General features: G+C 40.4%; 2 protein-coding genes and 1 long non-coding RNA gene across 3 annotated transcripts; 1 reads left to right on the plus strand and 2 right to left on the minus strand.

Moving 5' to 3' along the window:
* The first annotated feature begins 2191 nt into the window (after positions 1-2191).
* PLEKHN1 (pleckstrin homology domain containing N1) lies at positions 2192-23097 on the plus strand. The gene is made up of 16 exons (XM_053451954.1): positions 2192-2288; positions 5333-5432; positions 11464-11610; positions 13219-13299; positions 15260-15353; positions 15702-15826; positions 17390-17536; positions 17677-17757; positions 19488-19563; positions 19655-19809; positions 19994-20188; positions 20409-20657; positions 21279-21404; positions 21527-21751; positions 22281-22326; positions 22810-23097. Exons 1-16 carry the CDS (start codon positions 2215-2217, stop codon positions 23028-23030), a joined length of 2142 nt encoding a protein of 713 aa, XP_053307929.1. The 5' UTR covers positions 2192-2214; the 3' UTR covers positions 23031-23097.
* A 3847-nt stretch (positions 23098-26944) lies between these two features.
* LOC128469963 (uncharacterized) lies at positions 26945-29976 on the minus strand. The gene is made up of 3 exons (XR_008346007.1): positions 29915-29976; positions 29294-29410; positions 26945-27624 (listed from the first exon to the last, which is right to left on the minus strand). It is a non-coding gene; the product is annotated as an uncharacterized LOC128469963 (long non-coding RNA).
* A 28-nt stretch (positions 29977-30004) lies between these two features.
* Positions 30005-33478, minus strand: PERM1 (PPARGC1 and ESRR induced regulator, muscle 1). Its single transcript, XM_053452444.1, has 3 exons — positions 33327-33478; positions 30103-31756; positions 30005-30053 (listed from the first exon to the last, which is right to left on the minus strand). The coding sequence occupies exons 2-3, from the start codon at positions 31752-31754 to the stop codon at positions 30005-30007; spliced, it is 1701 nt and encodes a 566-aa protein (XP_053308419.1). The 5' UTR covers positions 31755-31756; positions 33327-33478.
* Between the last annotated feature and the right edge of the window lie 38611 nt (positions 33479-72089).

Genomic DNA, 72089 nt, shown 5'->3' on the forward strand with positions numbered 1-72089 from the left:
CGCTGGAGTAACACCGGCCCCGGACGCTCCTTCTCTACTACACTGGCCACGGACGCTCCTTCTCTACTACACCGGCCACGGACGCTCCTTCTCTTAAGCAGTCAAGCATGGAAAAAAGTGGACACGTTATGAAACACGCACGGTTAAGGCGACATTGACCCCCTATTGATTCTATGCAAACTGCTGAACGTGGTTTATATTACAAGGCCTTTCTTAACCTCTTCAATGCTGGACTGTTTATAGAGGGAATGCTAGTCCCATCCAAGATTTAGGAGTTTTAAATATTGTACAAGATGTTTAACGGTCCAGAAGCTTCGAAGTCTTTTAACGAGCACACAGACCTGTGACGGCCTTCGCTGCATACATCCAAGCTTCATCCTGGTTTAGGATTTCGTCAGAAGCTATAAATATGTTAACGAAACCCAGACTAATAATTAGCTCCGGTGCGGAGGGTCTATTTAGAGTGTTGTGGGCCTCGGGATACACAAGGAGACATCTGCCTGAATCATGGAGATGACATGGTTATGGTGTATTCATCCTAGGTAGCCAGGTCGGAAGCCCTCGAGCCGCTTTACTATGGGCAAACCCTCTTCAGGACTCCAATCCCTCCGTCCCTCTCTCCTCTCCTGATATTCCTCGTTGGAGCCCAGAGTGTTTGCTCTTCAACTAAAAAGTCACAACAATGTTTAGATAATGTTACCTGAAAGGCGAGAGGGGGCAACAAGTATCTTTGCTTTACTTGCCATTTGGGCTACAACTGGCCAGACACTTTCTACATAGCATTAAAGGGAAAATGTGAAGGTCAGATGAAAACCACCACCATGATGTCCTCTCCCAAAGCTTTGCTCCAGCACCTCCTTACGTATTAGGTACAAAAATACATCATGGCTGGAAAGTTACAGCTGAAACAGATTTATTCCTGTGACGTTCCTTTGGCTGTTTGTTTTGACCCAATTCAGTAGCTCAGTTCGGCGACAATGAAGCAAAGAGAAACTCCGCTAAGGGCCCACGTGTATCCGAAGAATGGGGCAATTCATGAAACTTTTCTGTAGGTTTGCGATGGGGCAGCTGGCGTCCACATGCCTCCTTACTCCAAAGAGCCCTAGGCACATAATGCGAGTGGCCTGATGGGGAGCGGGGCTCTGAGTGGGATCATTGTATGTGATTTGTTACATTAATTCTCCCTTAAAATATGACGTCAATAGATGAAAAATACATATTCTGGGTCTTCACAAGAGTCTCCTGCTAGAGAAGAGGAACCAGCATAACGAGAGCGCACAGTCGGGGAGCGTCCGGCGCACCTGATGTTCTCCGTGAACCTCTGAACATATGGATTTAATTTAATGCCCGCTGACGCTCTTTTACGTGTAGAGACATGTCCTCGTAGTGTCCTTCATTTGCCCTTCCTTTGCTTTTGAAGCGATTTGGGTTTCTCACCTTTTGTTTCCTTGATAAGGATATCAGATTTATTTGGGAAAAACTGGGACATAAAGAGGTGGTAAGATTAAATTAACAAAAAGGCAACTAACAGACATTTATCACGTGTCACATAAATACAAGCATTTGGTGACTTACAAAGTCATTTAAAAAAGTATAATAATGGAGATTTTTATTTTTAATTTAGAACCATGTGTTTGTTTAAAGAAAAATACATCAAACTACAGTAAAAATACATAAATCTCCTAATGCAGTGATGCCGCCCTTGTATATATATATATGAGGGTATGGTATGTATATATACATCTGTTTAACCAATTATGCACCGAGCAACTGTAAACAACATGGAGTGGAAAACATCTGGTTTTATACTGTTTTCTTTACTGCACAAATGGTTAATAGTAGGCAAAACCACCATCCCGACCCTCTATCTATCTATCTATCTATCTATCTATCTATCTATCTATCTATCTATCTATCTATCTATCTATCATCTATCCAGTTTATGAATGAATGCGCTCTGACAGCAGCCCGGATCCCTTCTGTTGGCGGCTGTGATCGAACTCTCGGATAAGGCGGTCACACAGTGTGTCCCAGGTAAGCGGATCCGCCCCGTGAAGAAGCCCCGCCCCTCCCCGCCCCAACACACATTGCACCAGGCAGCGAGTGTCTCCGGGGAGACACCCACTCAGGGGCAGCCGGTGGGCGGGAGGAAGGTGAGCTGCGGGAGGCTCGGCACGCACGGTTCAGTCTCACTCAGGACTTGGAGAGCTCGCCATGGGGAACTGTGTCCCGCAACCGGCCCGCCAGCTCCGGTACTCCTTCAGGAAGAGCTCGCTACAGGGCAAGGAGTAAGTATCGGCTCGCGTAAAGTCCCGCTCCTCACACCCTGCCTCCCTCAACCATTTCTCATTTAAGAGTTTATACAGATATAGGAGCTACGGTTATTCCTCCCCACTCACTTTATACATGCAGGAGAGCATCACCGAAACTTCTGCTTAGATTATGTGTCACCTATACACCGCATGCTAGTGTTACAGCTAGTATTAGTATAGATATATTTATATAGCTGTTTATGTGTGTGTATATATGTGTATATATATATATATGTATATAGTTAATTCAGGCATGAGATACTTTGCTGGCGGATGAGTTTTACTTTTTGTTATTTCTTTTTGTATTTTTGGGTGTGTTTCAGGGTAAACTGCTCATCTAGTTTATGTTATAGACGGAGGCTCAGGTCTTGCTGTTTTTAAAGAGGGGGGGTAACATGATTCACTGAGGAGCCCCATCTGCTGCAGAACCTCTTGGTTTAACTTCAATGCCTGTAGTAAAAGTGATTGACAGATCACTCTAACAAGTGTTTGTTTTTGTTTTGTTTTTTGCCAAATGTCACTCAGTTTGTGAAAAAGGTAACATTTGGCCCCGTTAGCGGGTTTGTTGTATTTTTGCGCGTGATAACATTGGATTTGGTAAACTTTTTCACACTTGAATGTCATTGATGAGAATATCATTTCTTTATAAAACGATGAATGTTGTTTATATGAATTGTATTCGTGATAAAATGAGATGATATGTTGTATTTGTGTTTAATCATCTCGGTGCTAATGTGTCGCTGTGTCCCGGACAGCTTTGCACGTACTTTGTATGATCTGATGTGATTCACATTGGGGGGTTTCAAAGAGATTATAGGGGTGGGGGGTGATTTAACCGGTGTAAATAATTACATTTATAAGAATGTATATTCCTTTGGGTTAAAATCTGCATCTCGAAAGCCTGGAGATAAATACTGATATGGAGATTTAAGAAAAGTAAAGCTTGCTCCATACATTCTCACTCCTCTCGCAATCAAAGGGTTAATGGAGATAATGTATTTATCATGCCAAAAGTCTGTAATTAGGCTTCATGTGGATTTGAATACTGGGACAATTAAAACCCCGGGGGCTACTCCCCCCCCCCACCATGAGATTGTGGCAGTCTTGCTTTAATTGTGTTAAAATATGCCGGTATAATGCAATCACTCGGAGCTGGGATCGGGTAAATGATTTAGGAGAAAAGCCAACAGATAAGTGTCATTTTACCCACCAATAGTACGGACTCCGTGCCGGCTCCCGATCCCATTCGGAACCTTACGTTTAGAAGAATTGGGTGTAAGAGCTGGGAATTACATACTTTCTAAAGGGGTTTACTTTTTTGGCATGTTATTAAAAATAAATAATAATTTTAAAAAAAATAATATATAAAATAAACATTTCCTGACCAAAGAGGTCTTATGCCAATGATTTAAAATAAAGATGATTTAATATCTCCTCCTGGCTGGACCTTAAATGCTTTTACAGATTTGCAGTCGCTTATAAATGGTCATAGAACGCTGTTGACTTGTCATTTATTATATTAAGTGTCTGGGAAGATAATTGCTTGCATTGCGTGATCATATTTTCCACCGGAATAAAAGCTTCTGATGACAGCTGACTTTAATCTTTCTCTCGTATTCAGAGAATTCAATCTTTCAAGTCTTTTATTGGTAAAGTAGTCAGACCATTTCTTCCAGAAAGTGGAAGCTCATCTCTACTACACTTTTAATGCCCTTAAAAAAAAAAATCACTCCATCCCATGCCTACCGCCCTCTAGCCTTTAGAAGTTTTTCTGCTAGCGAAGTGGACGAGGTTTATGATATTTAATCGGGGGGCTTTAGATGAGCAGATCAGACATTGTGCACCGGCATGGATTTCTGCCCATTAAGCAGCGCATTGCTTGCCTGGGGGGGGGGGCACTTTGGTGTGTCTGGGAATAAGTTCTCTACAACAAGTGGCGGAGGGGACCCCCCCCTCCAGGAATCGCTGGATCTCTGTATGGCCAGACAGGGCTGAAATATCCAATCTTATCTATACTTACTCAGCCCAATGTGTCTGTTTACTCTGTATTATTAAATAGCCTCGGCAGTGCTTTTCACAGACACATGCCTGACGGCACATATTAAAATGTCAACGAGCTTGTGACTTTGTAATATAATTTAGATTATGCCAACGTTGAAAATCTGTCCCAAGAAGGCATTTAAATCTTCATTTTACTGGAAACTGACGCCCGACAATATTAGATTTATCGCGCCGGCGTTCCGAGTATCGCTTTGTGAATTGTATGTTCTCCCGATCGCATGAGATCCGTAGTAAAGTAATAAGAATGTTACGCGTAAGATATGCGTTCTGTGAAATATGTATTGGCGTTCGCTGGCTTTTTTCCATGTATACGTTTGCGGTAATCTGATATATGAATATAAGTGCGTCTCCTGTGCTACGTATTGAAAGTTAGAAAGAAAGCAGATAACATTCCGTGGAAAGTCTTGTGATTATTGAAATATTTGCGCTCGCCGCTGTCCCAGTTCATGCCGTGTATTCCGGGTTATCTCACGCTAAACTACCATAGAAAGGACCAGATCCTCCCTTCAGCCCGATTTTGCTAATATTTAAGACAGGACTGTGATGTCTAGCGTGAAGCTGGCTGGGGGCTTTTGTGGCCCCCCAGTGTGTTATGATGACACGGTATAAATCACTTGATAATGTTTTTGGATCTACCCTTTACCGCCCAAGGATATATGGTCTTAAATATGAGAAAGTGGATGTATTTTTAAGCCCAAGCCTGAACCATTTGGCCCATCTGGGCTGCCCATGTTGTCCTGATGTGAAGACTGCCATATCTGCTGGGAGGCTGTTCTTGGTGAACTGTCATCACACCCCAACATGTATTGTGTTCCACCAGGCTGGTTATGAAGAGAGTGTGTCTGCGGGTCACACGGGGTATACGAGTGTTAATGTCTGTTTAGCCGGTGGTGTCCGCGTGACATCTTGTAGTGATGAAAGGTTACAATGCGTGTGTTTCATCGCCCGTCTCTTCGCAGGCAGGACAGCAGAACGAAGTGGACGTATTTGTTTGGGAACGAAAGTGCAGCTGGGAGAGCGACGCATTCAGACAACATTCTGCAGTATATCCCAGGGAAGGTAAGGATCGCTCCAATGTATTATTTTTATTACTTGTTTGTTTATAGAGGACAGCCTTTTACACAGCTCTGCTTAAATAAATGATGTGACATTACAGTGAAGACACCCTCGGTGATTATAGTCTACTGGCAGTTTGGAAATATTCAAGGCCCCCATCATTAATTAAAATAATCCGATAAATAATTGTGGGTTAAGTTTTTAGTTCATCGGAATGTTCTGCATCTCTAAGTTTTTCTAAGCGAATGGATATCCGGCATGCTGGCCACATTCCCGGTGGGCCGCTGGCCAACATCCCTCCATACTCTCCCAATCTGCTGCTCCAGTCCTGCTTCCACCTATAAGGATATGACCAATTAGGATATGCTTATTAGAACTGCTTACCTAAAGCAACAAGCTGTCCTCGTAATCCTGAAGATATATCTGATTTTATTGACTGTCTTGGCAGATTTGGGACTGTTGGCAGCTAGTTAACCTGTTATCGGCCATTATGCTTATCCACACCGTTGCGAAAGATTTTCATTCTGTGAGAAATGTTGTAATTGTAACATTTTCTATGGAGGTATTAAATAAATGTAACATTCCAACATATTCGTTATAAGAAATACATGAAAAGGTCCGCTTAGGTTTCCTTGTTACCTTAGTCCATCTCATAGATGTTAGTTTGCTGTTATCGCTTGCAGGTTAAAAGGTTTGGGGGAAGAGGGTTCATGTCAGACGACGCTCCATTTAATTGGTTGTCATTCTTTACATAGCCCGCTGATTGGTCATTAATTTGGGAATTTGGGACCTACTGCACCCTGTAGCCTCTTGGACTAAAACAGTAATTTGCGTTGACAGTTGCTTGTGTAGAGATCAACAGCACCTATTTTGGGCAAGTTTTCCTAACATTTGCGGCGACTCCTAAGGTCACCTTTGACTCCACTCTCTAGAAAAAGATTCTCTCCTTGCGGGAGTGTTCTCGAAAATAACAAGTATAATCCTGGAAATGACTCTAAAAAAAACTATTGTGTACCTTTCAAGATGTAGACCTGTTCCCACCTTCCATACTTCATGTTGACCAAGACTTAAGATTTATTGGCACTGATGGCTGCAGTGAAGCCTTTTGTGGTTTTGAGAATTTCCACCATATCTTTGCAGTTAAATCTAGATTTTTATCACGTTCTCCCGAGTATCTCGATAAATCATTGAGCTTTTTTTCCAAATCCCCTTTGTTTACGTTTCCACTGCTGCGGGTATGTTGAAAGTACGATTTACTCACTGATATTTCATAACGTATGTATTCAGTAACGGGGAATATGAGTAATTTTTAGGTTTTGTCAATGGAACAAAAACATTAAAGAGAATTCTTGATTTTAGGACAGGTTAAAAATGTGTCATGCAATGTAGGAACTGTGCAGGGAAAAAGAATGTATCTATATGTACTTTTTCACCCGATTACATGAAAAGTAACACATGACACTTTTTTCCCATAATATTGTTTATTTTAAGCAACAAATGGTATACACATAAGGTGAAGATATATTGAGATATATATATATATATATATATATATATATATATATATATATATATATATATATTGCTTATTTAATGTTTTAAACACAGTTAAAGTGGTTTATTTAAAATTCGGGAAAAGGGGTAGTGACAGAGCAGTAGTATATTACACATTAATATTATTACACATCAGTTTGACGGTTTTTAGGGCCGTTTGGCAATGGAGATGGCAGGTTCCAAACCCTTATTCGATGGGATCTATTTTCCGATCACAATGCAGCAGCTTCCAAATTGTGTTCTCCGGGCCGGTGAAACAATGGAAAGAAAACATCACCTGGCTGGTTTCAATATATGACTCACGCCGTCTGTGAATTGAAACATATCGCTCCATGGCAGCAATCAGCGCATACCTACGGTGACCTTACTGTCTGAGCACCTGGGATTATTTCACTGGCTCTGTCTGTGTTCATCGGGTCGCGCATGTAGACCGGAATGTAACTTTAGAAGGGGGATAACAACAGAGACAAGACTTCAATGCAATGTCTACATCGCTGTTGGGAGAGAGGCAGGCGGATCCCACATCGTGTTAGTGTCCTATATGTTTGCTGTAAAAGCCGTAGATGCTGCTATGTGTTTGTCTTAGAAATATTGTCATTTCTCTGTAAAACACGCTGAGCAGGGATGAGAACCTGGAGCCCCCTGTGCCTGTCTACCAACGCGTTTCACCGGGGTGTGCGCTGTAGGGTTATGTGACGAGCCGATTGTAGGAAGAAACGCACCGGGATTCTGTAGAGTCCCAATTGGTTTCATTCCCTGAACCGGCAAGATCTGGAGGCGACCTTTTGGTCACACATAGGGGTAGTGAAACACGCATTAAGGCATGGCTGCTCCTTGAGGAAACCGTCCAGTGCCCAACTCATTAAAAGTTCCAAGTAAATCTCGGCAGAAGTCAGCACTTGAGATGTATAAGAAAGTTTTACGTTCCTAAGAAGGTGGTAGATAAATGGAACAGCCTCCCAGCAGAAGTGGTAGGAGTTAATACAGTGAGGAAACATAAACATGCATGGGTTAGACATATGGCTCAGTCTCTAAGGACTGATTTAAGGTCTGAGTCTCCACATCAGGAAGAGCGGGCAGACTAGACGGGCGAATGGGTTTTATTTGCCATCATGCTCTTTCTCTGTACTTTAGTATGCCGCTCTCACTTGAGCGGGGGAGGGGAGGCTGCAAAGGATTTTTAAGATTTTAATGCAAAAACTTGAAGTCGGGGATCGTTGTACTTTGGACACGGAGTGGGCTCCCTTGTTGCGAGTCTAAGTGTGCTGATTGATGTTTGTTTGAAGCACACACAGGGGCTGCTATCTTTTCATTAACGTTTTACCTTTGCTACCTCAAAATGCGTACTTGTGTCAACAGTTTTATCTGAACTCATCACTGCTGTGTGAACCAGATGGGTGAGTTTATCGTTACAAGACACTCCTATCCGTATTCAAATTAACATCCAATTATCCCGATGCTTTCATCAGCAGCCAGGAGCGTTCTGATCACCATAAACGCGTTGTCTGTGTGCAGTGCATGCGCGGGGAGCGGTTGTGATCGTTCTTGTTACTGCTATCGTCACACCGGGTCATCTTATTTCTGTTTCCCCGAGCAAGAGATGTGTTTAGTCATGTGTCTGTCACTCGGGGGAGTGTGTGAGAATTTACCTGCGTCTCCTGGGGTCACTCGCCTCCTGTACGGATCTGACTCATTTGATCGAACGCCCCCCCCCTCCCCGATGTGATGTGGATTTCAGATGAAAACAGATTTTAGGGATACTCGGAAAGAATGTTCGAACAACCACACCTCGGAATCCCAGACAAAGCGGCCAAATATCCACATTTACGCAATTCCTGGAATTAACCCCTTTAGTGCTAGTGTGACACTCATTGCAGAGCGTCTTGTGTCCAAAACGTAGTCATTATTAATGATTATTGATTTTATATAGCGCCATCATATCTGGTAGCGCTGTACAAATAGTGCATATCAATCTTTAAAGAATTTAATTCTTTTTTTTGCCTATAGGCCACATCGCCTTAACCGTGTAATATTTGTTAACGGCAGCTAGCGTTCACCCGCATTAGGGATTTTAGCTGTGGTGTGATGATGCGATCTCAGCACCTCTGACAGGGAAGGTGTTTGACGAAGCTGTTTTATTTGAAGTCACGGCTGAATGGAGCTGAGGGCTGATGGGACTACGGGGGGCTATTGTTCCCCGCGTGTGACCGTCTCCCTGCGGCTCCGGACTGACTGGGTGAAACGTGTTAAAAGGCCAATTTCCCTTTTCGTTGTCCGCCTGCCTCGCACTTGGTGGAAGGTGTCAGACAGGATCTGATGCTCTGGATCCTTGACATTCTGTGTTTTCCAAAGCGGGGGGTGTGAATAATAAGACAGAGCCGCCAAAATGGTGGAGGGGGAAATGGCCACTAAGTGTTTCCTGAAAGAGCAGAAAAATGCGGTCCGATCGCTGGGGTGTAGATAAGGATTTCAACTTAATCGATACTTAATTGGCATCTATTTCCAGGGGTGAAAGGCTGCCCACTATCAACAGCCCCAAGCCACGGCTCTCTGTGCCACGGATACGGCTAGCGTGGATGGGAAACCACTTGTAAATATATTTTAGAGTAGATCTGTCGTCGCATAAAGACGATACCAGAGATCAGAAACCATTATTTAATGTTTCAACATTCTTACTTGTTTGCCAGTAAGGAGCAGTCATGTTTTCCAACACTGGCTGCTCATTTTTTGTCTTTGTAATTTTTTTTGTAATATTAAAGTGGTTTAGAAAATAGGAGGTCAGGATTATTGCCTAAAATAATGTAATAAACTCCATGACTTATTTTGATAAAATAGTTTTAAAACCATTTCTCCTGCGACATATGACGGGGATCACGGCAGCGCTTCGATACTTTATCCAGTGAGAAACTGTATCCGGTTCCTTTAAAGTCAGGCCCATGCCGGCTTCACGTTACTAGCATTCATTTACAGCTTTAAGAGCGCTATGCAAAAAGGCAGGGTGTTTAATACCCCATCCTACAGTGTACTGTAACGTGGTATTCAGCTGGCAGGACATTCTGGGGTGGGGAGGGCTATCCGTTTCCCTAATTCCGCATTCCAGCCCACCATCCCGAAAAAGCCCAAATACATCCATTCAGGGGCATTGATCAAGGTTATACGTTTCTAGGAACATTTTAAAATGTATCTAACCTTCCTCTAAAAGGCCAATGATCGGGGCAAATAATTTACCAACCCTTAACATAAGCATCCCGGTAATAAAAAAAACAAACAAAAAACAAACAAACAAAAAAAAACTACAGAGACCCCCTGCAATTGGATAAATAAACAGGGAATAAATTACTGCTTTTTTTAATACTAATGATTTTATTTTGCTGTTGTCCGTGGTCTTGCTGTAAGTAATCCGCTACATCCCCATTTCTTAAATGTTTAAAAATAAAATAACCAGGTTTATTTTCAGTTTAAAGAATCACTTGGTTCGCTGAATTTCTATAAAGATTCATCTATTACCTTTTTATGTTTGTGTTTAGGCTTTAAATGTTTGCTTACTCTAGTAATCTGTTAACATTTTTACAACAATCTAGACTATGGCCCGGGATTAGCAGGAGTTACACAATGCGGACGCAGTGTGTGGATTTAAGTACCCTTAGCGTCTGCGTGTTCATCATTTCTTTATTTTATCTACTTGGCACATAGCAGAAATCTATTTTTTGGTGTCGGCTTTTGTTTCCCTAGATAGAATCACCTCTGCTCTAGACGCTGCAACTGTTTTATAAATGCTCCGATCCAGAGCTGTACGCACGGGACGGGGATCTATATACCACTGCCCAAAAACAAGTGGTTTGATTGACATGTCTGTCCTCGAGCCGAGATATCCAAAAGTCGGGGCATGTTTGCAGCCTCCCGAGGCCTGGAGTTGTACATCTCTGCCCTTAGCTCCAGAAACATATACATTACCCTCCCTCTGTAGCATGTAGGGTGAAGCACGTGGTAAGCGGGATTCTAGAACCGCAGCTAATGGCCATCGGCCGTGCGGGATTTGTGCAGCTATTGATTTCAATGCAACTGGACACAGGTCACAAATATAAACTGATCCATGTACACTTACTGCTTCTCCGTACCACCTACCTGCGAGTCCCTGGACTAGTGGAGTCTGTCTCGTGAACGCCTTTTGGTACTGAGATTAAATAGAATCTCAGTACAATTTATAACTTAAATGTGTTAATTTGGTGACCCTAAAGGGGTTAATTATTGACGCACAATAATGAGTTCTGTTTCCTGAATTGTTCATTTCAAGGCATACCTGTACTTTATTTTATACATAAACTCATAACCTTTAATCCAGTGAATAGTACAGTGACTCACAATGCGTCGTCTCCCACCTGACCTTTAAATTGACAAATCTTACTAAAAGGCCTTTTAGTAAGATTAGTTATCTGTGGATTTCCAGATTTTTATCAATTTGCTTGGTTTTTCTTGGCAGGATTTTGGAAGCCAAGATGCAGCGAAAGATAATCTGGACCAAAGATTCCTCAGCATCTTCCGCAAGGGGAAGAAGAAAACCATCGTCCGGAACATGGGGCAAATGATTCATTATTCCAAAGTCAGATTTCGCTTCCAGCACAGCCAGGTAAATATGAGTAATTTTACCCGATTCACTATAAATGATTGAGTAAGCAGTAGGTGTACTATGTTCAATTGTGGATATTTTTTTTTCTGCGTTAAAGAAGTGTGTCTTTATCATTGGACCAATCACCCCGGTTTTTTTACATTTGGCTCTAGTAGGGGCAGGTGGGTCTCAGTCTTTCTTGTAGATCCACCTGATTTATTGAATTAGTCAGATGCGAAATGTTTGTAAATATGTATGGTTTGGCTACTTGAAGCAGTATCCTTTATGACGTTCTATGGAGTTCTGAGTTCTGGCCACGTTAAGTTCATCATAAGGGCAAGGAACGTGAAGACTTTCAAGTGCGTAGCGCTCATTCATGCGCTCTGCTGCTTGGTTCCCAGTGAAAGGGACTGTCCTGCGCGGCTGTCTGCTGGTGCAAGGGACTGTCCCTGGTCATATGATTTTGTCACAGTCATCAAAATTCCATCTCCCTCCCTTCTTGCATACTAGATGATCGATCATATATATAAATGTGTGATAAGGAAGTACAAGCCTGAATGCCAGTTACATCCCCCACGCCTCACTTTTTATGCCGGCACATTGTTGCGTTATAAACCCAGTTAGGATTTCTGCTGTTGTGCGTTTGTATTCAATGTAACGTAACAATATGCAAAGATATATTCCAAAGACAAAATGCCTCTTTAATGCTAGGTATCGTTTTAAAGAGACAGTCCATTTATGTTATCATTAAAAGTGCAGGCAAGTCATTACTTGGGTGTGAACGGGTTAAAGAATGAGGCTGTTGACATCAGCAGTTTGACAAAAGTCAATCAGCTTGGAGTCCAAACACTACCCCTCCCCTCCTCGCCTGCGAAGTCTACGTACAACTACCTGTGAATCATTTCCGCTTACCGCTGAATGTTGGACTCTGATCTCGAGTCTGGCTGATAAGTCCTGGTTTGTTGACTGCGGGGAAGGTGTCCCAAATCCTTCCATAAAATTGTTAATTTGTTTTTTGCCCTGTTCCCACACTGTTACTCGACATTCTGTGGGTGACTGTTCTATCCTCCAAATAAATGTCATCAACCATGCGTCGCCCTGCGATTTCCGTGCAAACTTCTGAAACTGGTATTCTAACCAAGTTCTTTGAAACGTAGAACGGCTGAATTATTCAATCGCTTGCTATTATGAGAAGACCACTTTTCACCTTCTACCTTTCAAATAAGGAATTCTAAATCCAAAATGCCATTATTAATATTCCCATTATTGTAATAATTTTAATATTAAAACTGACAAATGGCCTATGACACGATATGTATGAAATGGCATGGATCTGGCAGGAGACCTCAGCGGGGGTTAATTAACCTTTCCTGTGTGAACGCTGATAATTAAAATTCTAATAATTTAAGCGAAATTTGTTTAAACAACTTTAATGCAAAACTCTGAATATGATATGCTACTAATGCATAAAAACGTTTTACTGCGAAAACATTGAATCTTTACAAAATAACAGTTTCTTTTTTGGTTGATTTTTTTGTAACAGCCTGAGTTTGGACTAAAACTGGTCTGTCTGGTTTGGGGGGATTCTCCACTTTACATAAAGTGTATGTTTTTTTCTTTCTCTTGCAGGATGTCAGTGATTGTTACTTAGAGCTGTTCCAATCGTACCTGTATTTCCAGTCCCGTGGCCCCACCGGGCTGACCTATCAGGTGAGTCGATTTTGTAACCCCACACTTTGCCGGCTTTTGGTGTCGTGTTTGCTCCATACACCGAAATCCGTAAAAACAAGACACAATTTCACGTTTCTGCCGGCCCGGGCCCCATTACTCATATCTATCTTGTTCGTTTGACCCCTCAGGGTCAGTTCCATTATGTATGTTTACCCTACTCAGAACACCCACCCCTTATCTAAATCATGGGGGGCTTTGTCTGACGAGCGCATCGGGTTACCATTCGCTTCCCTGCACACCTCTCAGGTGCTTAAAGGACTTTTGACATTGTCAATATGGTTTGTTGTTTTCTTCTATGCTTTCTTGGTGGGATCGAGTCGGTTATTTAGTTATCTTATCTGGCGAGCTTTTGTTTTGTAGGTAGAAGGTTTCTCACCAAGACCCTACTGTTTAACCCGTTCTCTTCCAGAAGGAAAGCAAAGGGTCATAGCATAGGAGTTACTCTATCTATTCTATAAACTCGTTAACGCATACCGGTGGAATTAGAAACACAATAAGGAGATGCGGCGGGCAAACCGCTTTTATCCAGGGTTACACAGACGATTGTTTTGGCTTAAACAGTGCTTTGTCTCTGAAATGTTCTAGAAATATTTATCTGAAAAATATTTTCTCTGTCTAACTATACAGAATGTAAGCTCTATTGACAAAATCCTAATTTTGAATTTAAAAACCTCTATCCAGATCTTTTTATCTATGTGTTCGCTTTGCCTGGAAACTAGAAAGCACATTCTTGGAATAACTTGCCAAGTCGGTTTTATTTATTTTTTTTCTTCGTATCTCAGACTACATATTTGCAGACTAAATTGATTTTGTCAGGTATCCAAAAAAATAAATAAAGCAAGCATGCAGATGGACAATGGCCGTATTCATGTCAAAACATGTACCTATAGAATACGTTCCTGATAGCGGCAATCATTATTCGTAGCGCCTGCGGTGGCTTTTAGGTTACTGTTGCGTAACACTTCTTATGTCCCCACATTCTATCAAAGGGAAAGCAACGGATTAGCTGTAGAATTTTACACCCCATAAGTATCCCGTTGCCCTGTCTCCAAGTTGTACGTGGGGAGGGGGCGAAGATAATTATCTGATTAAAGGTTCTGTGAATCAAGTCTGACCCCAGGTTTAGCTCGGTTTGGGGCAGTACGCCTGTCAAACTGTAGTGTGGGTGTCCTGTGATGGGCAGAAATCTCCTATGGAGCAGAAGGGAGTACAGATACTTGTGAGGACCAAAAAAAGTGAATGAAGTATGGGTTTGTCTTACTGAGTCTTCCACTATTGACAGTCTTTGGGGTGAAGCTGCCACGGCTTCCACAGCTTTAGTTAAATTTAAAAGAACATTTTCTTTTAATTCTACAGTTTTTAGACTTTTTTTTTTGGCCACATGATTTTCCAATGCATTCTAAAATGGCAGAAACACTAAGTTTTTTTTGTGTCATATGACAAAAACCTGCTGCTGACCAAATTACGAACAAGGCAAAAGTTCATATAATTAAAGGACTATTTTGGGGGTACTGGGAATGATGTTTCTGGTAGAATAATGTGAAATTCAGCGTTGGAAGAGTGGAAGCTTTAACTGAACACAGAATCCTGTGTCCCGCTGGGGGGGGGGGTATTTAAAGCGTGTGTCTGTTACAGAGAATATCTTGCTTATCTTCCAGCACAGGCTCACAGGGCAGACACCTGAATTATATTCAAGTCACTTCAAAGATAGTTCTGGGACTTAAACCAGACCTTCCCGTGAGAAGTTCTGTTTGTTTAAACAAACTAGATGTTCCCATCATTTGCAAACCACACAGCAACTCGGTCTGGAGAATCAGAACTGTTTAGACACCATTGACAATTTTTTATATGCAAAAGTGTGTGTATGTATGTATGTATGTATGGTTATCTTCATGAATGTTCATTATGTGCTCTTTACTAACCATGATTGTTTATGCAGGGGTTGGTGCCCTTGAAGGAGCTGAGTGTCTATAAACTGGAGCGTTCTAAAGTCCCACCTAAGCCAGAAGAAGAACACGCGTTCCGGATCACGGGTGAGTGCTGTGCGACAGGACAACATACGGTGAATTAATGAATAAAATAAACCTGTTTGGGCACAGTGCCTCCCATCTCCCAAACACAATCCGTGTCTGCTTAAGAGAAAAGAAGAGCAACACCCAAGCATGTTTTAATTTGTAAAAAATACCAATAATAATAATTAATTCCTAGCTCCTATCTATTTAATTTTAAAACCGGGAAATAGTGTGATTATATTGATTCGTGTGCCATAGGAATGCCGTTGAACTATGGTTGCTATTCCTCAAACACAGAATCCCATTTGAGGATATTTTGTGAAAAGTATTTCTTCTTGCCTGACCCACCCAACTCCCTGATTTCTCCAGGTCCTTTGCTGAACCCGTTGATTGTTTACTGTCCGAACCAGCTAGAGCTTCAGAAATGGCTTTACCACCTGGAGAAACAGATCCAGCTCAACGGTGGAAACCTGGAGGCTTTCCCTACAGCAGAAGTAAGACCAAATCATGAGTACGGCTGTGCCGCGCATGATAAAAGGGCAGTCTGCTGCTCCTTCTACTCTATTAAATGTAACACTTTTCGGAATAATTGCAGCATTAGAAGCATATTTCTCATACAGTTCAAAAGGTTCAAATTCTTTATTAATAATGTACAGTTTTTCTAGAGAACACTTAATTGCCATGTGACAAAAGCAGACACTTGTAGGTTGTAGTTGTTATAGAAACCAAAAAGGCTTCTAAAAGGTTTGTTTCCATGTGCTTATTTGCGTGACATTCTGTCGAGTGCTGGTAATGTTTTGTCTAAGTGGAGCAGCAGCAGCATCTTAGGAGTCCAAGGCCCGGGACTTGTTGAAACTTTGTACTTCGATTTCCCCGGGGGGAGATTTTCATCCCGCTTCATGCACGGGGCTGGTAGAAAGGGTAGTGCCGTCGGTGTTACATGAGAATAATGCGCCCGGCACTGTGCACGGCCCGGGACAGCTGAACCCACCTGTTGGCTGCAGATAAGCAGCTGTGATTAACACAGTGGGGGCACAGACATAGCTCCAGCTGTCCCGAAACACAAGGACTACAGATTCTCAACTTTCCTTTACTTTACATCCCTGACTTCACCCCTGGATCCCCAGTCATTGCGTATTGATTTAGCGCCGGCGCTTAGAAAACTATAATAAGTTATAAGAAGCACGGGCTTTCACTTAACTTATGGTTTTCACTGTAGTGATTTCAGCTGTTCAAGGTTAATCTGTATTTTATTAAGATTTTCTTGCTGAAGGAGGCAGTTTTTCAACATTAAATCCATATTTTTTTCCAGAAATTCCTTTTAATCGTATGGAAAAATGTTCAGTAGGTCTATATACACAGTAATAAAAATAATTGGAGGATATCTGCTCTATATGAACTAAATTAGCCACTTATGTATTTAGATAGAATCTCTGTAAATCTCCTGAATTTTGGGAAGGCGTAGAACTGTGTGTTCCTGTAGCTTTATAGCCATGAATAAAGATGGCTGACCCGCCATACCCTGACCAAGACGATTGGCAAGCATGTAATGGAGGAAGGGCTCAGGTTCTCTGTCCCTCTTCCCACCTTCCTTGCTCCATCTTGGGTTGGGTGCTTGTGGCTCTTGAAACTCTAGAAGGAGCTGCTCTGAGAACAGACCGTCCTGAACAGCAGCAACAGCTGTGAGAGCGGGGAGCTGTCCTACCCTGCCTGCCAAGGGAATACCCCTGCTTCTTGGCAAAGCCGCCTGGATCCCAAACATTGCCACCCCACATGCTCCAACTGCCCCACTCCCAGTTGGAAAGAATAGAAGTTTTACAGTAGCTGCTCCAATGACAATTGAGTGTGTCAGAATTCTGGAAGCTGCACATGGATAGAGCCTCCGCTGGCTCCTCCTGACCTCGGTGGTATTTGTATTGCTGGATCATGCCATGTTTGCGTAGGGCCTTCCTGTAGTAACTTGTACAGTCTTTACTTTGTGTTCTGGCACAGACGGTTACATTTCTTACTCATACTTTCTGTCCGCATTTCTTACTTGTTTTTGTTTTTCCGCGAAGGTGAATAATGCCAGCAACATGGAGAAGGCTGAGCTCAGGCGGTCTGTGCAGAACCAGCCCGTGCAGGACTGGCAAGGGACTCAGAGGGAATCTCTAGGGGCCATCGCCTGCATCTCCAAAGTGAAGCTTCAGACCCTGCCCTTCCAGGTTAGTCTCGGGAGGATGTGCGTGGGTTTTCAGATTCGTTTGGGTGACTTCTGGGTCTCTTTTAGGGTTATGATGGACATTAGTATGTAGAGTCTCTCACCGTGCTCTCTGGCGCCCTCTAACTGCAGTGTTTTTCACAGGAGCTGAACGACAGACTCTTGGTGCTGTACCCAACCACCCTGGTCATACTGTCTGAAGAAGGAAAAAACCTGTGTTTTAAGGTAAAGCATTTGCCATGATTACTGATTTATTCTTTTTTCGTAACGGTGCGCATTGAGTTATATGCACAAGTTTTCTTTTTACCTCTTTGTCATCAGTTGCTGATAGATTGTTGCCATAGTAAAATTAAAGCTAATTAAAACTTTGGGTCTCCTTAAGTGATGACAAAATGAAGGATCTCCTCAATAGTTATAGTCTTGTAAGAAGTATAATTTGGTAATGACAATTTCTATAATTAGGCATGTTTTTGTTTGCTAATGGAACTCCACACCATTAATAAAAAGTTGAATGGGAATATATATATCATACACACTCTGCATGGAAACAGACTTTGACGGCAGATAAGAAACATTCGGCCCATTTTTCCTGATCTAAAAACTCAGACCTTAATCCAAGTCTTGTCTTAGATTCATAGCTGTGTTTGCGTCTACCACATCTGCCGGAAGGCTGTTCCATTTATCTACCACGCTCTCAGTAAAGTAAAATTCCTTACATCACACCTAAGCCTCTGACTGTCTAATTTTGAATTATTCCTCTCTGGCAGAGAATGCGTTAACAAAGGTTTTTCCATATATCGCACACTGCATATACATTAATAATTAACCGGGGTAGCCGTGTGCTATGCATGTGTTGCGTAAGCTTTGCAGTGATGAGTGATCTGGCAGAGATAAAAGTCAGCTCGTAATCTGAATTACCCGCGCATGCTGTTATTGGTTGTGTGGCAACCTTTCCTGTTGACCTACGCGGCGGCCGTAACCCTTCACATCTGACGATCGATGGGAAAACCGCGAAGGAATGTAGGACTTTCTTAAGATCTGACCGTGACTTATCAGACCTGTCACACAAAACCAACTTTATATTCATCAGCTGCACATAAACGTCTCCGGGGCTGGATGACCGTGACGGGAGTTGGTGGAACGTGTAAACATGCCACCCGTCCGTTAGGAGATATTATAGGGTTCCTGGCTGTGCGGCAGCCATTGCCGGGCTCTGATGACTGGTGTAGATGGGCAGATAAAGGCTCTGCGTATTTGCCCTTATCCAGAGGAACTGGTTGTGAGTCAGAGTGGGTGAGAAAGCGAGACTCACGATATAGAGCGGGGTGTGTGTGGGAACAGGAAGCAGACTTTAATTTACTAAATTATACAGGGAGGGAGGACTCCATTATTATCGGTGAATATTAAATTAACCCACTGTGGAACGCAACTATATATATAGTCGGCACGCAAACAACACCTACGCTTGGTTACGTGCTCGGTACAGCATATAGAGAGACTACAAGAAAGTAATAAAACCCGCGAAAACCCCTGTGCCGTTTATGTGAGGTTTGGTAATTATTTGGAATTTAGGATAACATTACTTTTCATACTGTTCAATGATATTGCTCCGGGATAAATATATTGAGCCAATATATCTTGCCTGAGGGGCACCAAATGCTTCAATTGTGTAAGCCAGACCCCAATATCCATTCAGTTAATCAATTATCCACTAATTAAGAAAATACTTATCTCTGGAAATGCACTTTACGAATCATCCTTGATCTGTTTGCCGTGGTGATGGAACCATGTGACCATTTTGTACCATAATGCCTCTTTATACACAACTTCTACTCTTTTTTTTTATTTACTGTTGTAGATGTAGGGATATGGCGCAAATAATAAATCTGTCTTAGTTGGATTACACATACACCGGTCCTTATCCTAAATACGATTTCTCACCTTCTCTCCTGCAGGGCGAGTTGCCGCTGAAAGCCGTACGGGTGATTTCTGACGAGGCGGACAAGCAAAAGAAATCTTTCCTAATAGAAGGTAAATCTTCACAACAAAGACAATGTAAATGGTGTTTTGTGTCCAATCCGTGTTCTTGGAGGAAAGTAATAAAATGTTTTTTGTCCTGTAGGAAGATACATCAACACAATCCGGGTGACGTGCTTTACTCAGATGGATTACGCCGAGTGGATGGACAATCTGAAACGGGCGCAGCAGCAAAACAGAGACTCTTCTCTCTCGGGTTCAAGCAGTTTCTGCGGCTCTCACTCTGCGCAGCAGGACCAGGTACATCATCCTGGGGTCTTCTGAGAACCGGGCTAGGATCGTGCCGGACGGCAAAGAGATCTGAAACGGATAACTTATAGGCTAATGTTAACGGGCGTTCAAAGATTTACATTGAATTCTTAATATAGGAAATCACTAAAGTCTAAAAGGCCTGAATGTCTAAATGCCTCTTTCCTCTTTACAGCTGACGGCAAGCTGCCGGAGCTCCTTCGCCTCTGAGGGTCGTACTAAGTCTTGGGCGTCAACGGGGAAACCGCCCGGCTCAAACCGGCAATCTCACAACACCACGCAGGGCTCCGACCGGCAGTCTTTTACCATTCTGTCTGAACAGCCAAACAATAGTGACCCCCTCTCGCCCGGATACGCGCAGCCCGTGCATGTGAGTGCTCCGCTTCTCCACGGTCCTTAGACCGAGTGTTTGGGTTTACAAAGATTTTATGCATCAGCAAAATAGAAGACGGGAATGTTAATTTAACAAGATATATGAAAATACAGCGTGGCAATTTATATTCGTTTTAACCGGAGTCAGTGATGGAATAGTGGGGCTTCTTATATAAAATCTCAAAGGCTGAAGTTTATCGTTTTTTCATTTGTTGCAGTGTTTGGCGAATCCTCAGCGGTCCAACGGAGCAGGAGATCTACAGAGAGGCGGCAGCATCCGTGGGTCAAAAGGGAGAAATAATCTAACTGTGCAGATACCGACGGCTCTGCCGCACAGCTACGACCTGGAAACCACTGCGTTCGGTCTGATCCCTGAAACACCCAGCGAGGATCTTCTATCCCCTGTATATAAGGAGCCATATTCCTATCAAAGATCAAAGATGCAACCATCAGGAAACGAGGGAAAAGTATGTCTGTCTCTTTACTCCCACTGGTACATTATTCACATTTAATAGACACTGAATCCATCTTACCCTTTTTCTTGTTTGGTGGGAGTATAACTTCTGTTGTCTTCGTTTTGAAAAATTGTTTTTGCAATTGTAGAACCATTGTGTGATCGCGTTTGGTGGAAATCAGGTACGCTTGGACTGATCCACGTTATAGAGATTCTCATCCAGGTGTTAATTATGCCCCTATTCTGGCTAGTGAGTGTGTAAATGTATACTGGTTTTGCGCCTTTCTTGTAATTACCCCATCATTTTGATTTCATCATCTGTGTAAGTGAAGAGCGGCTCTTAAATGTCTATTGCCTTGGTCTCTTTGGAATGTAGTTTGATTACTATAATCTTCTCCAGTCTGCATCAGAACCCTTGTGGTGAGATGTGGCCTAGTTACGTGGACCATGGGAGGTCATATTAAATTAATAAGTGTTCTGTATTACAATAAATTATATGGTGAAGTAATGTAAGGTGCGGCCTCCTCAGGTCAGGGTCAGGAGAAGTAGCCACCTAACCTTTATTACTTTGACCTTAGTGTCCAGTCTTATTATTTTCTACACCAATTCTAACAAAATCATGGCATTTGTTCAGTTAAACAGATGGAGCCTCACAGACAGCACGCCGTCTTCAGCAGAATCCAACTGTCCATCAAAATTCCCATTGTACGCTGAGCCCTACACACCCACTGAACCCCCAACAAACAACATTGTGGAGGAGGTAAGGGACACGTTTCTCCATCGGAATCTGCATTTTTCTTAACTGAAGTCAATCTGTAGTTGTCCGAAGGTTATCCCAAAATGATGCTGTTTTTCATGCCAATTTATTTTTTCCCCATTTAGATTTTAAAGAACCTGACCTCCTGCCGGACTGAGGTCTCAAATTTGAAGACCAACGGATCATTCCATGTGGACCAAAGTCCTCACCGGGCCTTACACAAGATAAATTCAAACCCCGTGAAAGGAAGCCAGCAGCTTGTGAAAACCATAGTGCATAGAAATAGTGAGCCAGATACCTCGGTGAGCTGCAGGATCGCTCCATCCTCACAGACACAATTCTTTAAAAGTGTAAGTTCTCCAGACCCCGAGTGATGTGCGAAGTAAAACCTCGTACAGCCAGTATGGCGTTAGCACGCGAGACACACGTGTGATTAGTCTGTCTCATTAGTACACGGTCTGTGCGGATAACCGCAACATCATAATTGAGGTAGAGAAAGTTCGCCCATTTTCTGTTCAGTGCATTAATTGAATTTTAATCTGAAGGAAACCTTTTTCTTTATATGCCCCATGAAACCAAAGTCCCCCACTGTGAAATGGGGGCAAATCTTTACCAAACCATACTTTTTTTTTTCTTTCTTCCATTCTGTTCATCTCCTTTCATCAAAGGCAGTAGAGGCAAATATATTGAATGCATTTTGATAACATTAGGCCATCTACCAAATGTCTAAAGGGCAGACTATAAGGACAGCATACTTTATCCTCTAGTCACATCCTGTTTTTCTATGTTACAATGTTATTAGTATTAAGAGTTTTAGAGTATATGTTTCTTTTTGATGCAGAACATTTTTATTTAAATTCCTCTCTTTTTGTTTCTAAGGTTTCTGAATTGAAGGAAGAAATTGCCATGTCTCGCAACTCAGAAGGTAATATATATATAAGTAAAAATCATGTTTTGCATATATTTTGTTACTAGGCCTCTAAATCAAATGTATTAATTTATTTTACTTTTTGTTTTTGTTTCTCATTTGGAAATAGCAACTTATGTTTTCCCACAGTGTATTTCTGGCAAAGTTAAATATAAAGACTTAAAAATGTTTAGTTTAGAGATATTTTGGGTGGTGACATGGGGATTCTGAAGGCAAGATTCTCCTTCTGGACTTGAAAATAAAGGATAAAATATACATTTTATAAAAAAAGGAGCGTTCACCCTTACAATTGTGGGTTTTTTTTTTGATAGTTTATTGTTAATTGAAAATATATATATATATATATATATAATATATATAATATATATATATATATATATATATATATATATATATATATATATATATAGCTCCTATGAGGCTCAGAATTCTGTGTTTTTTTTTTTTATTGTACTAACGCACATTTACTACTCTTTGCAGTGGAAGACATTTTTGATTTGCCCTCCTCTGGAAGCCTGTATCCCGAATCTCTGGAACATGACTATGCAGAGCTGCAGAGCTTTCAGAGCGACCTCAGCTATGACAACATTTGGGACTATGAGGCCAAGGAGAAGGTGGTGAACCGGTTCTCTCCACCTCCATACACGGGGAGCCATAACACAGGATGGCATCAGAAGGCTATGCCCAGCAGATGGTTGTAAATGTGAACTATGTTCCGCCTGAACAACGCGGCATAAACTCGCGTCAAGCAAAGAGATGTATACTCTGCCCGCAAGCAGCGCTGCTTGGTGAAGCTGGAAGGACTTGTCCGATACTGCACTGCCCACTGGAGTTTTTAGGAGTGGACTCTCTGCCAGTTATGATTTAACAGCTCAACCAGGGAAACGATCTCCTTGGTTAAATATCCCTTCGCTTCAGTGATTTACTGTTTGGATTTTTAATTAGGAATCCCTAAATTGCTGATCGTTCTGCTTCATATCACACGTGGTGCCAAAGACGCCGCGTTGGAATGTGCATCAGCGCATCATGAACAATCGGCAATGACTTGGATATTTTAAGTTCGTTTAGGTTCTATAGCGCCTTCTTCAATGTTGATTTTACCACTCAGAGGCTTTTGGACTCGGCCATACATACTGGCTGATGTGGATCATGACTTGTGCAGCAAGTGTCTTTGCTAAATCACCTCCGCTTTAGTTTATACCTTACTACCCCAAGGTCTGCCTTATTCACGGGTGCTTGATTCACAAAATATACATGACTTTCCTAGTTTTCAGCCCTGCTGTTGTAAACTACACTCCCAAACTACAAACGCTTACAACACATACACAGACCTGCGCGTTCACCGCGGGGGGCTGCAGATACTTGAAGGCGGATTGTGGTTCTTTCCGGTGAATATGGGTTTATATTTCGCCTCCTCCACCCTTCACGAGTCTCCTTCAGCTGACTCGCTATCTGTTTTGTTTGAAAGGATGGTTATTTAACACTGGAAAACTGTTAATGTAAAGTATATTTAATAATTATTTGGTTTTATTATTTAGGGCATAAGGACCTTATTTTTTATACTGCTTTAAAGAGTCATATTGTCAGCATATTTAAGATTATGCTGTATTTATTAAGAACTGTTGTGGTTTTTTTTGCACTGCTTAAGGATTGTAAATAATTATCCAAGTTTTTTTGGGAAGGTGGGATTTATTTTTGTTTGGTTAAGTGTTCCCCCCCCCCCAAAGGTTAATTAACAAAATAAAATCTCATCTCTCTCAAAGTTTGTGAGACTGTTTCTATAATCTCCAGAAAGAGCTTGGCTTTTAGAACTACAGAGTTCCATCGCATACGGTATGTCGGCTCAGCGATCTGTGACAGAGGCATCAGCGGTGGGCTATGACAAGGGGTGTCACAATGTAAAAAAGTTAACAATGGTCTTATTAGATATCATAAGGATAAAATATTACCTTCACAAAATCTTCACATTCATGTTCAGAGGAGTCCTACTTATGGCTCTTAGGAGTGGGGTCTGGGGTGCAGACACAAGGCACCAGGAGCTGACACTCCATCCTGTTTAGTCTTCGTTATCGTGGCTCCCTTTAGCTCCTTTTTGGCGTATTGCAGTCTGTTTTAGTTATATACGGTTATGACTGTATCATAGACTTAAGACTATAAATTGTAAGCACAACTGCAGATAAATTAAACTAGTTATATGGAGTAAAAATATTGTAACAGAGTAATTTTGCTCAATCCTTTTTCCTTTTCATGCTGGTTATCCTCGGTTCCAAGAAGCTTCCCGTACACGAGCCGCTGGACAGCTGGAATGTGCTGATCTGGTGATGTGCGGTGCTGGGATCTGCTGCGGCGCATGCATGCCTTTTCCCCATTGTTCTATGCAATTAGATGTCATTTTAAATAATACATTCTTGCTTTCCTCATGGGCAGATACAGGCTAACTCTGTGCAAGACCGAAACAGATAACAGGTTTATATTTTAGCACTTATTCAGAACTGGACACCTGGGATGAAAGACCAGCGAGAGTGGGGACAGATATCCCGGCCACTTCTTGCTTGACTGCTTAGTTAGGGCTGGCGTGAAATCCGGTTAGTGCATGCTCGGCCAACATAATCTGCACCTTTCAAACCATATATTAAAAATGATCTCTTGGCATTGCCTTGGTCTTCATGATTGCTCAGTAGGGCACATGGAGTAACCATGCTCACCAGGGTTTTACCTATTTATTTTTTCCTTTAAAAAAAATAAATAAAGATTACAATTCAGGGCAATCCAGAAAAATGAGTTTATGCAGGAGTACAAAGCTGCCGATGCCTGTTGTATCAGAGATTACTGTCCGAGTGAGTACTAATTTCACACGCGTACTGTTCCTTGTTCCAAGACACACATTTAGATTCAAAACAAAGAGCGCGGGACCCTCGTTGCAGTTGGGGGGCACGGCATTTTGCATCACACAGTTGGCTCTATGGTCACATGTTACATGGTAAATGAGCTCCTGCACACACTGCTGCCAGTTAACTGGACGGGAATGTTTGTAAGGCACCTGTCTGACTTTTTCACGGCGCTGTCACATGTCAGACGCCTATCAGGAGGGGAAAATGCAGCTGTAGAGAGCTGGTGTAGAGTATCACCCACTTATTCCCATGGACCAGTGCTTTTGTACATGAGAAGTGTGGGGTGTAACCTTGGCGCGTAAAGGTCACTGGCTACAAAAAAGAAAAAAAATATTTGCATTCACCCACATGCCCCAAGCTGGCTCTCAATGACGGTTTTGCTGGTGTGTAGATTCTGTTTATTAACTCATGTTACAGAGTAAAAAATAGAACCTGGAGATTTTTTATTTTTCAATTATATGTATCGCTAACACACACACACACACACACACACACACACACATGCAACATAAAGGAACACATCTACTCACACTAGCACAACTAAAAAAATGCTTCATTAACAGAAATAGATTATTTTTGATTATTTGATTCAACTAGGGAGCAGAGAATTAAAGCATCTAGAATTGATACATTTTACATGTGCATTCCGGGCACATCTAAACATCTTTAAAAATGTATATGGAAAGCTGAAATAGGTATCACGTGAATTCACAGACAAACTAAAACACGATATACCAAAGAAAGTTTAACATTTTTAATGCCAACAGGTGGGTGCTACTATGAAGAAAGAAGCCACAAGGCTACTCCTACATATACTCCTACGCATATGCAACTGATTTAAGAGTTAAATAGAAATGTGTTATCACAGCACAGTAGCTTTCATAGAGACGGCTTCTCACTTTCATTTCACTAGCTGTCACTTTAATTATATTGTTATTAGCTGTGAAGTAAACAGCAGAATATATTCATTAAGCAAAGGGGTAAACTGGTTGTAACACATTGGCTGTAATGAGCTTCAGCTGTGGCAATGACCTGTGCTAATATCAATCAGATGTATTCCTTTAATCTTATCGACTGCACGGCTGTTTAGACAGAATCAATGCAGGTTGTGCTGTGATTATGAAATATTCTCACTAAATGTGCAGGTGCCTTGGAGTTGCCTGCTTGCTTACTGGTGAATCTGATTTTGGCATAAGACCTGTTTTTTTCATGAAAAGTCCAGCCCATGGAACTCCTAAAAGAATAACATTTGACTTAAAATAAACAACCTAATACATATTATGAATGCTTTGTAGCCTTTTAATTATACTTGCTTTTTAACAAGAAGGAAGAGATATATCGTGTCTGATAAACATACCTGGGAACTCTGCGGGTTTGGCCTGGAGAACTTTGGGAGAAGCTCTGGTGCTCGGGTCCTCGAATCCTCAGGGTTGCAGAAGCCGGGTCTTCCTGCCCATTTTTATTTTAAATGGGGGGTGTTTCCCAATATCTGTGGGAAAGCCCACTGATGACAGTGGGAACACCCCCCATTTCAGCAGGACCACCCACAGACATCAGTGGGCAGTACTGGCCGCGTCTCGCAAGGGTAGGCTCCAGGTATCCAGAGCCCAGAAGTTCCCAGATATGCTGATATATATTGCTCTATGTACACATACAAAAGAATCACAGAACAGTGACGATAAATATGATGTGAGTAGACACAAAAAATAAGGTACAGTCTGGCAGCAAGGAGCAAACCCTCCAGGTTTTATTATGTCACACACCATGATGGTGTAAACATGGAAATACATAAGTCAAATCTCTACATGGAAGTCCTACTGTGAATCCAAGGTGATGGTTGAAGTGGTATGTCATTCCCAAGGATCCAACACAATAGCGCACATTCTAGGAATTCCAGATTTATTCTAACAATCTACCACACAAGACCCTTCTCATTTCGGCAACAGTTGGCCTCATATGTCGTTTTCGATCCTTTAAACTTTACAAACTCCTATTGCAATAAGTGTCCACACATCCATGAAAACATAGCCGTCTGAATCACTTGCCGTAACTTCCGAATGCACATCTCCTGCCTCAAAAGTGATTGATCTCCCTCTTGGATACTTTGATGAACACAGAATTCTACTGCGTCTACTTTTTTAGGCATTCAACCGGGAAAGATGTGTAAGCTTACTGAATGGACAAGAGCTACAAATTCATATCAGCATACATTAGGCTGTCATATTTTCCAAACTGCTGCCTCTCTCCATCCATTGTACCTGGGGTTGTTCAGCTTGTGAACTGTGATACCATTGTTGGCATCAGGAACCTTCTCCAGATGGTTCTTGGGGTTCCTCAAAGTTCCGTCTTGACCTCCTTCGCAAATATCTGATAGCAGAGACAGTGCCTATGTTTGCCAGTAGGGCTGGAAAATAAATTATATTAAATAGGTTAGAGAGTTTTTCTGGGTCTGACTCTTTCTTAATTTTAGAGATGATAACCCACATAAAATGCAGTTTTTAAATGATAATTTCATGTATAGAAGGGAAAAAAAGCTATCCAACCCAACTTGGCCCTATGTAAAAGGTCATTGCCCTTTCGTTACTAAACCAAATGTAATTAATAATTGGGTTCAGATTCACCACACACACCCAGGTGTGATTACTGCCAGCCCTGTTGAATCTAAACATCAATTAAATAGAACCTGTCTCACAAAGCCAAGTACGCTATAAGGTCTCAAAAAGAATCACACGATGCCGCGATCCAAGGAAATTCAGATGAGAAACAGTCATTGACTACTGGAAAGGGTTACAAAGCCATTTCTACAGCTCCGGGACTCCAGCAAACCACAGTGAAACAGAGAAACTGTGGAGAACCTTCTGAGGAGTGGCTGGTCCACCAAAATTCCTCCCAAGAGCGCGTCAACAACTCAACCAGGAGTTCACAAAGGAAACCAGACTGACATGCAGGCCTCACTTGGCTCACTTAAGGTGAGTGTTCACAATTCCACAATAAGATAGAGGCTGTGCAAAAATGACATCCATGGGAGAGTTCAGGACTTTTAGAATATTATTCTGTGGAATGATGAGTCAAATGCCGAACGTTTTGGAAGACATGGGTCCCGTTACACAATAACATCATACCAGCAGTCAAACACGGTGGTGGTAGTGTGATGATCTGGGGCTGCTTTGGGCGACTTTCCCTAACTAATGGAACCATGAATCCTGATGTTCAGCCACCAGTTTATGACCTAATGCTCAAGCGCAGTTGGGTTATGCAGCAGGACAACAGTCCGAAGCACACAAGCAACCTCTGAATGGCTCAAAAGAAACAAAATGAAGGTTTTGGAGTGGCCTAGTCAATGTCCTGACTTGTAACGGATTGAGATGCTGTGTCATGATCTTAAAATGGCAGTTCATGCTCATAAACACTCTGAATGCGGCTGAAGATTGGAACATTTGATTGCAGTTGTTGCCACATGGGTGATAAAGGTCTCGATTAAAGCTTTACCTTTAATAAATGAAATGATCATTTGAATGCTGCATTTTGTGTTTACTCGCATTGTCTTTGCCTTATATTAAAAGTAGTTGGACGAAATGTCAAATGACAAATAAGCAAACATAGAAGAAATGGGGCAAATACTTATTTTTTTACAGCACTGTATATTTGGATAAAAACAAAGGCACTTGTAGGAATCGGAAAGCTGATTGATTTGTGATATGTTGTTGTAGCCAAGATATCTATGACTGGAGTGTCTATCAAGGCTTCAGTTACCAGCTAAAATGCTGACTGTAAGAACAAATTGCTGATCATATACATAGAAAAGTGCAGGGAGTGTGTGTCTTGTGAAGTCGTAATAAGGCAGCTCTCAAATACAAAATAATATACTAAAATAAGCAAAACGTAAGTCCAATGGATTTTTTCACATTATACACATCACCTGGTCTTTCTGAAAGTCAAATTCTTATGTTTTATACTACTTGTTATGTCCCGTCTACCCATTGTATAACACTATGGAATATGATGGAGCCATATAAATAATAAATAATAATACACACGCTTATGATAGAGGCTACTAAAATGATTGTACACACCTGTTTTCCAGCCATCTGAAGATTGCAAGTCTGAAGACTTTACAGCCCAAGATGCCAAGGCCAGTAACACCAAACATGCATCGCCTGTGCCAGCGGGTATGCGGGGGGCATGAGAGCCTGAGAACAAAGTGTATGGAAAGGTTAAGCATTGCAGCGAAGCATCACAATAAACAGTGTTAGTTGATGTTAATCTAGCTGGATACAAAACCTGCAACTCACAAATTCCTGGAGGTGTATAACCATACATTGGAATGTCCAAGGTAGGCTACCCAGAGTTCCCCTTCTTCTGGTGGGGTAGCCCCAGACAGTGTTTAGTGGGATGGAGCTGGTTGGGGAACAGCGAAAAGTGGGCAGAATGCGGGTGGTGAGTAGGCATTTCCACATGCTGCCCCACTGCCTTGAGAACGGAGAAACTGACCTAGAGACTCAAACCAAGACAGTTCCTATGTATGAGTATAACTCCTCATGTGTATAAGAGCCCTTTTATGGGCTGTAGCTGGCAGTGGATTCATTAACTTTGTACCTCACCAACACCCAAAAAGAACTTCTCTCTGAATAAATTGATTAATATCACAAAGGAAGACATTCTAGCCATGCTCCTTCATGCTGTTGTCCTCTTACCGGTCACTACTGGTGTCGTGCTGTCAAGTATCCTGTGTCTGCTCGGGACTAACAGTTGCCCACCCCGTCCTACTTTGTGATGGCTTCCTCTTACTGTAAATCCTTTTTCAACTCTGCCCAGCCCTTGTGGAATGGGGGGCTGGAAAGATGTAACCATGTTTTGTCCCTGAAGAGATGGACCACCAAACTGAATGCCTTCGCTGGTCTTCTGATCATCTGTCCCATCAGCAAAAAAAAATTCATAGGCTTCAGGAACACAGAAGGACTCTGAAGTGGGATGTTCAGCTGAGGACAACATCAGCTCCGTCTCTGCCCCTTCTTTTGTTCGCTGCTCTCCTTTTAACTTACATCTATCTTCTTCATCTTGTGTTTCAAGGAAAAAATATTCATACATGTCAGGTGAATACATAATGCCTTCTTCCCGAGAAGCTTGAGTTTCAGGCTTTGCCGCCATGTTTGTTTCTGAAATATCATCATAAAAAAAATCATACATTTCAGGAATAGTGAGTCCAGTCTGCTTGTGTTGTGTCAAAAAGACCTTTGTTGAAGATTTCTCATTATATAAGGTCTGGTCTGTAATGTTATTGGCTGTGTGGCTGCATGTCGGCGTTGTATTATTGACAGTGGTGGCCACTCGAAAATTGCTATCAAGCTCGTGTGTAGGAGCATCACGCACGCAAGCTTTGGCATTCTCTAAACTAAATGATGCAGGGTTCCACATAGTGAGTGTCCCATTATTTGGGCCTTGGAAATTCTGCTGCACAGCTGAGGAATGTGCCATGGCTTTGGGAGTTTCTATGCCTTCTGCAAGTCCATTATGTCCCATACTACCACAGAAGAAGCTTTCACTTGAGCCATTATGTCTGGAAAGAACTTTAAAATCCTGTTTTTCTGACTCATTTTGTGCCTCACCAATATCTTTCATCATACTTAAGAGGCAGGTTTCTTTATGATAGTCTTGTACGATGCAAGCTATTGGAACCTCTTTTTGATCTGGTGAGGTTCCATCAAAATAGCTGCTTTTGTTGTCCATTTCACAAACGTTGGATGGCATCCCAGGACAATTCATACTTTTTTTCATTTTACTGTCCTCTTTATGATCTGGAAGAGGAACTCCAATTACATCTACTGAGGGAGATGTTTGACTCTGGGGGGAGTTTAATGAATCATTAGTCTTGTGCTGTTGCACAGAAACCACTGCAATCCTGGAAGAAAACGTTTGATGTTCACTGGATGCACACCCATTGCCAGAGTGCCCTGTATCCTCACCTTTATCAGAAATCGCTGGAATATTAGTTCTTTTTAATGCATTTGTGTCAGGGGTATTATGTATTTCACCATGTTGTTGTATTCTAAGCCTGTTAAGAGCTCTCATATGGTCAACCAAACTGACCGGAAACCCTTCTATTTCCAAATGTTCTATATGCTGTTCTTTAGCCGGATTTGGTATTGGAATGTCTACGCCAACATCCACCTTCCTTGTTTTGTACAAATGTGTATCCCTCTGACAAAGAAATCTGGAAACAGATCCAAATTCTTCCTCCTCTTCGCTCCCTGACAGTAGATCCTCATTTAGGTCTTTCCATGTGTAGCATGTCTGTTGTGCAGATGAGACAGCCGTAGGTGTACTCTGAATAGCTTGGTGGTCTTCCTGTGGAGGACACAAACTCACTTTGATGAACTTGGGCCTGCTGGTAGACTCTTCCGGTTCTGGATCACTCAACAAAAGCTCCTCCTCTGTAGCCAGTGAAACTTGAATCATGCCACATTCCTCTGCTGTAGAGTAGAATTCTGCCCAGTCCCGGTCATTGATCTGGATACTATACTCAAAGTTATCCATTGCTGTAAATGTGAACAACACACAATATTCACTGGTCACGCTGTATTCATTTCTTTGGTCAGTACGATTACAAACGACCAAGAACAGCCCCACCCCATACAATAAGGTATATAACGTATGGGAATACAAGGAATGTGGCAAAAATATTACACACAGGTAAGTTTAGGCTCCCCACTGAGAACATATACATGTGCAATATCTGTAGAAAGTATTTTTTATTACATTTTTAAACAGTGTTGTGGTATCATGATACCAGGTGATGAAAGCAATTATTGTGAAGCAAAAGACATGGGGCATGCTAAATCTTCAATTAACTAAACACGGGGATGGATGCCGGAATTTCCAAGTTACCTCATAGTCGTAAGTATCTGTATTGTTGTCTTTAGACGTTGGATACCCTCACAAATGTCCCTCTTTAGATGTGACAGTCTCTATGTTCTAGGAGCTCAGGATGTTTGCTGGGTATGAGGGCGTCACAATTATGTTTAAAGAAGCAGCAGAAAAGACGTGTGACAAGTACATTGCTCTGCTTCTAAATATCTCAAAGATACCTAACAATAGGCCACAAAACATTATATTAAAGGTCTTGATGAAGTCTCCTCCCTAGCAACACCTCCAATAGCATCCTTAAATATAATGACTAGATTTGTTAAGTTTGATATCATTCACCTTTCTAGGTATTACCTGCTCACATTCAGACAAGTCTCCCTGTAGCAGTATGGCTTTCATATACAATATTCCCCGGTACAGGAAACCAAACAAGAATGTAAATAAATACTTTCTTCTGGTTTGGAAAGAAATGACACCACATCCCTTATATTGCTTAGGTCAGGTTGAGGCAAGAATAGTACAGTGACTTTGACAAGGTCAAACAGAGGTTGTAAGGAAATAAAAGCGACACTTAAGAATCCTGAATAAACTTGGTTTATAAATATTCTATCCCACAATGTCAGTTGTCAACAACCACTATTAGTCATATCTGAGAAACTTCTCTGGAACATACAGAAGCCATCCCTGGCAGCCATGGGGATTTACCACCAAGAAAAATACACGCAAGTGACTCAACTTCCTTCTGTATCCCAACAAGATGAAGTGAAAAAACTATGTTCTTGATAACTCTACAGTGTATCAAATGGCATCTCCAATTTATTTTACGTACGACTTAAGCCTGGATGAGTGCCACACTTTGTTTTACTCTTCTGGAAATTCAGGTGCTAATCTTTTATTTATATAGAGCCAACATATTTGTTATAATATGATCTGCAGATATGTTTTAGTTTTACTACTTTAAACAATATAGAGAAAACTTTTTGCACCCAAGCAATCCAAACCGACAAACAACCAACTCTTAACTGCTTGTTAATTTAATATCATAATGACACAGAAGTGTCATAAACTAATGTCTATTTTACCATTCTAAGACACATGCATTATAATACACCAGAGCTTTACAGGAAAATAAACTAGACTCATTGCCCACCTCCTGTTGGAAACATTAATAACTTCATGAAAATGCATTCTAGAATATCGCTTAAACTCTTTCAAAACTACGGCTCCCCAGCCGGTTCTTACCTTGACAGAGGCCTTCTGCACTATTGCTCGTTACTGTAGCAAAGTGACCTTAAAATCTTGCTCAGCTACGTGCCCCGGGGCACACAAAGGTACCTGTCACAACATAGCTGGCCATTCCGCTGCTGAAAATAGGGCCTATCTTCTGGCAACGAGCACGGGATCCCAAGTACACTGTGAAGGCATGTCTATTAATAGAGGCCGCAGACATCACTCTTCCCAAGCAGCTAATAGGCTCCATGATACCCTCCCCTTCGAAACACTACAAGTTAAAGTCCCATACAAAGTGCAGGGAGTCGTGGAACATCATATTTAGTAAAAGAGGCATTCCATTATCCTTTACAAAGTGATTACTTAGTTTTAACCATTAATGGGTGGGATATTGGCTGCTATTCTACAACGTTTATGTGTCATTTCAGGAGAACCTATCTATCTGAACCAAAAAAATGTTTTTGAGTGAGAAGAAGGCAGCCTGACACCCTTGCTCGTTCCTAAATCTACTCTCATTAAAAAAAAACTATTTAAAATAGCATATTGGCTCCAACAGGATGACTCGGGTTGGTGTGACCTTGGTTATTTTGAAACACTTTGAACAAACTGGAAGGATTTTGAAAAATACAATTTCGAGTTTACCTTATTCCTTATTCTTTAGCAGTCCTTTATGCCTTCTAAAAAGTAATGAATTGAGATTCAATCGGATCCAAGGCAGATTTTTTAATACACTTTCCAGCATTAGTTAAGTATAGTGTGGGTATACATGCACCTATAGTTCATGTTGTATATATGACAGGGCCCTAAATATTGCCAGGGGCCTATAGGCAGTAGCCTTGGTGGACTTTGGCTAATTACTTTATGCATCACAAACATAAGAGGGTAGTCCATTATCTCCTTATAACAATGACATTTTATGAGACACTGGCGGACCCCTCAGTTTTGAGAAGTTTTTATTAGATGTGATCCTAAACTTATGGAAATCACTAAGTATTGCATGTGGGGAAATTAATAGCTTCTCAAAGAAGGGGATATAGGAAGAGAGCACATTGCAAATTGAGTTTTAGGCTAAAGAGTGGTGATCTGCAAATTGACCCTGGAAAGAGCAGTTTGTGTTCAGCATCTCATTTATTCAGCACAGATCTAGGGTCTGCCAACTCCTCTAGTGTTTTTAAGACATAAGGTGTTGCCTAAAAAAATTGCTGTATGTATCAGTTTTGTTTTGAAACATGACCGTTTAGGCCTATAGCCTCAGATAAACAACTCCACACAACCTTACCCCATGATCCTGAATAGAGACATGGCAGCCAAATTGGTGTGGGTAGGTATTTCAGCCCATGAGTAACAGAACACCATAACAAAACCTTTTAACAACTGCCAGCTACAGAGCCTTATGACTTTAACTTTCTCAGTGAGTAGGTCATTAAGAAATATAGCATAGTATAGTGGAGGCAAGAAACTTTATTTGATTGTATATAATTCTTTCAAGAAGCATGAAAGCAAGAGGAAGTCGAGAGATGGGACGGTAGATGGACAGATCAATCAAATCCAAGAAGGGTCTTTTCTTTTCAGGATAGGAGTTATGTTAGCATGCTTGAAGGTGGATGGGAAAAATTCAGTAGAGAGGGAGAGGATAAAGATATGAGTCAATTTAGGGTCAAGAGTGGATGAGAGAGACTGGGTAAGATGAGAAGGGATAGGATCTAGGCTTAATGTAGAAGAGGAAGAAGAGCTGAGTTAATAGGTGAATAGGAGACTGCAGAGTCAGAGAGAGGGCAAGTGCAGATATTTCCCCAAGAGCAGATGTGAGGGTGGAATTATAGAGAGAGGTAGTAAGGTTAGGGCACGACACATGGAGTAAAAAGGCAGAGAATTTCTAAAGATTAAGAGAGCTAAGGTCTCTGGTTAGGCGAGGCTGTTGGGAGGAAAGAAATGAGTGAGAGGCACGATGAGAGAGCAGGATAAGAAGTGGTGGTCAGAGAGAGGAAAGGGGAGTTACGGAAATTAGTGAGGGAGCACATGCTTGGAAAACATCATCATGAGTTGGGGAGTTAGTATGCTGTGTGAGATCAAAAGGAGAAGGGGTGTCCACTGGGATGTTGAAGTCTCCAAGGATGGCAGAGGGGACATCAGAGGAGCGGAAGTGGGGAAGCCATGAGGAGAAGTGGTCAAGGAAGATTAGCAGGGCCAGGGGGACAGTATACAACAGTAATAAATAAAGAGATGGGATTAAATAGCCGGATAGCGTGAACCTCAAATGAGGAGAAAGTGAGTGATGGAGCAGAGAGAATAGGTTGAAAAGTGCAAGTTCTGGTGAGTGTGAGTGAGGTGGAGGCCACCATAGAAAAGCGCAGCGGAAGATACAGCCTTACGAGAGGTTAGCCAGGTTTCAGTTAGAGTGAAAAGCTGCAGGGAACTAGAGGTGAAGTGGTCGTGTATAGGTGCTACTTCGTTACACACCGAACAAGCATTCCAGAGAGCAAAGGAAAAAGGAGGGTAGGAGAGTGGCAGGCTATATAGATAAGATTATTCAAGTTTCTAGAACGTTGAGTGGCAGAGGAAAGAGAAAGGAGCAATAAGAGAGCTTCTAAAAGCAGAAGGAGAGAAGGTGGGAACAGGCCTTGTGGGAGGGCAGATATTGCTGAGACACGGGTGAGGGATTTGGTGAAGTGCCTGGGATGAGAGAAGAGGAGAAGAAAGTAATGCAGAACCAATAAAAAATATAGTGTGGTGGTGCTGCTGGCTGGAGGGAGAGAAAAGTAATGTTGACATTCAAGAAAATTGAGAAAAGGAACAATGTGTACATGGTATTTGGGGAGTGTTGGTGAAGGGAGTGAAATGGAAGTGGTGAGTAACACGAATGGAACAAACACAATAAAGCTGTATGGCAGCAGTTGTTGACGGAACAGAGTATTGATTGAAGGGGTGCTTCCAAGCTGCTTTTTGTCTTTCCTTGTCAGACTCCTTGGTAATCTTCTAATTAGTGGCACAGATGGAAAGTAGCTTCTGCCTCCAATGTCAGTTCAGATATAAGGGATGGCTGCTTGTTAGGTGTTTTCCAACTGATTTACCTCCACAATAAAACCATAGACACGGGGAGAAGGAGGGTGGCTAATAGGGTGCTAGTAATTCAATATGGACAAATCAAAGGACACAACAGGAATTATACTAATGCATAACGAGAATTACCTAAATAATCAACTAATTAAGCAGGGCAGCCAGCAATGCAGCGGCTGACAGGCGAGAGGTCTTTAAATGTATGTGAAGTTCTGCTGAACCCCTATATGAAATTGCGCTCCGTCCAGCTTTTTTCCCTGCGGAAGATGCGTTCAGCTGAACACGAACTAGAGTAGACTTTAGCAATAGATGTGGTGCTGCCCCCTGCTGTAATATGGGGAGAACAACAAGGCAAACAAGAACACCACTAGTATTGCATAGCAAAGTGCAAGGTAAATTTTTACACAAATTAAATTTGTATTTTATAAAAAAAATTGCCGCTTTTTTATAATTCCACAGGCATTAACATTTACAAAAAAATAACTTTAGAGAATAACATTAGAGAGCACTGTACCGTCTTTAACTAAAGAATTTTTTTTTTTGATGATACATATATTGATATTTAGATAGCCAGCTCCTATCTTCAGGCATATATCATCAGACCATCATCAGAAGTTTTGGGGCCCCTTACAGGACCAAAGGCTGGGCCCCCTCCCCAGATGACCCTCCCTCCACATCACTAAAATGTGGGGGCACTGACAAACTATTTGCGCACAAATATAGTGCAGACAAGCAATTTGGGGACCAACACGTAATCGAAGCAGACTAGCAACATCTATACCAGTAAGAGTAAGGGCTAGGGGGACCACATTTTATTTTTGCCATTCAAGGACACAGTATGTAGCAGATGAGAATATACAGACAGGCGTATACACTAACACTATATATATATATATATATATATATATAGATACACACATATATATATATATACACACACACACATATATATAGTGTATAAATCTATATACAGTATATATATATGTATCACATACTCACTGATTCACATACGCACACACTGTCACATACACACAAAATACATTTTATATTATAGAAATTAATAGAAAGCCTTGGGAACCATGCTGATTTCATATTTAATGATTTCATAATAATAATATTTTTAAATATCTTTATAATATACATTAGTCATTATCAGACATGAGCAGTCTCAGACAATGAACCCCCTCCATTACCAGACATTCTCCCTCAGACAATTAACCCCTCTATTATCAGACATGAGCAGTCTCAGACAATTAACCCCTCTATTATCAGACATGAGCAGTCTCACACAATTAACCCCTCTATTATCAGACATGAGCAGTCACACACAATTAACCCCTTTATTATCAGACATGAGCAGTCTCACACAATTAACCCCTTTATTATCAGACATGAGCAGTCTCACACAATTAACCCCTCTATTATCAGACGTCACACACACAGAGTCACACAAACAGACAAACACCTTTCTTGCCTGATCTGGCTGCAGTTAAAGCTGAGCTCAGTGTAGAGCAACTCAGCCAATCAGGAGAGCTTTCTGAACTTCAGCCAATCAGGACAGTTGACAAGTCTTCCTTAATTGGCTGAGACCTTTCCCCCTTTAACTGCTCTAATTGTAACAGTTGTACCCCCCTGATGGCAGTCCTGTATATCATTATACCCCAGTGTAATCTTCAGGACTTTGGATCACAGTTTGTTTAGACTGGGAAGTGTAAAAGTATATCATGACCACCTACTGTACCAAAATATATTTGCTTCTACAGTGTGGGCCAACGTGTGTTTGAGGTAATGTACTGACTGAAGAGCAAACCGCATTAGTGCGAGCCTCCTGGTCTGTCTCCGTAATATTATTAAAGTCACACTGCTTTTGAGATTGTGTTGCCATTATCATACCGTTTAGACGTTTGCGGTAATGCTCAGAAGGGCAGATTATCCCCCTGACATTTGCTCTGTTGATGTAGTTTAACATACTATTAGTTTTTACAGCATTTTTAGATAGATAATGCACATTACACTTATTACTGTTGAATTCCCAACCCCCTGCCAGAAACAGTTTTCTAATCAAATAAAAATGTATGTTTGTCAGGAATACGTAATTGTCCTGTGACACAAAAGTAGGTACTGTTGAGTTTATGCCACAGACACAGAAAAGGCTTCTTAAAAGTTTGTTTTGTTTTCGTGTGTTTAAACCTTCCGACGAAAAGTAAAATGACAGATCTGATAGGTGTATTCGCTAGAATGCTAGAGAACACAATTAATGTAAAAAGCACCGTCCGTCTCAGATTTCATAAACTCATCCTAATTCCAATGGCTCTTTAGTTATTGCGGCTCCTATCCATGCTTCATTATGTACATCACATGTATATTTTCTCTTTCCAGTTGGACTCCACCATGTTAATGATTTGTCACTGATATAGTTTAATATAAACCTTGTGTGTTGTTTTTTGGACTGGCCATCTGGCAAAAGCCTAGTGGGCTGGTGGCGGACATCACCTTCTACTCAGCTGGCGGCCAGTGGCTGGATATCCCAGTCAGTACACTACGCCATCATAAAAAAAAGTATCGTGCAGCCGTGGATATCCAGCTGTTGTCTGCACTGATGTCATCATGTGGCCATCAGACTTAAAGTGCCAGTCCGTGTAGCCATTTCTTTAAGCTGCATGGGAATGCTGGCAAGGGGGCAAATGCAAATTCAAATGACACCAACAGGGACTTTGATGACATTGCATTCTAAATACATAGACATTAATATGTAGTTGCCCCCCCCCCTGCAACAGCTTCCATTCTTCTGGGAAGGCTTTCCACAAGATCTGTGGGAATTCTTCGCTCATTCATCCCGTAGAGCATTTGTGAAGTCAGGATGAGAAGGCCCGGCTCGCAATCCCCTTCCCGGTTCTTCCCAAAGGTGTTCCATGGGGTTGAGTTCAGGGCTCTGTGCGGGGCGGTCATGTTCTTCCACCCCAAACTCATCCAACCATGTCTTAAGGACCTTGCTTTGTGCACCTCTATATGGGCAAAAGTATTGGGGCAACACCTCTTAATTATTGAAATCGGGGTTTGGGCTAGGCCCGAAGAAGAAAAATCTTAATGCTTCAACTTTGTGGGAACAGTTTGAGGAAGGCCCTTTTCTATCCCAGCATGACTGTGCCGCAGCGAGCAAAGCAAGGTCCATAAAGAAATTGGGTCATTGTTAAGCTATGGCACTTTTTCTTTATTTTAGTATTGGATTTTTTTTATCTCTTGTCACTATTAATGATTAGGTTTTATGTATGTATATGATTTTAAAAGAAGCCCCTACTTATCCTGAACAAAACTGTCAATCATTTGTGTGGATCCATGAAATATGGAAAAGGGGAATCGTGGTTTACCAAACATATGGTAAGAATGACAAAAAAAATATTTTCTTAGATCATGAAAACCCCCAAGCGTAAAGGGTTAATAAATAGGATTGATTCCTCAAAACCACGATAAGCTGTACCTGCCCAGAAAAGCCTTACAATAAAAACACATATGCCAGTGGTTCATGCAGATTATCGGGACGGTAACACATGTCGTAATCATAGACATCCACTTATACTCCCTTATAATGTTAATTAAATACCTCTGGAGATCAGCACACCCAAGCATTGTTCACCGCAGCTATGCTTCTATGCTAGATCAATTCTGTCTGTTCATGTAATTTAATGAGAACTCATTCTAGCAAAGTAAGCATTAATCATGCGGGCTTTTTGCCACCCACTATTCTTCAGTTTCAAGGTCATTAAACTCCATCAACGCATATCAAATGTTCCCTGTATTGGCAGACACCGCTGACAACTTGAACTTTGCTGAATAGACCCCTATTTTTTTAAATGTGTACCTTTTTTTGGAAACCCCACAGGCATATTCACAAAGATCTTGGTGACTTTGCGAATGTGGTTTTGTACACGCACCTTTTATTTCAAGGGTCTGGTTTTACCCACCAATCCTCCCCAAAACTTCTCAGCCTCTCGTGAATCCTTCTAATGGGCATGCGACCACAAAGATATATAAGATGTTATATGATAAGATAGGATTACAGAGTTTGCCTATGTACAGGACTATAGGCAATGGCAATCTGATTGTCAGGTAATAACATGTAATGTGATTTCGATATAATGCATAAACATTGCTATGAACCGAATATTCATATCATGCTACCCTACAGAAAAACACTTATTTCAGCATCCCGTTTGGAGGGCAGTTAGTTAGTAAGCCATGTTCAACTACCCGGAGGTCGATGACTTTGTGCCCCCCCCAAGCCCCTTCAACTGGGGTCTTGTGGGAGGGAGATCCGTTCCTCTGTTATTGACATACTTTTCTAATAAAGAATTCCGCAGGTTAAAAAAATAATCTGTGTGGTCTGTCAAGCAGCATCTGGAAACCATTAACCTCACATCAAAGAGCCGGCCACTTCAGGCACAGGTCAATCTCGGAAGGTGCTAATAGGGGTGGTGAAGAATACCGGGCATTCCTGAGGTGCCCTGCCAAACACGCCAATGATCCAAAGAATTCAATATATTTAACAGCAATGTTCTTACAAACTTTCACAGAACCACCATGGATACCCCAAACTTTTAAAGAAAAAGACAAAAATCTTTTCCGTGCTTGTCCGAGATGACGAACGTATCTTAGCAGGCATGGCGTATCTGCTCCTCTTTTAGATGCGGTCTTGATGTTTTGGGAAGCTGGCTGCCTGTGAGTGATATGTGGCGTGGTTTCACCAACAGCTGGAGTGTCACAGCTTTCTCAGCCATTGTAATAAACAAACCAGTCATACGAGAGACTGTGGGAAAAGGCCTAACGCGCCGAAGGAGTGAACCTCGCTGATCCTTTGTTATGACATATGAATCAAAGGCACATCTTGCCAAACACCAGATGGGAGTGAGGTTCACATCACAGATACCTTAGCTATGGCCTATTGTTAGAAGGACTATGTGCTGTCACCACTTCACGCAGACTCTGCGAAAACACCGGGGTCATGGGTTAACTGTTAAAATAATTCTCCCCACCATAAGGCTTGGTGACATGCTGGTTTGGATAATGATTTAAATTCGATATGACACACAATATTGGTGTTCTGAAGTTGTGATACAATTAAAAACGCACACAAATACAAAGAAATATGAATGTTTATAGCTCGGGAAGGTGTGTTAGTACGGAGCTACAAATTCATAATGTATTCCAGGAAATAACACTTAATTTATTACACTAACGCTCTGTGTATTCATCCCATGAATGGATATTTCATTTTCAATGAGCATTCATCTGTCCCATCTGTTCTTGGGATGTTAGAGTCCATGTGGAATACAGCCATGCATGGTGGACAGATCACCCAAACTACAGGTCAGACGAGAAATGTTCTACATCACAGGGAGCTCAGGGCATCCCCTTAGTATAGTTTGAGGAAGGAACCTTTTCTATGGTCCATAAAGAAATTGGGTCATTGTTAAGCTATGGCACTTTTTTTTTTATCTATTGTCACTATTAATGATTAGGTTTTATGTATGTATATGATTTTAAAAGAAGCCCCTACTTATCCTGAAAAAAATACGATCAATCATTTGTGTGGATCCATGAAATTTGGAAAAGGGGAATCGTGGTTTACCAAACATATGGTAAGAATGACAAAATAAATAGTTTCTTAGATCATGAAAACCCCCAAGCGTAAAGGGTTAATAAATAGGATTGATTCCTCAAAACCACGATAAGCTGTACCTGCCCAGAAAAGCCTTACAATAAAAACACATATAGTAGTATAGTTTAGGGCGGCTCTGGCAGGTTCATAGGCAAGACAAGATGTTTGGCAAGGGGGCTAATCCAGTAGGAGGGCACATCGGAGGTATTATTAATGCTGCTTTCCTAAGCCCCCTCTTTGGCTTCGGGTGGTATCTCTGTGAGGGAGCCTTAGTCACTACCATGTTGGGAGTTACCCTGATATGTTTTTATTCCACTATCGGGATGTGTTCTGAACACATTGCAACCCTTCAACTTCTAACTGAGGCTAACCCTGCATGGTCACCTCCCCTTGTCTTGACCTCCTATAAGGAACAAGAGATGGAAAGATCTGGTAGGGCCAGCCCCAGGAAGTTCCAAAGGATGAGTATGCACACCTGGACACTCTCTTGGTTTGACCAGGAGTCTCTGGTTGCAGCGCTGCTTCCTCAGGTCTCCGAGTCACATACAAAATATTTTCTTCCGTTCTATATATACAAAGAAATTCAAATAATCTGCTCATAACAGTTTGTAATCCATAGAATTGCCTGTTCATAGGAATTTTGTAATCTGTACCTGCTCGTAGTGATCATTTTTTAACACTAGGGGGCACTAAAACACCTCCAATGATACCTAGTAATTACTGAGTACTGCCTGTGGGTTGGCGATGTGTGGTTTTCCAAGCACGGAAAGACATTTGAAATTAGGGAAACTATAATTTGGATGATGAATGACGTCTAAGGTAATGAATAAAATATAACATCTATACGCTCGCTGAATCACTATGAAGAGAGTGTTCAAGATTGCTTCTGGACATTGTGGATGAGGCAGTTGATCTTAGTTTCAGCTTCTTTAAAGCTTGAAGATACTCTGACATGTTGCACTGCAATGACAAAATATTCATATTAACCCTTTGAATGATAGGGACAATCTACTGTCGCTAACATCCTCAGTAATGATGAAGGCATATTCATTATTCCTTGACTAGACTCATGCAGTATGCCAGAAGACAGGAGACCACGCTCCTTCCACGCTTTAAAGTACAAGAGCTTACCCAGTACATGCAATGCAAGCAAAAATGACCGTCACCAGCATGTGTTTGTGACCAGGCGCTTGTTTGGAAAGCAGCTATTTTAGGGAAGCCAAAATGGGGGCAGCGTAAATATAACCCATAAATGCTCCTCGTGGTTCCATTCCATTTGGAATCTCAAACCTATGTTTAGTTCTTTTCATTTCATAGACAATCATATGACAACCTTCTCTCAAACAGAGTACACGTCTACAAACACAAAACAAAACACTCGAGTGAGTGAGCATATGCTTCGCGTAATGTCAAATGCCATCCAACAGAAAATAAACGAAACAGACCAAATATCCAAATGAAAGTTGCTGTCCATCCATCCAGTGCCGTGATACAATGTCACCGTCCACCAAGGTTTCATAGTAACGATGTAATTAGTCACCGTCGGCTGGCAGGAAATACACCGGGTGTCACAGATCTCTTTTTGCGTCAACCACACCTTCAATGGCTTATGTCAATAAGCTTGGGGTAGCAGGGCCCTTATTATAAGTTTGTGTTTTGCTTCCTATTGTTTAGCGCTATGCACTTTGTTGGAAATAAATGTCTTAGTATAATAATATAATTGGTTCTTTCTTCCTAAAAATGGTCACCTGATTCTGTTTTTCCCCATTGCTCACTTTTGTTTTGGTGTATATTTTGTAATCTTTGTCCAACCAAGACCCTAATTATTGAAATGAAGATCTAATGTACAACACAGTATCATGGAAATACAGCTTTCAGACGAGTCAGGGGCGTAAGATGGTGTTAGTAATCAGTACAGCTCCAACAGCAGTGATGGGTGCATGTGGAGTTGTCAATCCATGGCAATTAGGTGGAGCAGTAAATATTAGGAGTTGTAGTCCTAACAGTCGGAGAGGCTCCAATTACTACCTCTTATTTTTATAAACAACCAGTTATTTGATCCTAATGGTCTAGAGCGAGTATCGTACTATTCATTTACAATATTCTGACTCACAACAGTATTCTTCACTTATCTGACTGTATATAACCCGCAATGCTCAATACGTTTCTTCAAAATATAGGAACCCTGAAATTTGGTAAAGTTTCCATATGGTTGCTATAGCGATAACACTGTAAACTTTGCCAAACGTAGCTGTGATATAGTTTGTTTTATTAATCTCCTTAATCATTCTTTTGTCAAGGAGTGACCACAGGTATTTCCACTGAAATGTGGAACTGGATGTTATACCATGAGTAAGAACTAGCACTTTTTCACTAATTCTTCCCCCGTGATTCACTCACATGGTTTAGAGCCAAAGCGAGACAACATGAAGTTCAACTTCTCCCGATGTCTCTGGACCTGCGCCAGCCACTTGAAAACAAAAAAAGGCAAAATAAATGAGATAAACAGCTATAAAGTAACATTACAGAGTCCCTACAATATTTTGGTATAACAAATTACTTTCTTCATGAGTCTTGTTGACGCCAACACTTGAAAGTTGACACAATGATTTAGCACAACATATCCATCGTGACCCATAACAGTCAACAGGTACCTTAAAATAACACACAGTTTAAAAAGGCAACACTAAATGAGTTAAATTAGTGACAGTGGCCCTACAAAGATATCCAAGTGATTGCCGCCTACCATCAGGCCTTTGGCAGGTGACGCTAAACCATATTGTGTGCACAATAAACAACATGCTGTTTTAAAAATGTTAACTTGGAACATTTAAGGTGCAAATTGACTCCTCTCTGAATGGAGTGGTGTAAGAATGTGTTGTGGGTGTGGGAATGGATGTACTCATTAACATAATGAGAGCATTACCATTTCTATAGGTTTGTATATGCGCTAACCTGTTGTGATGGAATGAGATGTGAGACAACAAATAAAACAAATACACTGAAATGAGTTTCGAGCGTTACCGGACTTGTATATCTCATATATTTCATTCAATATCAGCCTCGGAGTGAAATATTTTTACATGCCTGCGATAACCAGCCTCGATCATTATATTTTTATATATATTGTTATAATATAACACAAGCACCGACATATCAGCTAATCAGCTCTATTTATTAGTAGGGGAAAGATTGAATCATTTTGGGGATTTTCTCCATAGTTTTTGTTCCTCTGCTTTTCTGCATCTTTTACCTTATTGGTAAATAAACTCTTTCCATTATCGTTGTTGGTTGATTGTTATATGTTTATTGTCTGCGATATTGGTAAGCGCCATGCATGCTCTTAGTACAGAGGAACTCAGGGGGTTTGATTTTTTATTTTATGAGGTCGATCCCGTGTTTAATGGTCTGTGCTTCTTTTTATTGCCGCGGGAGCGGTTCTCTTCCCCGGCCCGCAGCGACAGGCCCTGCATGTTCCAGCTCTGCGGTGTAGATGCTGCCCCAGCTTTGCACTCTGGCCACCCACTCTCTGCTACCCCCTCCTCAGTTTCCCAGGGGGTTAGTAGAGGGAAGGGAGAGGCAGGGTCAGGTTCCAGGGATTAGGCAGGCAGCAGTCTGGAACCCTCACTTCCTCCCAAACCCCCACCTGCATCACTGAATAAAAAAACAAATCCAGACCCTTCTGGGAAGAGAGAGCGAAATCCAAGCCAGGCAGGGTCAGAGGCAGCAAGAGGAAGCGGATTACTTTAATCTTAGGGTTCAAAGGATCTCCCCAAATCATTCTCTAAGAGCATTAGGTGTGCCTGTCAGCCAGGAGGGCCAAAGGGTGTCAGACGACAGGTTACGCATCAAATTTGTTTTGCCATAAGAGCTGGATTTGGTTTCGAGGTCATTTAGAACGCACATCTGTTTTATGTCAAGATGAAAAAGGACCTTTTTAGTCTGTATGTTTTAGGAAGCTCTCAGTAAATCTAAGCCCAAGAGCTTACACTCTAAGGATGACTTTCAGTTCACTTTTCTTACTCATCGAAGGGAGGTGGTGTAGCCAAGTGTAATAGTCTTTAAAGTCAAAGCACTTACAGACCAATACAGCAGTGAGCAGATTTGGTAAATCTAAATTTCATTAGAGTGCAAGCTTTGAAGACCACTTAGAAGTGTATTCAGGCTTATTAAGCCATATAAAAATCATACCAGAGGAAGAGACTTTACTTGCCTTCTAACCTGTGGTGGTTTAGTGGTTGTCGCAGATCTATGCCAGTGGATGCACTTTGCATTTTGCTGTCGCACATAAACATACCTGGGAGCTCTCAGGGGTTTTGCCCTAATCTCAGGGTCTCATGTTGAAGGGGCAGATTATGATTGATATCCCTGCTTGAATGCAGGTGACTTAATTGTAGATTATCTTTAAATAATGACAGGTCAAGGTTTCCATGAATGATGACAAGTCGCAGATAATAACAAATAATGTACTTACCTCTCCTTGAGGTCCTTAAAAAGGGACAGTGCAGGCAAGGTGGTGTGGGGGCTAAATTGTGACCCCCTTTTGAAGACCAAGTCACTTTGTTTAATAGTTCCAGTTATATAAAAATGTGTTTCTGTAGTTTTACTTTATCTCACATTATTCAGGTTTAAGAATTAATTTCACAGTTTCTGTTTGTGTTGATTCCTTCCTCTCTCCGACGAGTCATACTGGTGGAAATAAATTATTTGGAAAGAAATATAACGGTGAATGCTGTGTTGCCCCACTAAATCCCCCAAACGTATATTGCTGGATTATTTTGTTAACCAACCATAGATGCAATTTAGTGTCTATCTATCACTATCTATCACATTCCTCTTCTCTCTTCTTTCTACCAATATATGGAGATCCCTTCGTTTCCCTGATAATTTTACCCCAAAAAACATTTCGGTAGCCGTCCTCTGAGCTCTCTCCAATACGTCAATATTTATTTTGACATTGGAAATAGTCTAGCCAGTTTAATGTTGACCTTGCCTCCCTGTGTGTTATTATTTCAAACTGAAGCCAATTTGCCTATGAAACAGGTAAGTTGAGACGAGATGAGTGTCGGCGAAGGGTCCAGTTGGGTTGGCATTAGCGAAAATGTTAGTTGGATATGCTTTTGAATTCGCTTTAGTTTAAAATGCACGAATAACATCTACACCTGTGCCCTGTAGAGAAAAAAAGAAAATCCAAAGGCTGTAGGCTAAATGTTGCTGCGGAAATTGCCCTCTTTTGTATTCTAAATACCCCCTGGTATTCTGTTACCTTGGTTATTCTCAACTGCCATTCACACTCTCTAAACTAGCCCCGGGCCTCCTCAACCGACCTCCAACATACTGTATTTATAGAAATATTTAGCACCTAGTTTGAAATGACACCAGATGTTTTGTGGTCTGATATGGATTAGTTCTAACTATATATACGGTATATATATATATCTATATCTATACAGAGAGAGAACACATAAATAATATGAAATGAAATGATGCACCTCGTCCTTAATTCGTTTTTAATAAGTTCCTACTGCAATACACACAGTTTTTGTATTTTTTTGTTTGGGGTTGAACACATTCACTGAAAAGCGCTATTAATTTTTTTGGCCTACATTTCCGTTTTATTAAGTCTTTCCTTATCGCGCTCTCACATAGGGGTTTAGGATTTTTCCTTCAAATCCCTAAACAAACTAATTAACATTGTGAAGTCTATTCTTTTTTATTGTATTTGGTAGTATAGGAATGTCTCCACGTTGGTGCCAGCATGCATGACAGAGCCAGACTGGGGATGACCAAGCAGCGCTGGCATTTAAGGGCAGCAGCACCAAATGACATACGCTACCCTTATACACAGCGGCATAGGTCTGTACGTGGCCTTGTCCTCTAGACTGTAAGCTTCCAGAGTCCTCTTTATATAATTTATCAGATGTCTTCACAGCAAAGCAAGAAACCAGCTCACACCCAGCAAATAGTCATTAAAAACACATCTGATGCCTAAACATTAGGGATTCCGTCACATTAAATGGCCATATATTCCTCAGCCATCCACTACGTCAAAGTATCCCAAGTTTTGGTGAGTCCTGTTTAATTTTGAATGGCTATATCGCTTACCAAGGACTGGATTGAGATCCTCATGCAATCTAAAGCCTTCTCTGGACACCATTAATGAGGTGCCTGGTCAAATCCTGCAAATAAATAGAGTTTCACTTTACATTGTCTTCTAAACAATAGGTAATTGTAAAAAGGTAACCAAGTCGAGAGTCAACCCATCACCTAAATATCTTGCGTTCACTAGAAAGATGTTACTTAATATCGTAAACTTTATCATTGTGTTTATTTCTATTGACGTCACATTTTTTTTAATAGTGAAATACAGTCCAATCTCAGGGTGGCCCTTTTATATTAATATGCCCTGGAGATAAACTCTGCAATTTCTTTCCCTTCTGCCATGTTCTTCTACACACACCACAGTATTTGGCGAGATTTTTTTTTATTTCTAATTTTGATATTTCAGTAAAAAGAAATTACTTTTTTACTGTGATGCGTATTGAATTAGACACCTTCTGGCAGTTAGTGGGTTAATTCAGTACATTCTATAAATAGCATTGGGGCATGCAAAGTAATGCTGTATGTCTATAGGAGAGAGGGGATAATATACAGACCTTGGAATGTTGGGATCCCCCACCAAGAAAATATTCTGTATCCCTGTAGCTACCATGGGAAAGATCAACAATGCAAGCGCTTGTCCTCCGATACAAAGTGCTTCTCCGGGGAGCTGTCAGAGTGTAAGTAAGTCAAACGCAAAAACAAACTCAAACAAACTTAGGGAAAAGGGGCCTTCTTTTGGCCTTACACGTGTGGGAAACATAAACATGCAAAAACGCATGGGAAGCACGTAGAAAGCCAGCAGTGTATGGTGCAAACAGTGTATTTACAACATGTGCTCTGTAAGAAACACAGACCGTCAAATGTCCAGAATGATGACACAGCGAACATGTTTTACGTTTCTCCACACTCGTCGCCAAATTTTCCGCCAAGGCACGTGCTTAGCAAAAAAATAGGATCCTGGCAGCTGTGGCTTAATTTTTAACATTTTAATACCACCATAAATCCGCCGAAATTAACTCTACAGTTCCTCTAGATGTGACACCCCCCACTTACTGTATATCAGAAGTTGATGTCTCAGTTTTTTGCCCAATCTATAGAATGGCCCTGGGAACTGGGGAATTGACAATACAGCAGAAATATTACTGGCACTATTCAACCAAATAATCTACTGGAAATAATAAACAGCAATTTCCATATGTTATATATATATAAAAAAACAAAAGCAGAAAAGAATGGCCAACACCATACGTGACACATGGATAGGCTACCTAGAGGTCTCCCGCTGCTGGGGACGTGGCTTTGTTAATAGGTGTAGCTAGCTGTGTGTAGGGACAAGAATAGCTACATGTAAAGGGTGGGGCTATTCCCAGACAGCCTTTAGTGGGTGGAGATTAGGAGGGAAATGGAGAGGAAGTAGGCAGTAACTGGGCGTGGCCAAATGCCGCTCTCCTGTCTAGAGAAAAACGAATCTGACTGGGAGAAGAAGGGCTTTGCCTGCAGACTCCATTTCAAACACAGAGTTTCTAGGAATAGTTATTTGAAACAAAATACTGAGTTAATTTTAGGTGTCTACATAGCTGCCAACTGTCCAGTAATGGGGACAACAGCCATCTTAGCTGTTTGGGTGCTCAATATTAGAAGGGCTACTTAGTGTATATTGGAAGGGGAACTTGGCCAGAGCATGATATTACTACAACGTACCATAGGGAAAAGGTGACATGGCCTTGTGTGGCATCACTCTAAATAGACAGGTGAAGAAACTCTGGTCAATTGAGAGGGTCAAATACTGAAATTAATAAGAAAATATAACATATGGCCTGCTGTATCTTTAAAGTCCTGACACTCGTTTTCAGTAGTTCGCAAATAGCCCAGGAGGGAGACATTACAAATCTATACATATTGTGACGGGAATAGTTTACAAGCAACCTCATGCCTATAGACGGAGTATGGGGGGCTTTCTTGCAAAATCTCTGAAATTGAACTTCTTTTGACTGTTGTTTCCCCAAACAAGTGAGACAAACCAATAGACTTATAAGTGTAATGGTTTTTCGAACGTTCATGATCAAAATAAGTTGATTATAACATATACTGCAGGACTGAATTCCAAAACAGGTTTTGCCCGTATAAGTACCTTACAAATAATGGTAGCCCACCCATATTTTTCTTGGTAAAATCTATGCACATAAGGCTCTGGTTCCTTGTATATCATAAAGTGTTACTATTTTACCTTCATCTATTTTATGTTATCACAGAGGCAGGCAGACCTTTGGAGCTTCATCTTGTGGATAAAGTTCTTGAAAGGTTGGCTGATGATGGAATGCGTATTCATCGGCATCTGGTGTGCCAGGGGATGCCTGTCCCAGCTTATCATCTAAACACCTTTCCTGTATTCTCACTCAGACACATGCGCTGCAGGCACCGGATTCTTCACTCATAAGACACGTAGGGAGGCATATGGCGTACATTTAAAGCTGTGCATGACAGCAGCTGATGTACAGCATAATATGAGACATTGTAAAAGAATTTCCAGTAAACGCTAGTCCTGATAAAGACATCTGACGGCACAGCCCATTAAAGAATGCAAGATGGGAGATTTCTTTAAAGGGGATATAGCCTTTAAATCATAAAAATGTTTACTTTAGAAAAAAATCTCTACACATAGCTTTGTGCAGTAACCAAAACATGTTTATTCTCAGTATTAGTATTTAAAGAAGAACCGTCACCGGTGGGGTGTTTATGGGGCTGGCTGCCCTAGGTGTGACCCAGGTCAGTGCCTCCAACATCTAAATTGAGAAGGCATCTCCTTCTTGCGTAAGCTGAGCCATATCTCAGCACTTGGGCTCAAAAGGACACGAACGGGGAAGGGATATCACAGATGCCAGAATGGTTGGTTGGTTTGCCCAAATAGCCTATTTATTAAGCCTGACTGGCTCCTCCAGATCTGCTGCCCTAAGGTCTACTAGGCCAGAATATACCTCTGACTTTCACTTATAAAATAATTTCTCTTCTGCATATAATGTAATATAAATGCTGGCCCATTAGGCATTCTTTTCTATTCTGACACCATACCCACAATCATATATTTTCTTGTGCTTTTTTTGTGGGGGGGGGCATGTTTGCCACATACCTGCGAATCCATGCTCCCTTGAGCTATGATGTCAGCATTTGGTGTGACAAACAGGCTTGTGGTTGCCTCTGGCAACCAAGCTAATTATAAAACTGAGCCCAATAAAGCAAACGGAACTCTGGCTGTCTCCCAAGCAACCTCATGAAAAAGCTTTGCACACCTCGCTGGCACTGGGATAGAGAGAGAATGCAATTACTGAAACGCATTGCTCACCGTTCTGGCTCTCAAAGAGTAAAATCTTACTGGTGGAAGGCCCTTTGGTGACCCACTATAAAATAAAGCCCACATTCGTTATGCGGCAGAATACTACGCTATAAATGCAGATCTCAACAGGCTATTAAATAAACCCACTTACAGCTACGTGAGGCTCCAGAAACTAAACCATTAGTGAGAAGTGACAGGAGGCCATTAAAAATGTTTTACTTGCTAATGTCTCCTGGAAAATCTCCAGTTAATGTTCAAAGAGATTCCTTATCATGGACTGAAAAAGTGCTGTTGGTTTAGGAGATTTTAGTAAATACTGCTTTATGGCAAATTCTGAAGAATGGAATTCTCTCTTGGAAAGATCTGGATCTTTTAAAGTGATGGTATGAAAAACGTAATTATTATACAACTTATAATATTTTACTATATTCTGGGTTATTTTTTACCAAGAATGTCTTTGGAACAATACACAGAAGCATTTAGTCGGTGACTAATACTGTTAAAGGGGCTAAAAAGAGCTTGGGTTAGCAACTCCATGGTCGACAGAACTGTTTCTTTAAGTATGCACAAAGTCATAAAACTATTAACACTTTCTCTGTATTTGCACTTCCTTTCAATATTTTACCCCTAATACCAGGGCCAGACTGGCGGGTTTAGTGGCCCTGGCACTTTAAGCTAAGTGGCCCCTATTTGATGCATATTCAAGGATGGTAAGGAAAGTAAGTAGTCTGAGCCACTTGCCTGTTTGCCAGACTTTGGGCCCATCCTTTACACTTTTAAATGTATTCAGGCCATAAGACATTTTATTGTAAGGTTTCAGGAGGGAAAACATTACATTTAAAAATTAACGATTACATTTGTTGTTTGTTTCACCTTAAACATTTAAATGCTTGACAAGTCTGCGAGTTGAAACAATTTATGAACTAATACAATGTCCAAAAATTCAGTTAAATTGTTACAATGAACTCACCTCAGCATTATTTTTGTAAGTGATGTATTAACATCTTTAAGATTATTAGAAAGTAAATGCAGAAGGTATACAACATACTGAATTTTTTTTCTTAATATCAACTATCATAAATATGATGAAAGTTGTTGTGTGCTTTAAAGCGCACAAGAATGAATAATTAAATTCATTAATAATTAAATTTAATTAAATAATTAATAATTTTCACCATACAAAAAGGAAATATTTTTTAAAAATGGCCTTTGTAGAGAGATATCTTGCATTTGAATCAGCTGGTCATATTTTTAAATTAAAATGGGGAGATTTTTAATGCCCAATTTATATGTTAGCAACAACAAGCAGGAAGTGTACACAAACACATAGACAAAGAGCAGGAAGTGTACACAGCATTCGGTGGAAGTGTGTCCATAATAAACAAAGTAAAATCAGAAACAGACGTGTATTATCTGAGATATACATGCTCATCAATGATGATATTTGTAAGGTTAGTTTTGAAATAAATCGGATTTTTTTGTGGGAATTTTTATAATCATTCTGGTAAATATTGCCAAAGAAAAAAAAAACAGAAGACCTTGCCCTAAAAACAAGATGGTGCTTATTAAGTGTTGCATGAATTATTGGATAAATTAGAATTTATACATTGTTATAGAAATGGTTATTTTTTGTTAAAAAAAAAAAAACATTTAGTCTGTTCATTTGCAAGAAAAAGTCAGTACCCCCAAAAAGGACCACTTAAAAGGTGTGCAGATAACCAGTATCTAAATGGTTGCATGCTTCCAAACACCCTAAAACGCCACATAAAATTTTAGGGGAAAAAAATATAATTTACTATAGATCAGTGTACTGCGTAATCCCTAATAACCATCGATTATTGAAGAACTACGGTATATAGGTGATCATCTGGATTGTAAACCCGTTTAAGCAGTGACCACCTGTTGTTTCTCTAGGTCAAATTGTTATATTATATAGTACCTGTTTACCCATTGTACAGCGCCGCGGAATATGATGGCGCTATATAAAACAAAACAATAAATAATACTCTTCAGTCAGTGTTCTGTAGGCTAAAAAAAAGGTGCAGCTGTAGTAGTTGCCAGTGATTGCTACAACCACAGATGCTACAGACTTAACAAAAGGTGTTAAAATCTTTTAACTGAGAATATGTCATTAACAGTTAGGGTTTTGCAAAAGTTTCTTTATCCTCGCTATGGCGAAATTATTTGTTTTTTTCTCCTTTCATCTTATATCAACATGCTAACTGGCCTCACTCCCCCCTTTCCATCCCCCCCCACTTCATGTTGATCCATGTGTTATGCAGAAGAGTTTCATCCATCCTTTGCAAATGCAGAACGCTAGATCCAGGGGTCCTTTCATGCTGCTTGCCTCGGTCCTGCCTCCTCTTGCAGCTCACACACAGCATGCCGGCAGAGCATCTATCTCTCCTTCAATGGCAGAAAGTGTTTGCTCAGCACCACTGTGGGGAAGAAGGGGGATTTGGCCTAGCAGGGAATCCTGCCTGAGTTAATCATCTGTGCCATGTGCAGCCTGAGGTGATTCCCTCTGATGAGTTGCACCGACCCAGTACTTTCTCAGCAGAGGGTAAATATATTGCCCACTGGCAATGTAAATTCATTCATCCGACTCGCTTCATTCAACATCAATGGATGCAGGTACTGTACCTGCTTTTCTCTTTCTTCCCCCGTCCCCTTAGTAGGAAGTGAGAAGACTCATAAACAATTCTCAAAAAGCAATCACTTTAATTAAAGGTTTCTTGAAGGCTCTGCAGACTTTACAATGGTTATTTCACGAGCACCACTAATTTAGACTAATGGTATAATATAGCCATTAGTGCAACGTTGATGAAATATAACTTTCTTTTACTTTCTGTTTTTTTTTCTGGGTAGGAATGGTGGGAGTCTATTAATAAACAGAGAAATCACATTATTTGCACTTCTCAGAGTTTTAAAAGAAAAAAAAAACCAAATTGTGGCCAAACAAAACTTATTTGTAAATTAAAATAAGAAACAAAAAAATAAACGTAAGTAGACAAAGTTAAACCTAGGAACCCTGTCCACATGCCCTAAACGGAGGCTGCACTACTCAAGGGCCACACTGGCCAGGAATTATTTTTAATAAATTTTTTTTTTTTTTTTTTTTTTATTAAGATGGGTCCAAGCTGGGATATCCAAACATTGTGGCCTGTTTGCAGCCTTGGTGTGGAATTGGAGAGGAATGTTATGGAAGAACATTTTGGCTAAGCATCAAGATAGCAGGCAATTCGGTCCCGGCAATCCAAAATAGACCTGGAGTACCAGGAGGACCACACATGGGATAAGTCAACAAGGAAATACATCCAGGAGTTTTGCTAATTCTTGTGAAGCTTTCTTGTAAATCGACTCAGAATAGTAAATCAGTGTCTAATAAATTAGTGCTTAGTCATAAGCTGTCTGTCTAAGCACTAAGGTGCGAAGCGCGTCAAGCGATTTTACTTGTTTTGTACCTGCATATTTATTATTCCGTGTGGATTTACAATAAAGCATTCACAAGAATTTGCAAAGTATTCCAGGATTTCTGGATTTATTACCATAATGAGCATATTCTAAAATATTTTCTTTAATTTTTATGAAGCCTCTAGAATTATTTGCCACTCTTTTTGTGTCTTTGACCAGTTTCTATTCTTCCAAGAAAGCATAAAGGAGATGGAAAGGGCAGTTATGGGTGTTAATTGTAAAAGTAGAGAATAGTGATAATATTCTTAGGTCCTTCTAGTGGCAAAATCATTTAAGATATAATTTTGCTTTTTGTTAATGCCCCAAACAATGATATGACGCTAGTTGATAAATATAATATGGCATATATTTAGGTTGAGTTACACTCTCAGCCACCCCCCTCTCCCGCTATCACCTTTACTAATGAGCTTCAAGATATGACCATACAATGGCAGCACAACTCCCCATAGTTCAAATGAATTGGTTGGGGAGATCACAGATTTCTCTGAGATATGTACCAGTGCAGTGACCAATGGTACACCAAGACCCCAAAAGATCAGAAGGACGCTGCCCCCTCGGACCTGTCTATCTAAGCCTAGTCCAGAATATGCCACTGGATATTTAAAAGGCCATGATTCATGTTTTGAACAGTTGGGTTCAGAGATCAACCTAAGGAAGTAATTGTAATGTTAAATATAGAATTAGACCTTCTCTGTAAAGACTAAAACTGATCAATCTGGGAGATGAAGTTCAAATAAATGTTATCATTTAGCTATGATATATGCTTGGAAAACTTAGAGCTTCCTTTTGATGACCACCTGTGGAAGCATATAAGACCCAGAATCAAGGAACTAGCGATGTGGAGACAGGCAATAAAAAAAGAGAAGGAAAAAATACTAAGTGAACTTTGAAAGTCCTAATAACTCATTATTTAACTTTTCAAGGACAATGTGTTGTGTATTATTCCCCCCCCCCGAATCAATGTAACTTCCTTTCCAAGGATCAACAAAATAAAAAAGGAGTTTTGTTTAATTGAACATTTACAATTGTATTCATCTCTTTCATGCTTATTGCTTCACTATACTAACCACAGGATATTATGAAACATCGACTCCATCCCCACTGGATAACTACTCATTAGGGCTTCTTAATTAACCGGAATCTCCAGCTAAATCCAGCAGCTCAACATGGAGTTTCCAAATCCCACCAATATAACCTTCTATTCAGTTTGTCTCTTCCTCAGCTTGGAACAACCTGTTTTTGAGAGAATACACAATCACTTTGAATCAGACTGCTACTTAAAACTAAGTACGGAGTTGGCTTCTTTTATAATATACCTCCCCTGCAGTTGAGTTCAAGAAACCTTGGTTCTCTCTCTCGTGCCAAGCTTCATTCTAGGAGAGCTATTGTTGAGGGCTCCACTAGACCCAACTCCTGGGGTCTGAAGTGTAAAACCTTGATTTGTCTGGTAACACTCTAACTATAAAAGCCAAGCAGGGGTCTTGGGTCAATATTGGTTTTGGAAACAGATGGAGAAATGTTGAAATGTTGAATTCCACTGGCTTTCCACTGTGTTGTTTGGTCTATTAGTGTAAACAGCCTATTGTCTTAAGGCAAAACCGCTGGCAGGAGGTATGCAGACAAAACCTTGTTACAGAGATTAAAGCCTGCCCTGCAAATGAGGGGGGAAGCACATAAGATTCAAAGCTGCAAATAAAAAAGAAAGAAAGAATAACTCTTACAGACCGGTGAGAGGCGGAACAGCATGGAGAAAAATAAACCTGAGATAGTCCACATGTTGTAAGGTTCTATTGCTGTCGTAAATGATGAGAAATTACATTAGGGAAGCAATCACTTTAGGTAGGGGTCGTATGTAAGTTCAGTGATTGAAGTGTAGAAGTGAGGGTTAACAAACCCATATACACGAAGGGTTAATGGTGGAATTAAGTCATACGGAGTCTTATTGCTAGAAATGCTGAGTCCAATAGTGATCTAACTGCTCATGTGGAAATCATCTAGGACTGTGCAGTGATTGCCATCTGCTATTTAACATATTTTATATCAGCAATAATGTTCTTATGTAGCATAATACTGCATGGCTAAAATGGGTAAAAAATGATTCATATATATATTATGTTAGAACTATTTTTTTGTGTGGGGATCCCACTTGCTTGTGCTTTTCCAGAGTACCACCTACCCCAGGGATACCCCAAATTGACAAATCAACCTTTATAAGCTACTCTTCTTTTCTATAATCGGAACACGGTCCTTTCAAACAAAAATATCGACTATTAGTTTACTATGAGGGCGCTAACAGTTATACACTTAGGGTGACACCAGTGTGGACAAATTTAGTGTTTTGTCTTTAATCAGTGTAATTATTTTAGACAAATCATTAAAGAGTAAGGTATAATTTTACATCTTATCAGATATCTGTAAGTTTTATGCAGTAAGTAAAATTTGTTAGTAAATACGTCATCCCTTTTCTTGTATGACTATTTTTGGTTTCTGCTAAATCAACTTGTAAAGACAGGAAAATAAAAATAAGTTTTACATATTTGCTAATGGGGTTAATTAAAATCTTCATAAGTTATGACATTGTTATCCATAAATGTTAATTTCAGTAACTCTACAGGTAGTTGCGATTGAGGTGGTGGTGTATTTCCAAACATGGGTAAAAACTGCATTTCGTGGGACTTCCCAGTAGCAGATAATGACTCCGATACCAGATTCACACATGGGAGATACATTTGCTGGTGATAAGGTTTGGGGGTCCTGCCAGTACTCCTTCACACAAGAAGCATAACACACCTGTAGCTGCGAAATAGTCTTGTGGAAGACCTACCAAAACGTATCTTGATTTTGCCATGGACTAAATCCACTTAACGTTGATGAAAGACACTGAACTATTACTTTCCTGGCCGATCAGGGGAGACAACAACGCATGCCGCTCACAGCCCGGAAGAGTGGAACAGTGGGCCTGAGACAGTGAGATAGTGGCCCAAAATATGGACTATCCCGCAAAAAATGGAAATGGTGGGAGGTATGCATGCCAACACAGACCAAGCGACCCTCACATTCCATCTCTTACCTTATTTCTCCCTGAACTGTCCATAAACATCAAGACATTCAGAAGCAGGACGTAGCCTACTGTGATCAGGGCCTATGTACTTCAGCCAGGGCACAGAGGATTTTAAAGTAGAGTTGCGTATGACTGCAGCTTTGCGTTACATTACAGGGAAGATTTTCTCTTTTCTTTTACATACGGACGCAGTCCCCTTATTACCTGTTACATTATTAATATTGAACAATAAAAATGTAATTCTGAAGATTTTGTATCATGTTCATTAAACATAAATGCCTGTGGTGTGTTTATAATACTTACTTCATCTGCTTTAACTGGTCAATAATCAACGTCTTCATGATATTTTTGTGTTTTTTTAAAAAAAATAATCAGTTTTAATTTAACTTAACCAATTGTGTATTACCATTCCCTGATGGCCCAGCATTTTTACCTTCTGCTTGGTAGTTGATTGAAAAAAGTATTGCTCACTCCATCAAGAGTTAAACATGACTCTTTAGCAACCAACCACCCCTTCAAAAAAAGTTTAGTGGTATTTGATGATTTAGGCAAACTTTTGCACTAATCAACGAGCCTCACTTGATAGCAGTATCTTGTTTTTGAAGGGGTACCGGCAGGACCCCACGCCTTATCACCAGCAAATGTATCTCCCATGTGTGAATCTGGTATCGGAGTCATTATCTGCTACTGGGAAGCCCTGGAAATGCAGTTATGTAGAGCTGAGTAGTAATGAGCAACTTGGTGCGGCTCAGACTTACTATCCCACATAGATTTCTCAGTCACTTGTAGAATAAGACTGCAAAGACAATATGTGAACCACTAATATAACAATGATGGAGTCAAATTAACACTAATTACTAGTAACTGACACATCAGTACCCAATGGGTTCCTTTATATATTACTATCTAATTATTTACATAGCTGGGGCTATATATTTTATGTTATGTATAAGGTCAATTTAGGATTTAGATTTACATTTTTTGTTACTTTCTTAACTAAGTCACCATAGGGTATTGATATATTATAACATTAATGGGGAACATTAAGAACAGCAGCTAAAAAACAGTGAGATGTGGCATTCTCTGATGAAAGTAAGTTTCCTTTCATTACCTGTCCATTTTCCTCCTCATTACCCGTCTTTTCTGTGTGTGTTAATCTGATGGAGTTTATACTCAGGAAGTCGTAAACGCCGGGTAGCTGGAGGCTGGAAAGTCTGAATGCGTAAGTGGATGAATATTTTATTGCACACAATATCCCTCTGATTAATCTGCAAATCAGCTCTATTCTTCTGGGGTCGCGGACATTCAGGACATCCACGCACCTGTCCAACACATTGTGGTGTTTTTGGAATTAATTGGTAACACAACGAGCCTTCCTGTAGCACCTAGGCTGCTGTGCAAGACTTAAATGCTAGAAACAAAAAGGGTCTTTTCTTAAGTACCTAACAATGTCCCGGATTACCGTAATCAATATTTTTATCCCATGTAATATCTTAATATGCACTCTTAGTATATTTGTTATGTTTTAATTGCCCTTTTATTTTCACAAATTGTATGGATTGTACCGGTACCGGTTATTTTTTCAAATCGGCCAAAAATGTATTTTAAGCCGATTTTGAAAATGAACCAGACAGCCGTCATCCTAGCCGTGTGCCACAACAGAGGCCTCGGCGTGCCCGCTGCGGCATGCGTGCCATCTCTGTCCTAAGGCATCTGGGAATCTGACAGTTCTATGGCGAGCTTAGTGAAAAATGCAGCACTGGAACATTTATAACCTCGTAATCTGGTCCTAGCACCACAAGGGAGAGGGAGAAATATTTGTGCCGACAGAGGCAAAGGGTTCTCTGTAAAGCCAGTGCCCACCAGGGGTATCTAAGGGTCCTCTCATCAACTGTTTTAGGGCTTCTAGCCAACTACTGGTTGGTCTAAATAACATAGGGCTCTTCACAGCAAAAGGAAAAAAACAATATATAATATACGGCGATTTCTCTTCATCTATGAAATGAGAGTCCCATTGTAGCAGCAACCCGGGAATCTGAATGTTTATGTCTTTTATAAATAAGCCACAACCTCGGCACACATTCAGGCACCCCTTAAAACCCCCTGGTATAGTATTATGTCTAGTCTGACAAATCCAGGTCTGGGGCTGGCAAGTGCTGACCTATTTAATATGAGCTGTATATAACACCAAAGTGTTTATTAGAATAAGAAATGATATGAATGATGTACGAGGATGGCTGCCAAACATATTAAAATAGTGAAGCCGATATCAATGATAATTGATTATTGATTCTTAACCATAGTGAGTGAAGCCAATATTAGAGTGCCCAATACTGAATATTTTACTTTGTGACAAAGCCCCACAGTTTATTCCACATCTCATTCAAAACTAACAACTTCATTATGAGGCAGGACTCATTGGAGTCTGAAAACCAAGTTATTTGTTAAATTTGTTTCAATCCCCTTTGTGGCTTGCATACAGACTCCTTCCCATTCGGTTTCTCATGCTGATAGACTATTAAGTGGCTTTATCACGAGAACAATGGTCTTACGTGAGGTTGGCCTTTCATCTGTTCTACCTCTGTGCTCTTCCCGGTAGCTTTTATAATCAGAAACCTAATTTCCTACCGAGGGGGGGGGATCTGGACATTCTGCAAGAAAACAAGATCTTTTTAGTAGTTCTTCTCTGCCAACGACATACAGCATGCGTAGCAGGGCATGTATTTCATATGATGTACAGGTGTGGGCAGGTGGCCAGGATCGTGAGGCATCTTTACACTTTCCCTTTTTTTCTTTTCTTGTTCCTTAAGTTTCTCCTCAATTCTTCTGAATTTTTCTGTCCGTGGTAAGATAATTGGAACATTTTCTCACTGTCTAATGCCACCGATATGCGCTCATACCTTGTTATTTTATATAATCGTTCCACACAATATATGCTCTGTGATTATAAATTGGCAATAACATGCTATCCTATATAACCATTTATATAACAAATTTTTTGGCCATAACACGCCTTTCCACAATATATGCTCTGTACAATACTTTAACCCCTTAAGGACAATGGGCGGTCCCTAAACCCATTGAAAACAATGCATTTTGAGCCCGTACATGTACGGGCTTTGTCATTAAGGGGTTAATAAAACAGATTACCAACATGTTTTTTATAGATATACTTTTCTATTTGGGATACATCTTATTATGAATAGATAGTATTAATGTCGCTCTACGAGGAGCCAGAATGAGTCTCTTTGAAGGATTACCTGATCGGGTTTTGCCTTTTATAACCCATCATCTAAACTCACCCTGCTCTCCCGCGATGTACTGTCATACATCCATTAGTATTTACGTTTCCCAGGCAGGTGGGAAATGTTTTGTGGGGTTTCGAACTGTAACTCCGCTTGTCTCTAAGCGTAAAAGACTAATCAGTGTTGATGTTGGAAATGACCTCTTGGTGTCAACAGCTTCCAGTTTGTGTAAGTAGTTGTAGCGTGTTTTAACACCTACACTACAGCGCCACATTACTGAAGTGTGACGTGTTAACAGCCACAAAATAAAGTAACCGCTAGGCAAAGGGATGCTCCTGAAATGCAAACAAAGGGGAAAAAAGCAAAAAGGTCCTTAGTGCGAAGTTCAAACCACTTAAGATTTGCACCTGAGGTGAAGAATCACTTCATGGACCGACCTCCAGGACTTTCTCCTCCAATTATACAGATGCTCAATCCCTACTGAGAGATCAAAGATAAGCGTTAGCGCGACCTTCCTTCAGGCAGCGGTCCATATGCCCCGATACAATCAGTCTATTTACAGAAGCATTTCTGCCTTTACGCCCCAGCATTTACAATTCCACTTTCCTATAATTTCATGTTGCCCTCAAAAGCTGAAAATCACAACGCTGCATGAAATAGAGGTAATTATCTAAAATAAGAATGAAGAAAATACTGGCTGCACAAATAACCGCTTGTATTTTGAGCATCATGCCCAATGGTAACTACAGAGCGATGAGGATTATGTATAAAGACGTCGCAAGTGCACCATAGGCATAGCGCCCATAGGCATGTGTGCATGCAACACAATGGTACGCGGCCATTATAGGCAGAACTTCCTAAATTTATATCTACGGATGATTTATGATGTTGTGTGTATATATGAAGCCAGAGTAACGACGCATTTCGCCATTTGTCAACACAATGTTTGCGTAAGCACATTTCGACTACAATAATATATATGTTATATAATAAATATCTACGCAACTACGTTGCATGCTTTACCGCATGTGACGCAATGTGTGCCGTGTTTCGATCTTCAAGACGCTTCTAGGTCTTGAGAACTAGCTTCATGAAAAGCAGAGGATCATGGGTATGTGAGAAGTGCATGAAACAAAGAAATTCACCATATACAAGTTACTATTATGAGACATTTTGTGAGAAGGATATTAAAATCTGGTGGGAGGTCTACTGTAAGGATGTACATGGTTGGCCCAAGTCAGAGGAACCTCAAATCACAATTGGAAAGCATAAGTCCACATAACTTTAAGGCAGGACATTAAAACTGCTAATCAACAGGAGATAAGCGTTTCCCATTAGCATTTATTTATGATGATCTCTCACTTCTAAAAGCTGATCTTTTAAAAACCTTAGACAGTCCAAAGGAAAAGCCACCCGACCTTGATCTTGCAAAAATAAGCAAACTTGTGTTTTGAAAGCTTTTATTTAAACCTTACATTTGTTTGGTTCAATCGGACACACCGTGTACAACCTGCAGTGTTTATAATACACATAATCGGTATCTAAAAAAAAACAAAAACAATTTTAGGCGAATGAGCTGGATTTGAACTGCCATAAACATTATGTTATATGTAAATAGTGACCGAGGAATGTTTTGTGACAACATTGTATCATATTATTATCTAGCCTTTTTAACTATCAAATGTGGAGGGCTCTGGAAGTTATCCGCCACGTAGTCAAATGTCACCCGATGTGGGGTTTGCATATCGGTAACATTCTAGAGGGAACATTCAAATCCCACTATTTTACAGGCCCTCTCCAGCAGAATGCTTTGCATTGTGACATGTTTTAGGCTCAGTAACCTTTAAAAATGATTAAATAATAATCCTTTAAGAACAATGGGCTGCATTACTGTACAGAAGGGTACTGAAAATGTATAATGTTGTCCCAAAAATAATTTAAAGGCGGGGTGAGATCATGTGGGGTGCGGGTCTAATAAACCAGCGAAGTGAGTTTAGGGACAATGGATCAAATACAACCCAATGGAGCATATGGAATTGCGCTCCGGTTAAACCCTGATCTTCAACACCCAACAATGGTTTGAATTGTATTATGTATCTTACAGTCAATGATCTATGGCTGCCTGCTCCATATATCAGACTTTAACGGCTTGGACCATGTTCTTAAGGCGCCATTGGATCCCCACTGTCAGACGCAAGGAACCAACAGTGTGTGAGCGAGGGAGCAGGCTGCAGTAATGGGGTAAGGGAGAAATCAGGTCATGCACACCAGTTATTTAAGTTAAAGGCTATAGCTAAATTTGGGACTGATCATATTGTCATGTTAGCCTTCGTTATACTCATATACTCTTTCAAAACAATCAATTCTGTTGCGGTAACAAACCCAAAATAAGATTATTTCCGGTGCTTATCAGTTAGTATTTTGGGTAGGTTATCCTAAAGGTCTCACGCAGGAACAAAATATTGCACTTTACTAGCCTTCTGGCCCTCAACAGGTTAGATCTGGTAGATAAGATAAATAATTTCTAAGGAGTTGGCCATAAAACCATGCCAGTTGCTTACTATCATTACAAAATGACCAACTGCCTAAAGATTATTCTCAAATTCTGCAGCTCATACTGCTCAATACCAGTCATTTAATGTCTGTTTAGAAGTGATAATTACTTTTTTTTTTTGCTTTCCTCTGTAATTATAATAGTTAAAGTGAATTCTCCCAAAATCACTTTCTGACCTACAGTTTGATCCCTTTAAATACATTGAAAATGTTGACAGTTATATCTCCAATAATTATACAGTCTGGTTACAGAGTAACATATTCAGTTACAAAGCGCACACAGAACATAGGAAAGCAATACCAAAGACCTGAAGTTAAAGAAAGGAAAAAATCATTATCTCGTCAGGGCTAAAAAAAAAATAATCGGAAATGGAACAAAAATGTTTTTTCTTAAAAGAGAATAAATGTTATCCACGTCAAGGTGCTTGAGCCAGATCTTCAGATATCGTAAATTATGCAAAAAACAAAAAACTCCCTGCCAGTTGAGAGATAAAAAGTAAAAAAGGATAAACACCAAGGCAAAAATCCTGCAATATGAAGAAAAAAATTCCAAAAATGGGAGGAAAAAGAGAAAAATGTAAAGTGTTAAAGACCTCTTCATAGGGAACATTAACTTGTTTTATAGTTACCCCCACTTAAAGGGTTTCCTTGTGTCTTAAGAGTTAGAAGGAACATGAATTACATAGACAGTTCTTACATAATTAAGACAATTTCTCTACCGAGAAAATGTCTGTACATGAACGATACAATTCCATGTATTTCCCATGACTTCCAGCAGCTGTATGTAACACAGGAGCCTGCCCTACAGACACAGCCGTTCTCAATAACCAGCGGTTACTCGAGTGTCTTCTGTAGAGGCGAGATGTTCATGGCACACAGAAGACTCCTTAGCGGAATTTTCGAGAAGTATTCCCACCTCTTCCAAATGTTTCACAGGTTTAAGAAGTTGTTGGACCTCACAAGAACATTCTCCTTCCAGCTCAAGAATTACATAAATGTTTAAGTGCATATGGGGATTACTGGAGGGTTCTGGACTATGTGAAAGGTTTCGTTAAAGCTATGTATCCATCTATCACTTACTCTTAATAGTACTCACCAGAGGTTATAGTACAATCTCACGTAAGATACATGTTCCTTTTATTAGGGTGCACATTATACACAAGTACAAATCCTTACACCTCGCATGTCTTCCTCTAATAAATTAGTTCTAATGCATGGCTCCATAATATATCCAAAGTCTTAAGGGTATAGTTGCTAAAAGAAATGAACACAAACAGATAGTTGACCTGCAGAGCTAACAATCAGATTGGGTATTGGGAGGTTATGTCACAGAGTATTATTTGGGCATCTTAGAAACAGAGTTTGATGACATATTGGCTGCTTTTATTATTGGCCTACTCACATATTTTTTGGGTAAAGTTATCCAAATCATGTGCCGGGATATGGCAAACACAACACTTCTTCAGGACAGTATGTTGGTAAATTAACCAGCGTTGTGGTCATCATCATGCCAATCCTGTATGGATTGCCAATGCAATTTAGAGAGCAACCACTAGGGAGCGCCATTCTCACACCTCCAAATAAAACCTAGAATGTTGACTGCCTTGAGGGCAATTAGTGGGTGCTGAATGGAAAGCCTTATGTGAGTGCATTGATGGTGAGCTTGTAGAAAATACAGGAAAACCTCTATGACACTAATTATTATAAAACATTCTATAGAAGACACATGACAAGTTTGGCCATAAATTGTGACCATTTTGTCAACCTCTAGACAACATAGTAATTTAGGTTGCTCAACCCTTCTACCAATCCTTCCTGGTTTTGATCCAAAAGAAGGCAGAAAAAATGCAATTAAGCTATTATTTTTGCCACTTAGGGGGAAAAACTCCTTGACTCAAAAAGGCAATCAGATTTCTCCTTGGATCAAGAATCTCTAAAATATTAATGTGTATTCTATCATTTATAGCCCTTTATGTTCTGCTTCTAAATAAATCCAGACCTTTTTTGAAGGCATCTATTGTATCTGATACAATAACCACCCTTCGTGGCAGTGAATTCCATACCTTTATTGTCCTTACTGTAAAGAATCCCTTTCTTCTTTGTCTACGAAATCTTCACTCTTTCAGTCTCAGAGGACAACCTCTTGTTCGTTGTACATTTCTGTTAATAAACTGGCCACTGGAGAGCTCTTTATATTTACAAACTTTAAATAAATAAATCACTTATCAAAACTTCAATAAATGATCATAATCAAACAATAGAAAGAATATGACAGAATATGACATTAGACTTTTAATTATCATGAAATAGATAATATTGACATTGCACGGTCTGCACTGTGAGCAGTCTTCAGAACCCTTCAGACTTAGCATAGCTGTGGATCTCTAATGTAGACGTCCTACGCAAAACCCAGAACTTCTAAATGAAAGAGTCCGATAATTCACGTTTTTGACAAATTAGTAGAGAAAATCCTGACTTGCTTCAGTAACCATTCAAAGCTTCATATCTGATACTTATCTCCGACCAAACAAAATAAACCACAGCAAATCTGCAAATTAAAGAAGGAAACTGTAAAGGTGAATGAACCCTGTCAGTAGATCAGTCAGAACTTACAGAAAGCACTAGGTATTGTGGGAAGCCTCCGAGGAGCCGTGCAAACATGGTGTAACTAGTAGAGTAATATAACGTTTTAAGGACGGGGCAGGTGAACCGGGTTTACTTGTGTATTAGCAGATAGCGTAGATACGGTGCTTAGCGTTACAGTTCAGTGAAGCCAGTGTTCATGTGACAGACTCTTGTCTGGTTGATATGACCGAGAATGGAATGTTCAGAGCTTCTTTTAAAGCGCAGCCTGGATTTCTTGTGATTTTTCAAAGAATAGCCGTGCTTTCTTTAAAGGCAGTAATACCCATTTTATCAGGCATCAGTGCTGCAAATGTCCAGAGGCTTTCTTTCACTGTACGGGTGGCTGCTGTTAACCCCCTAAGAACTGCTGGCTGCAGGGTGACCACATTCAGCCTTGTTTTCATGGACATTTTACACATTGGGACAGATCTGTTTTGTAAGTTTAACATGGTAGATACACATGGCGGATACATTTTTTTTTTTATCTTCAACTATCTTAACCAGTTATAATGTGTTTAGCCATTTAACAATGTTAGAAAAGATCTTCAGCCATGTGAGCCATGTGTCATAATGTTTAGGGTCAGTCTTTCATAAGGGCCAAAATCTATCCGTCCTACATTGCCCCTTCTCTTCTAGTAGGTGTGAATGTACAACAGTGTACTACAACCTTAAAAATCATAATAATGTATATTCAGTGTATATATATATATATATATATATATATATATATATATTCCTGTTTTTCTTAATGCAACACTGCAGAATATGATTTTGGTATATCAAACCAATAAATAATCATAATTGTCCCTGGCTGGCCATTTGTAACGTATGAAACTATGCATGTGATATACCCTAATAAATCATCCAGCAATTATATTTATACAAACTACACTTTAAATCCCATTTTACTTACATATACTAAACAGGTAAAGGTAAGTATGTATGTATGTATGTATGTATGTATGTATGAACTTTGATCACTTATCTTTTTAATATGACATAATTGGCGTAACATTATTGTTCTATCATTGGAATTTTGCTGAACAGTCATTGGAGTCTTAACTTTAGGTTTCCGCATATGTGACATTAATCTGTCCATCGTCCCTCCACGAAAACAAAGAAATCAAAGAACACCAGCTAGGGCCATCCTGGCCGCACTAATGAAGTTATTTTCTTTTCTTTGTTACAGAGGGATATCCCATGTAAGTTTCAAGCCTGCCGCTGGGGTTGATTTTGGCTCGGTAAAGTTCCCCTTTGGTATTTGTCCAGCTGCAATGTTTCTTTATTTTAAACTTTTTTTCCACATTCAATACCAATATCAAGTCGTGTTTTTGCCCATGTGAAGTACGAGTTGTTTCAACACAAGACTTACAGCCAAGAGCAATACAAGCACACACCGAGGCATTGAGGATTCTTGCATGAGGAAAGCCATGGAACTTAACCCATTTGATGCCAGAAAATGAAGACTTTGTAATCATCAATCTCTCTATTAATAAAATTATGTTTTAAGGTAATCTTGGGGTTTTTATGCAGCAAAACAATATAAAATATATATGAACGTGGATTGATTTTTCTTGTTATGATTGTTATTCAGGGTTGGAATCACTGAAGGGACATAATACAAAATGCACCTGCGTTAAAAATGAGAAGGTGACATTGTGTACACAACGTAGAAAGACAAGGAGCCACATGGCTCTAAAATAATAGCACACACCACTAACACTATGTAATAAGGCCTCTTTTGGACAAATGGATGTACATACCGCGCACTCGTCAACGATCCAGACTCCTGAGTAGTTACAGTTTCGTGAGCATCCTAGCTGGTGGTTATACAGCAGAAGCAATGACAACAAGGCCACCTGTCAAAAGTAAAATTAAAGTACAAAAAACATTTTTTTAGGATATTCTGAGTTCTGGTGGGAAAAAATTGGGATGGATGATTACAATACCCTATCAGTTTGGTGGCAACTAGGGCATTTGGCAGGTATGTCCCCTGGCCTATCCAGTCTTGTCATGAAGTCTGAGTATTGCCTCTAGCTGTTTTCTTAGAAGAAAGCAAACAAAATGTTAACTTACAAACCAAGGACGTCAGACGAGAGTATAAGCAACTATTTTTGTTTTCATAAAATGGTCACCAGGACTGGCCCTAGGTTTTAAGTGTCCTTAGCAAAATGATTGTGTGTTGTAAGTAAAAATGATAAAAAATGGATAATTATATGATAACACACAGGGGAACATAATAACTATGATCATAAGTTTGTTAATGAACAAGATACATTATAGTGATACAAATTTCAGAGGGATTATGTGCCTCAGTGTTCCCGTATCACCGGAGGGGGCTTCTTAGAGCAATGGGGGCCCTAGGTAGCTGCATAATATGATTGAAAGTCAAGGCATCACAATTAAAAACCTACGAGAGCGTCACCTGGTAACCTCTGCGGTATATAAACAGTTAAGCCAGCCCTGTAATTTAAAGGAAAAATAATAAAAAAAAGGTCCCACTTCCAAAGCTTTCTGTAATCTCAGTACCTTGAGTGGCTTTTGGGGAGGTTCACATAAAGAATTGTGGAAAATCAATATGCATCTCCAGAGAACAGCCCAGAGTTATTTATTCAGCTGCGAGCGAGTGCAAACTTCTCAATGCACAGAAGTGGCTACTTATAAAACCAAAAAAAAAATGAAAGAAGAAAAAAGTTGGCTTTAAAGCTCAAAGGGAACCCTGCAATAACAATTAAAATCAGATGATTGAACCCGGGCTGCAAAGTCCTTTAGAACGAACGCTGATAATATTTTAAAGTTGTCTCACGCTGCAAAAAACGGCTATGTGTGCAGAGCGAAATTATTTTATGTTCAGGGTGCGAAATTAAATCAATCGCTGCGCCATCTCTCACTTGAAACTTCTGCTTGTCGCTTTTAATGATGATACTTTGGAGCGGCAGCACTTTTTGTTTAACTCCTCGAGGACCCCTTTATGGTCTAAGTGGTCTTCAGCACAGAAGGCTGCATTAATTGAAAAGTAATGACAGTTTTGATTTAATTTAAAAAAAAAAGTTGAAATACCCTCAACTTTTCTAAGCCCAGCAGAATATTTTGACGAGAAGCTGCCAAGCTCTTCCCATTTTTTAATGGTAGCACCTTAAAGTGTTTAGTCGGCGACCATGCAGACTGCACAGATTTGGACTGCGGTTGAATCCTGAATCCAGAAGCAGAGGGGAAAAGACCTTATAACTCAATAGATGGACATGAGCTGTAACTGTACACAAAACTGCCAATGATATAGACATAAATGACATCTCCTGCATGTGAATAAAATGAGCTACATGAGCACCGGACTGTTGGCTCCTGACAATACAGGTTCCTTTAATGAACCCGGTTAACCGTGTATCTGATCATGGTCAGCATCTATAAAAGCATCCCTATCCCCGCAGGGTCAGCAATAAACCTAGCAGTGCCATGGGCACATCAGGCTTATTATCATAATTGGCAGACTAGGGTGTTGGTGCAACCAAAGAACACAAGCCCAGCATGAAGACACTCATCATGTCACATGAAGAATGGGGGTAAAGTTACGTTAAAAAATAAAATCGAATTAGTAAATGAAAATGCGGAAAAATGTAATAAATCCAGAAATGTGAATCTAGAAGCAATAGTTCTCCATGCTAAATATCCACAAAATTTGGTTAGTTCACTTTAAAACATGAACTTATCAACCTTAAATAATGATACAGGGACATTTGTGAATATGCACAGATTTAATGTATTGTACAGTAGATTTCTTAGGTGTTCTTCCTGGGCAGTATACTTTTATTCATTATTATTTTATTTATTAACCAAACAAAACATAACAGTTCAACTGAGAAAAACAAAACCAAAACACATTTGCTGGTTTTCAAAAAAATTATTTGAAAACACAAAAAGAAGGCTAAAGGTCCATAACGTCTGTATGATATACTAATGCAGCTCGGTTTTCCTGTTTGCTGTGATCATAAGTGACAATGAATACAAAAAGTCCCAAAGACAAAACACACCTTGTTTTTGTCACTTGTCAAGCACTGAATGTCAGGGTTTCCAAAATACAAATACATTTATTCTGCCATTTCGCATCCCTAATATCGGTAACAATTACTTAACGTCTTGGAATACCTGCATGTTTTCTGCTCACGAGGAATGAGCGCTAGTGCTAAAGAGTGATTGAGTTCATCACCCTAAGAGAAAAAGAAAGCCAAGTATAGAGCAGCAATCTAATGATTACTTTAACCCCTTAATGACAAAGCCCGTACATGTACAGGCTCAAAATGTTCCTTAAGGGGTTAAAATCTAAATGTAATCATCATTTTCTGTAGGCTACAAAAAAGGCATGGATAGGTTCCTGGCCGATGGATGGGCACAGATGAGACTCAACCGATAAAGTATTACAGCACACAGATAGCGGCCCTAGTTGATCTCGTTTTGCGGCCCAGGCCACGCCCTGACCCTGCCCACTTCTAGGAATGGCCCCACCCACTTATGAGAGGACATGCCCCACACCTCCCCCCCCTCTTACCATGCATGGGTTATACGGGAGACTGAAGGGGGAACATAAACAGCCATAATGAAGCGAAATAACACAAATCAGGGACCCCCAGTCCACCTATGAGTCGGGCCAAAGTACATCATCCTTCTTTGGGACTCTATTCTTTAACACCTTTGAGAATTTATAAAAAAATAAGGCACTGTGCTTTGGTTCCTTGGTTCTTTATATTATTGTGAAATAAACAGTTAATTAGTGAATTGGAGAAGCACACAGATCTGTTTCAAGAGTCAGCCTGATTTATGCATAAGACAATTAAGATAATCAGGTGCTCGCAGTCACGGTTTAGGTACCATGGCTCCCTGGCTCAAGTGATCCGTCCAGCAATGATTAAGGTCATTAATAACGTTATAAATCACTGAGACTGCCTCTGTTTACAGCTTTTGTCATCTTTGCTACGTTATTTGTTTTTTTTTTTTGCTTAAAATCACGGGGTTCATGTCTTCAACGGCTGTACAAAAGGAGTGACAGAACCCGTGCTGGGCACGTTTCAGGCCAGGCTGAGGCTAAGATTCTCCTTCGTGGAACTCATCAGTACTTGCCAAGAAAAACACATTTTCTGCCAGAGCGTCTTTGCAATCCACTACAGACCCTTGGGTTGGAAAAGGAAATAAATCTCCCACAGACCATTAATTTCTAACCCTAAAGAACAAATGTTTGATAAAAAGTTCCATTCCCATCTTTTGCAAATAGGTAAAACAGGTGAAGGCGATACTGGAATGCATGAGTTTTCTGTATTCAGTTAACTATTAAAGGAATTCACCGAATGTAGTTATTTTCTACGGCGAACACGGTAACTGTACATACACTGTGTCAAAATAAAGAAAATGGATTCTGTATTATAGGTAGATAATACCGGAGCAGGCCATGGGGGCCACTTGGTACAATGGGCAAGTGCCTAGAACTGTCAGACGTTACATTATATAAATATAAATATATATATATATATATATATATATATAATATATAAAAATAAATGTACAAAAAAAGAAGAAAACAACATCACAGCAGTGTTTAACAGCCCGGAGGTAGTTTCATGTACAAATCTCCTAATCTGTCGGCCCCGTGCAAAGTACGAGTAAAAGCTTATTTTATTGTTAG

Source organism: Spea bombifrons, chromosome 12, assembly GCF_027358695.1.
Source record: "Spea bombifrons isolate aSpeBom1 chromosome 12, aSpeBom1.2.pri, whole genome shotgun sequence".
In the NCBI taxonomy this organism is placed as follows: domain Eukaryota; kingdom Metazoa; phylum Chordata; class Amphibia; order Anura; family Pelobatidae; genus Spea; species Spea bombifrons.

Bases quoted from the DNA above. Each gene is read 5' to 3' on its own strand.
- PLEKHN1 (XM_053451954.1), top strand. From the start codon at position 2,215: ATGGGGAACTGTGTCCCGCAACCGGCCCGCCAGCTCCGGTACTCCTTC. The intron at 17,537-17,676 runs GTTAGTCTCGGG...TGTTTTTCACAG, and splicing joins TTCAGACCCTGCCCTTCCAG to GAGCTGAACGACAGACTCTT. The intron at 20,658-21,278 runs GTATGTCTGTCT...GCATTTGTTCAG, and splicing joins CATCAGGAAACGAGGGAAAA to TTAAACAGATGGAGCCTCAC.
- PERM1 (XM_053452444.1), bottom strand. From the start codon at position 31,754: ATGGATAACTTTGAGTATAGTATCCAGATCAATGACCGGGACTGGGCA. The intron at 30,054-30,102 runs GTTTGGTGGTCC...ACATCTTTCCAG, and splicing joins AAGACCAGCGAAGGCATTCA to CCCCCCATTCCACAAGGGCT.